The sequence below is a fragment of the Phyllostomus hastatus genome, unplaced genomic scaffold, assembly GCF_019186645.2.
Source record: "Phyllostomus hastatus isolate PE091 unplaced genomic scaffold, TTU_PhHast_1.1 phas_scaffold_12, whole genome shotgun sequence".
Taxonomy (NCBI): Eukaryota; Metazoa; Chordata; class Mammalia; order Chiroptera; family Phyllostomidae; genus Phyllostomus; species Phyllostomus hastatus.
Window position 1 is genome coordinate 17028501 of NW_025334007.1, and position 60948 is coordinate 17089448.

Here is a 60948-nt window from a genome sequence, read left to right on the forward strand (position 1 = left end):
GGTGATCATTCCCACTGAGCTGGTAGGACCTGTGATTTACTTCTAACAAACAGAAATGGCCAAAGGCATGGGATATGACTCCCTGGATCAGATTACAGAAGCTGGTGACTTCTGTCTTGTCAGCAAACTCTTTCTTTGATGAGCAGGCTGCCAGGTGTGAGAGGTCCCCATGAACAAGAACTGAGAGCAGCCTTTGGCCAACAGTCCAGAATGAACCCAGTCTTGAAAATAACAACACGAATGTGAGCTTGGGGTCTCTTAAAGACTGTGATCCTAACCCCAGGAGATGCCTGTGGCCCTGGCTAATGCCTGAATTGCAGCCTTTGAGAGACCCCAAGCACAGGACCTAGCTCAGCCATACTGGACTGCCGGCCCACAGAGACTAGGAGATAACCGATTGTGCCATTCTAAGCCACTAAGTTTTGGGGTAATGCGCTATACAGCAATAGATTATCAAAGCAGAAGGGTCATCACTTTGCTTTTGTATTATGTTGGGAAACAGTGACTTAACATCAGCTAGTATTGCTTAATGGAATCAACATACAAATTGTTATACCGTGAATCATTTTCAGTTAAGACCACATTTTTCAGGCTTTGCCAAAACAAGCCTTCTGCCTTGGGGTTGTCAGGCCACTGGAGGATGGAACTCTTGCAGATTCTCTGCCGCAGCCTCAAATACTGAGAATGCTGTAGCACTGGCTCTAGCAGAATAAACACGATCACATCCATGTTTTCATCCATTAGCCTCTGCAAGGCCAAGTAGAATGCGGTTTTGAAGCTCCAGCTTTTTGCATACTTTTTCGTTAAAACGAAGATTGTTTTCTTGCTCTGGTTGATGCTCTGCATGAGGTTATCGATGATGGCTAAGCCTGGGTCCCAATCCCTCTCCTCTAAACAGAGGAGCACGTTTTTGTCTTCACTCTCTTCAAGGTGGAAGCGCAGCTCATTGATCACCCAGTCGGTGACCGAGGTATCTTTGGTGTCATAAGAAACATAAGCGTCATAGAACGTTTGGGATGTGGAAAGAGACCGGTAGCCTTTTATCTTAGCTAAACACACTTGATAGATAAACCAGACATCCCAGTAAAACCAGTGATGAGCCAGGGCAGCCAATATTACTACGATGGTGATGAAGGATGTGAAGACACATAGTATGGCAGCAGTGGTGTCTGAAACACACGTGGTTAGCTCTAGAGTCATAATACTCTTCCCTCTTTGATCCCCGGGACTGGCACAAATGACATCTGTCAGTCTAGGAATTGTGACATTCACATTGTTATCCAGCCACCTTCGAAAATCTCCCAGGTCACAGGTACAGTCAAAAGGGTTTCCATCTAGCTTCAAAAGGGTTAACGAGGTGTTCTTGTCCCTCGTTTCAAGTGTAGACCTGTTGACCATTTTCAGCAGGTTGGCACTTAAATCAAGGTGTACCAGACTGCTGTTTTCTGAAAGAAAGCCAGGGGGCAGGTAGGAAATCCTGTTTCCACTCAGTAGCAGCGTCGTAAGAGATTTTGCAAATTTCAATAGGTTATCATCTAAATAATGTAGATGGTTTCTACTTAAGTCAAGCAGCTGGAGACAAGAAAAGTTCCGGAGTAATGTCCAGTTAAAGAAAGTTAACTTATTATCATTTATATATAGTTTAGTGAGACTCCTGGGCAAGTTAATAAATGCTTTAGTTGGGATATGCACGAGGTTGTTAAAGGATAAATCAAGCTGTGTCAGGTTCTTGAGATTTTTAAAAATGTACGTGTACCTCTTATCTTCACCATTCCACAAAACATTAAGGCGGTTTCCACTGAAAACTAATTCTTTCAGGGACTCACTACTTAGGCTGTACTCTGTTAAGGTATAAATGTCATTGTGGCTCAGATTTAAAATTTGCAGCTTTGTTAAATTTTTAATAAATCCTAGACGGTGTGTTACCCCTGCTATTCGGAAATAGTGTGCATTGTAGCTGAGATCTAGAACTTCTAACTCAGGCAATTCATTGAAAGCACTATCATAATCGAAGTCCAGTTTATTGTTTGTAAAATCCAAATATTTGACATGAGGCAGAGCTGAAAATTCACTTCCGTTTAATGCTTGACCATTGCCATTTGAAGACAGATTTAAGCAGGAAATGTTAGGAAAAGCTTCAAATTGCTTTTTCCCAATGAAGAAAATATTGTTCAAGCTTAAATCTATGGCTGTGCCATAATGTGTACATTGCCGCTTCATTAAACGATGGGTGCTGTGATAAAAATTCGAGTGTGGGTCAAACCCACCATCTGCTGAGCGTCGTTTAAGGACATGACTTCGGACAGCGGAGAAACTTGCAGAACTTGACCTAATATCATCCACCAAGGGCGATATTCTGTTTGCTGACAAGTAAATGACTTTCACATTGGGGGTATGCTGGAAGATGCTAAAATTAATTTGCTTAATGAAGTTAACGCCCAAGTCGATAGTCGTTAAATTTGGGAGGTTCATCAGGGGCCGGAAGTCTTCATAGACAAGTTCCTGGAACACATAACCTTTTAAGTGCAATGCCCGGAGAGATGTAAGATTAGAGAAGTTTGGGGAAAGACTAACTCGTTGTGGATATGCTGTCTTGACATAGTTGTAAGACAAGTCAAGTATTTCTAAGTTGGGCAGTTTTGTTAAAAACTCCCCAGAGGCTATTTCTTGGACCAAGTAGTTGAATTCAAGGTGCAGCTCCTTCAGATAAGGCATCCTGTCAAACCAGCTTGCAGGAACCTTCCGGAGGGAAGTACTAGAAAGGTTGAGGTATTTGAGTTTGGTCAAACTATCAAAAGCATTAGGAGGTATGTACATGGAAGCATCTCCTGCACAAGGTGTACAGGGGAATGGGGCGTTGAAACACCTTGGACAGTTCCCACTTAAATCTAGTACTGTTAAATTTTCCAGTTTCCTGAAGTCTTCCTCGCTGATGTTTTTGATATTCGAGTTGCTAAGATAAAGTTCTGTTAAGGAGCTCGGCAGGTGGAGGGGCACCCGGGAAAGGTTACTAAAAGATAGTATTAACACCTTCAAATTTGTCATCTCTTCAAATGCTCCTTTTTCTATTTCAAAAGTTTTATTACAAACATTGTCATAATAGCAGTTCCAGCCCAAATTGAGATTTTCCAAATTCTTCAGTCCAGAAGTGTTGTTTTTCGTTACAGAGATGATGTTGTTTTCTATTAGACTAAGTCTTCTCAAAGACCCTGGCAAATCGGACGGTATTTTGTGTAATTGGTTGTTTTCAAGTAGTAACACCACTAGGTTTCGCAAGCTGAGGAATGCCCCGTCTGTAATATTCATGCCTTTTTTATTTCTATAATAACTTTCCCAGTAGGGCTGTAGCATGGCGTTGCGGTTCAGATTGAGTTGAGTAAGATTTTGCAGCCCTTGAAATGATTCATTTGTTATGTGTGTGATGGAATTGTCAGACAGGTCTAGCTCGGTGACATCTTGGCCCACAGTTTGGGGAACTTCTTGCAGTCGACGATTATTGCACTCTGCAATGACAGAGACACCTTGGGTTTTCTCATCACAAGGATAGCTTCTTCTGTAATAATCTGCTTCGGTGAGGAACTCCCAGGAATCAAGGATTAGCAGGAAAAGGCAGGTCAGAAGCAAAGCCTGAAGGGTCATATCTTCCTAAGGAAAATCAAAAGCGTAGGCACAATATTAGAGTAGCACTATCTGCCAGGTAGTTCATGATGAAATAAACAGTGCTTCACTGTACTTTGCATGAGTTTAGAAGTGGGAGTTCACTTAAAAATTAAATACATTACACTGAATTACAGTCCGAACGATTTTAAGTTTTCACTGTGTTTGGCTTCATGGTGCTAAAAGAAGTTGAAGATGGAGCTATGTGAGATTATGATGATGAGAAAACTGGGGAAGCTTTTGCAGAAGCATTAATCGATATGCTCCCACAATCATAATGTCTGGCTGCTGCTGCTGGACCATGATATGTTTCATAGATCTGTAGCACACAAGCTATAGTTTCAACCTATTAATATAACTTCTATTTTTCCTCTTTAGTCCTCACCAGAGGATATATTTATTGATTTAGAGACAGAGGGGGAGAGGAGGAGAGGGGAAAGGGGGAGGGGGAGAGGGAGAGAGAGAGGGGGAGAGGGAGAGAGAGAGGGGGAGGGAGAGAGAGAGAGAGAGAGAGAGGGAGGGAGGGAGGGAGGGAGGGAGGGAGGGAGAGGAGAGAGAGAGAGAGAGAAATATCTATCAGCTGCCTCCCACACAGGATCAAACACATAACCTAGGCATGTGCCCTGACTGGGGATTGAACCTGCAACCTGTTCTGTGTATGGGACAAAACTCCAACCAACTGAGCCACCTGGCCAGGGCAATATAACTCTTGATGAAACTTTGGCCAGTCCCAAGGAGAGTTTAGATCCAGCTTCTATTACAGTACTCGTGATCTCCAGGCAAGAGGTATCTCTACCTTATCTACACAGCTATATCTGCTTATTGGCGTTTTTCCCCACAATTTTTCTACACCATCATGGTGGTACTATCAAGTTCTCTTATCTCCTTGTATGACAGGAAAATGGATACCTTCAGTTGATAATAGTAATAAGAAAGTATCAGTTATTGTGCCAAACATTTTCTCACCCACATCAATGTTCACAATAACACAGCAAGATAGGTTCTATTATTATCTGCATCTTGTAAGTGAGGAAAGAAACAAACTCTGAGATTTAAGGAACTTTCAGAAGGGTGACACATTGTAGAGCTGGGACTTGAGCCAATCTGATTCTAACATCCTTTTTTTAAAAAAAAATTAAATTGATTGAAGTGACATTGGTTGATAAAATTATATAGGTTTCAGGTGTACAGTTCTATAACACATCGTCTGCATATTGTATTGGGTGTTCACCACCCCAAGTCAAGTCTCCTTCCATCACCATTTATCCCCCCCTACCCTCTCCTACCTACCCTTTCTCCCTTCCCTCTGGCCATCACCATACTGTTGTCTGTATCTATGAGGGCTTTTTTTTTCTTTTTTCTCAATGTTTAATCCCTTCACCTTTTTCACTCAGCCCCCAACCCCTTTCCCCTCTGACAGCTGTCAGTCTGTTCTCTCTTTCTATGTGTCTGTCCGTATTTTGTTTGTTCATTTATTTTGTTCATTGGGTTCCAATACAAATGAGATCATATGGTGCTTGTCTTTCTCTGACTGCCTTATTTCACTTAGCATAATACTCTCCAGGTATATCCATGCTGTTTACAAAGGATAAGATTTCCTTCTTATTTTTACAGCCAAGTAGTATTCCATTGTGTAAATGTACCACAGCTTTTTAATTCACAGATCTTGGCTATTATAAAGAATGCTTTGATGAACATAGGGGTGCACATATTCTTTCAAATTAGTGTTTTGGGTTTCTTTGGATATATTCCCAGTAGTGGAATCACTGGGTCATAAGGCAGTTCCAGTTTTAATTTTCTGAGGAAAGTCCGTATTGCTTTCCACAGTCGCTGCACCAGTCTGCATTCCCACCAATAATGCATGAGGGTTCCTTTTTCTCCCCATGCTATACAATACCATTTTCAAATCTTCCTGCCAGCGCAATGCCTTATATGCAGATAGCACTGAAAAATTTTTTCTGGAACCTGACCAGTGTGGCTCAGTTGTTTGGGTGTCATCCCATAAAGCAAAAAGTTACAAGTTCAATTCCCGGTCAGGGCACATGCCTGGGTTGCAGGTTTGGTGCACGGTTGGGGTATGTGCAAGAGGCAACTAATTGATCTTTTCTCTCCCTCTCTTTCTCCCTTCCCCTCTTTCTAAAAATAAATCAAGCCCTAGCTGTGTAGCTCAGTAGATTGAGCGTGGGCTGCGAACCAAAGAGTCACTAGTTCGATTCCTAGTCAGCACATGTCTGGGTTGTGGGCCAGGTCCCCAGTGGGGGCCACAGTGAGAGGCAATCACACGTTGATGTTTCTCCCCCTCTCTTTTTCCCTCCCTTCCTCTCTCTCTAAAAAGAAATAAATGGTGACTTCCAGGTTCCTGGTCTGTGCAGCTGGATGGATAAGAGTGCCATTCACTGAGAACAAAAGATAGTTTGGGGCCGGGGAGAGGGGGAAGTGAATATGATGCATTAAATTTGACGTGATCAGGCCCTGGCTGGCGTAGCTCAGTGGATTGAGTGTGGGCTGTGAACCAAAGCATCGCAGGTTCGATTCCCAGTCAGGGCAATGCCTGGGTTGCAGGCCACGGCCCTCAGCAACGGCACATTGATGTCTCTCTCTCTCTCGCTCTCTCTCCCTCCCTTCCCTCTCTAAAAATAAATAAATAAAATCTTTAAAAAAATTTGACGTGATCGGGAACTGTTTTTAAGAAGGGAATCTAGCCATGAACAGAACAGATTAGAATACCTGCCCATCTGGAGCGTACATTGCTAGATGGTGTGTTAGAGGGTGGGAAGCACTATGGAGAAAAATAAAGATGAAAAGGGGGATGATTATGTAGACTGTCCCTCAACTGGAATTTTTCTGATGCTTTTCTCATGATTAGTCTGGGGTGATGGGTTTCGGGGAGCAAGTCCACCCAGGTAAATTGTGATTGTAGTCACAGCACACTAAGGGCACCTACTAGCAACGTGACTTCCACTGTTGATGGGCACACCTTGATTGCCTGGCCAAGGTAGTGCTTGTTGGGTGCCTATTTTAATTTCTAACTACAGACTAATCACACATTAAAAGTTAATTTACAAAAAGGCCCATGGGGGAACAGATGGCAGGGTGAGGCCAGGTTGCAGACCCTTTGAATGGTAAACAGAGCACTGTCGTTAGATGAAACATGTTTAGGTTGTCACTCCGTCAAGTCCAGAGGACAGGGTGATCCTGTGTGGCCTCACTAGCCTCAAGTTAAGGTCTCAATGTCTAATTTCACATGCAACTGTCTCTCCTACAGTGCCGAGCAATTGAGAACAGCCTCTAGGGGGCGCTAGAGACCAGGAGGGGAGCCTTTTGAAATTCGCTGTATTTTCGGGATGAACGTGGCCTCCTGGGAAGTATGTGGCAATTTATAGTAAATATTGTGGTCCTGGCTGGGTAACTCAGTTGGTTAGAGCTTCATTCCCATACACCAAGGTTGTGGGTTCCATCCCTAGTCAGGGTGCATACAAGAATCAACCAATGCATGCAGAAATAAGGGGAACAACCAATCGATGTTTCTTTCTCTCTTTCTCTCTCATCAGTAAATAAAAAGTTAAAGTAAATCTTGTGCCATGGAAGTGAGCAGAATATTCTGGAGGGGAGTTCTGAATGAAAAGTTTGAAATTCCCAACTCTACCGTCTGGAAAGTGTCCCGAGGTAAGAACTGGAGTGGACAAGTTCCAAATCATCTCACTTTGCAAAGAAATACATGGGTGGGACGAATAGGAAGTGGCAAACAGGCAGCTATCAAAGAAGTTGAGGAGAAAACCCTTACTGTTCAAGCCTCTTCATCCACGTCAGGGCCTCGCAACGGTGGAACGGACGGCAAAGGCTCCTCACTCAGAGAGTGAGCCCTAACTCATATCATCCAGCTGGATCTGAGGACAGACAGGGAGAGAGAGAGAGCACAAAGCTCAAGGCCCCAGCAAGAACTGCAGCTCCTCAGCCAAGTTCTTCCTCTTGGCCACACCCACGCCCCTGGGCTACCAAAAGTAATGGCTGCAAAATGACTTCAGAGGAAACCAGATCTCACAGTGAGAAGGGATCCAGGGGGAATTTACTCTCATTAAGATATAAGCATCCAGCCTGGCACAAGAGAAATAGCAACTCTGCAAATAAATTAGAGAAATAACCATGATGCAAAGGAGAGAGAGAGAGAGGGAGGGAGGGAACTGGCAACTCTACAAATAAAAGTAGAGGGGAAAGGGTAATTATGCAAATAAGATAGAAAGTAGAACTAAGCAAATAAAACAGAACCTGAGAAGGGGGGGGAGAGAGAGAGAGAGAGAGAGAGAGAGAGAGAGAGAGGAAATATGCTTCCATTGTTTGAGCCTGACAGTTGAAGTTTCCCGATAAAGTGACAGGAAAGAACTGGGATCCTAACAAGAGCAGAGAAGGCCTAAGAGGAGACCGCAGCAGACAAAGAATGCAGAGAAAGTTGACGAAGACGCCGCGTGTAGGTGGTTGAGCATTACGTGACACAGCAGAGACGCCCTAGGGTCAACCAGAGCCAAGTTCATTCCCATCAGGGAAGCCTGAAAATACTCCGGAAGTGGAGGCAGCAGTCCTGGCAGATGGCGTGCCAGGGGGGACCGCACAGTGGACGGACTGAGTGAGAGTCTTTGGGAGAAGTCAGACTCCTCTCGGTGCCCTCCCTGAGACTTACTATCTCGAAGGTCAAAAGGTTGAATCCAGAGCCTCGGGTTCAGGCCTCCAGGTGCAAGTGAAGGCCCAGGCAACCACCAAAGAGAAAACACGAGGGTTAAAGAACAATCTGTATCTGGAACTCAGAACTCAAACCTCCGCCTGGCCCTGGCTCTGGGACCTCTGGCAGATGCAGGCTCATGAACATCCCACTCCAGCACCCCGGCCGAGAGACTGGAGGATCTCGCCGAGAAAACAGGCACAGTAGCAGTGCTACAAGTACAATTTTTTTATATATATAATGTTCCCTTTTCCACATTCTTTTTTTAAAAAGATTTTATTTATTTTTAGAGAGGGAAGGGAGGGAGAAGGAGAGAGAGAGAGAGAAACATCCATGTGCAGTTGCTGGGGGCCGTGGCCTGCAACCCAGGCATGTGCCCTGACTGGGAATCGAACCTGTGACGCTTTGGTTCACGGCCCGCGCTCAATCCACTGAGCTACGCCAGCCAGGGCCACAAGTACAAAATTTGAGGACACACCCAAAAACTTAGTCATCAAGATAAATACTATTTAAAAAGATTAAAATCCCCGATGGACAAAATATCTGCATTTGAAACAAAGACAAACTCTGACCCTGTACTTGCCAGGATTTGCTCCACCTGCCTTGCTCGGCTCTGGCTCCAAAAAAAAAAAAAGTCAATTTACTAAAACAGGCAACCAGCCAGCGATCGCATTTTGGCAGTTTGATTTTTAAAAAATATAACATTAAAATATTCTTGATCTCGATTCCTGAGATGTTTGGCATCCACCCTCTCTTAAATTTTGCACCCGCAGTGAGTGACTCACTTGCCCGACCCTACTCCTGGTCTGGCATCACAGAAGAGATCTTGGGGGACACTGGCAAACCCTAGCCAAGAGCCCACCACACCCACTCAGCCTGTCCTTGCCATTGGAGCTCCTGATCAGCTCTTTGGTGCCCCTCTCAATAACGGCCAGTACCCGTCACCTGGGAAGTCACCCAGGATGACAGGGAAGTTACCGCGAGAAAACACCAAAAATCAGAGACCCAGCAGTTAGCAGCATCCGGGCCTCTGGCAGCCAGGACAGGGCTTTATGGTTTCCTTTGTTCATTATTCATGCAGGATCTGCCTTGCACAGGTTCATGACCCCCTCTCTGAATGAAATCCCCAAAGGTCCGAGCCCCAGATTTTGTTTCATTTTTCATAACGTCTTCGGCGATCTGAACGGACCCAAGGCTACTATCATCTCTAGTTACCCACTTAGCGTGAACATCCCGGTTTCAGAGCAGAAACAGCCAGGAGCGTGACCTAAGACATTGGAAGTGTTTTGTAACATGGCCTATGGGGAATATATCATCTTGTTAAAATAGGAATTCTGAACTTTGGCACAATTCTGGCCCATGGGTCTCAGATAAGGGATTGCGGATCACTACTTAAATCCCTTTCATTGCGGACACATGAGGCCACGCCTGAATCTTCCTTGGCATATGTTGAATTGGGAAATAGAATGTGGTTGTCAACAAGGCCAAGTTGTGATATTCATGGGCCCAAGTCCCTTTGGCCTCCATGGGTCTCTTCCTCCATTAAAAAAAAAAAAGGTAAAAATTGCCCTGGCCAAGTGGCTCAGTTGGTTGGAGCATCGTCCCTGTACACAAAGGGTTATGGGTTCAATCCCTGGTCAGGATACCACCTAGACTGCGGGTTTGATTTCTGGTTGGGATGCCTACCGGAGGCATCCAATCAATGTTTCTGTTTCTCTCTCTCTCTCTCTCTCTCTCTCTCTCACACACACACACACACACACACACACACACACAAATCAATAAACACATCCTTGGGTGAGGATTTTGAAAAAAAAAAAAAAGTAAAAATTATATTTTATAATCCCATTGGTATTCAATATAAAAATGAATATAATATAGACTGGAATATATTCATTATTTTGCTGATTTCTTTTTAAGATTTTATTTATTTATTTTTAGAGAGAAGGGAAGGGAGGGAGAAAGAGAGAGAGAGAAACATCAATGTGTAGTTGCCTCTTATGCATCCCCTACTGGAGACCTGGCCTGCAACCCAGGCATGTGCCCTGACTGGTGACCCTTTGGTTTGTAGGCCCGTGCTGCATCCACTGAGCCACACCAGCCAGGGCAGATGTCTGCTGTTCTGAGTCACCAAGTTTGTGGCGCTCTGTTATGGCAGCTGCAGGAAACAGAGAGTGAGAGCAGAGAGAGAGAGAGCAGGTCAGTAGGAGTTGTTCCATGGAAACTGCTTGTCAAGACAAGTCCAAGCTGCCAAATCGAAGCCCGTGGCCAGGACAGGCTGGTGAGCTTAGCATGCAGAACACCCTGATGAGGAAGACCACCGTCTGGGTGGTCTGGATGTTTCCCTGCATGTTGCCTCAGAACATGCAGAGAAACTGATGACCCATTTCTTTTGAGAAAGCGTGTGAATCACACACACAGAAATCTGCCCAGCTTCCCCCTCCCTGCCAAATGCAGCTCCCCCTAGCTATTGAGGAAGTGATTTCACAAGTGTTTCCCTCCTTTCCACGCACAGTCAGTTCTTCAGTAGGATCCCTGGCACACAGAAAGCCAGTCCTCCACTTTGGGTTCGGAAGGAGCTGAACGGTACAATGAATATGACCTGTCTCAGTCCTTGTCCGAATCTCCCTCCTCAATGTACACCCCAGTGGACACCAAAAACACAATTTTAAAGCACCAGTGCAGGTGCCCTGACTGAGGAGGCACCTCCTCAGTGGGTTGGGCATTGTACCCCAAAGCAAAAGGTCACCGGTTCAATTCCCAGTCAGGGCACGTGCCTGGGTTGCGAGTTCAGTCCCTGGTTGGGACGCATACAAGAGGCAACCGATGTTCCCACGTTTCTCTCCCTCTCTCCTTCCCTTCCCCTCTCTCTAAAAATAAATAAATATAATCTAAGAGAAGAAAGAAAGAACACCAGTGCAGTCTGAAGAGCAGCCTGCCTTACCTGTGGAACCCCGAGAGTAAGAGTGAGCCAAGGGGCCCCCCCGCAGGACCCAGCCCCAGGGGGCGGGGGGTGAAGGCTGCTGGCAGGGGAGGGTCTGGGTTCAAAAAGACTAATCCTGCCAGGCGAGGCTGAAATAAATCCTGCACGTTTTCCCACACAATCTAAGGCGAAGGTGGGGTGCCACGTGCCTAAAGCTGCCTTCCTGGAGTAAAGGGCTTTATATCTTTTCACGCCCATTTCCTAGCTTACAAGCAGACATTTTGCAATGCTGCCTCCTTCCTTCTCTCTTTTCCAAGGTTTCCTTTACCAAGATGTGCTTTGCCTTAGCTCATCTCCCCCCATTCTCAGGATGGGTCCCGCTCATGTCCCCTGACACTACAGTATCGCGAGAACCTATTGGTCAGAGGGTGTAATTCATTCCCCACCAACTGAACTACTGAGCTGTTTGCACATGATGAGGAATTCAACCGGAACTGAATTTTTGCCATACTGGATTTATTTCTAAGTTTTCATGGGTGCTGATTCATTTGTAGTTGGCTCTGTTGACCGCTGACATATTATGAAAATAGATGAATGAAGAAATGGTTGTGCAGATAGGATCTGTCACCTTAGCTGAAGCTGACAATAATATTTGATTTTATCTAACAATAGATACCATGTTTTAGCCAAATTCCATGGACTCGTGAACAGCTTTGGAGGTGAAAGTAACCACTAGCACATTAAATGCACAAATCAATGAGCAGATGGAGCTTGCTTTTCTATGAAAAGTTATGTTATTTGAGTTTTGAGAAATATGGTGGGGAGCATTTGGTGAGTGCTTGACCACGAGGCACACACTGCATTGAGTACAAGTCATGCATTTTCTTGTTCAGCCCTCCTACAAATCAGTTAGGTGGGCGCGTTCACAAGCCCCCATTTTACACACATGGAACCTGAGGCTCAGAAAAGCTAAGTTACCCAAGGTCACTCAGATGGTAGGTGGCAGAGCTGAAACTGAGTCAACATGTACCCGAGTAGTGAACCAATTGGTAGGGTGAGAATCAAGAGGCTAGTTAACAATGATCTGCCCTGGCTGGCGTGGCTCAGTGGATTGAGCGTGGGCTGCGAACCAAAGTGTTGCAGGTTCAATTCCTAGTCAGGGCACATGCCTGGGTTGCAGGCCATCGCCCCCAGCAATCGCACATTGATGTTTCTCTCTCTCTCTCTCTCTTTCTCCCTCCCTTCCCTCTCTAAAAACAAATAAATAAAATCTTTAAAAAAGATTTTTTTTAAGATTTTATTTATTTGTTAGCGAGAAGGGAACAGAGGGAGAAGGAAAGGGAGAGAAACATTGATTGCTGCCTCTTGCATGCACCCTAACTGGGAACCAGCCCACAACCCAGGTATGTGCCCCTACCAGGAATCGAACCAGCAACCCTTCGGTTTCGCAGGCTGGTGCTCAACCCACTGAGCCACACCAGTCAGGGCAGCAATGATCTGGTTTTGATTATCAGCAGAGATACCATAGCTATACCTGGCACTTTCAGGATTCAAATGCTGGGGTGGATCACCCACCTTGCCTTTCCGCAGTGATCGGTTCATGACAGAGCACTCTGTAGTCCCATACAACAACTGGAAATGCACTGATTTCAGACATGCACACCAGCTAGCAGCTCTAACCATCCGAAAAGTCAACAGAGCCTGTATTTGTGCATGCTGATCCAGAACCATGGGTTATGCATTTAAATATACTATGTCCTTGTAGCCCAATAGTCATAAATTTTGGATAATAGTTTAAAAATAACAAATCCCCCAACTCCATGTAAAAACTCAGTTGAACTCAAATATATTCCATTGGGCTGATGTTCCCCTCGATAGAATGTTTTATGTTTTATTTTTAATCTTCACCTAAGGATATGGTTACTGACGCTAAAGCAAGAAGAAAGGACAGGGAGAGAAAGAGCGTGAGAAGCATTGATGTGAGAGAGAAACATGGATTGGTTGGCTCTCATACACGCCCTGACCGGGGATCAAACCTGCCACCTAGGTATGTGCCCTGACTGGGGATGGAACCCGCCAACTGTTTGGTATACAAAATGATGCTCTAGCCAACTGAGCCACCCGGCCAGCACGTCCCTTCAATAGGTTCTGGAGGTAGCACTAAGACACACTTACAACCAACATCCAATAATGACATCCTCCCCCTTGAGACACAACCTGACACTCCCTAAGTTTGGTGTTCCCATGAGGCAGCCTCCTGGCTCATAAACCCACACTGTTTGGAGGTTATTACGTGAAAGGGGGAGCAGCGGTGATTGTGAGAGAGAATGAACTTCAACTGCCCTCTCCGTGATCTGCAGCCTCAGCTGTTCAGCCAAGGCACACCCAGAGCTTTCATTGTATTCGCAGAAATCAAACCCAGAGGCTAATGAGTAAGCTTCAGGTCTACCCAGAGCTTTGGAATTGGTTTCCCCTTCTGTCCATACTATAGGACCAGTGCATATGAAATTTTAAAATTTTCTGTAAAAATTTTCTGTATATTTAGAGGTGTTTCAACACTAAACCTTTTTCAGAAATTATTTATGTTAGAGAGAGTGCAGGGGAAGGAGAAAGAGAGGGAGACAGAAACATTGACGGGAGAGAGAAACACCCATCAGTTGCCTCCCGTCCATGCCCTGACCGGGACCAAAGCTGCAACCCAGGCATGCTTCCTGAATGGGAAGAGAACCCGTAACCTTTCGCTTTGTGGGATGACACCCAACCCACTGAGCCACACCGGTCAGGGCTCCATCCTAAACCCTTTGATGCCTATTTGATTGCTCATTCATCACTTTCTCTGTTCATACTCTGTGGCCACCAAACCCTACTTCAGGGTCAGCAATCACATATCCTGTTGGGAAGCTTTGTTAAAGGAATCGAAGGAGCTTACCGTTTTCCCGTTGTCAGCCCTGGTGAGTTCTCACTCCATGGCCAGCACGCGGCACTGCAGAGGGGTACCGTCCGTGCGGCAGGTACACGCGGAGAAGAGAAACTGACGGACTTCCTGAAAGTGTTGGCTTTAGCCTCAGTGAAACCTAGCATGCGGTTTGCAGAAGTTTATGTGCAAGGAAGGGAACTTGTGATTTCTTAACTGTTGCCAAATCATTTATGGACTGTGCTTTAAAATTTCAAAACTGAAAATTGCGGGGGGGAGAGGGGAGTCATTTATAAAATGATTTAAATATAGCCCGAGCCAGACACATCCAGTGTATTTTTGTGAGTTTCTGTGTCTCTGTGTGAGGGTGGGGGAGGGGTAGCGGGGAGAGTTCTCGCCAAACTGTTACCACCATTTAATTCTGGAGGGCATGACTAGGGGGGAAATGAGGAAGAGAGATGGAAAAACTTTTTCCTTTTACTTAGAAAACTCTAGGGTGTTTTTTAAAAGTTTGCCATAAATCTGTTATATGCCCTCTTTTGTTATATGATTTACAGATGTAAATAACATTTGCGTTGCTTCATCTTCGTTGCACACAATTCCAGAACAGTGCGAGCGAGGTGGGTGTGGTGCTCCACCAGGCTGTGGCCACAGAGAGGCCATCTTTCTCGTGGGTGTCCCCGCATTCAGCCAGCACGCGACACATAGCATAATATGAGCTCCGTAACTGTTCATTGAATGAATGAGTGAGTGCATGGATGAGCATGAGAATTCATTCATGAGGCCGGAAAATTTAATTTCCTGATTTGGCCCTGCTAAGTGCATTGGATTGTAAGCTCCGTCTCAGAGGCTGAACCTAGAACAGAGGTCAGCAAACTATAGCTTGTGAGCCAAGCCTGGCCCGGGGTGAAGAACTTTTACACAGGAGCATTTTCTATCGATCCGATGGTAAACAATGCTCACTTCAATGGTGAGAAGATGTTTCAAGGGAAACCAGGAGCCTGGGTGGTGGCAGCCAGATGAAGTCTTCGAGCTTATTGGTGAGCTGATGAAGCCACGGGCTACGCGACAGCATGGGTGGACCTGGAGAGCATTATGCTCAGTGCAATAAGCCCGTCAGAGAAAGGCAAATACCATATGATCTCATTCATATGTGGCATCTAATGAACAAACTGAACTAACGAGGAAAATAGAGACAGATTTGTAGATACAGAACAGGCTGACCCGTTGAGGGGGGTGAGGGGGTGGAGGGATTGAGCCAAAAGGAAAAAGGACTCATGGACACGGACAACACTGTGGGGATTGTGGACGGCGGGGGGGGGTGGGGAGGGAAGTATAAAGGGACTAAATGGTAATGGGAAAATACAATAAAAATCAGAAAGTAAATACAAATCACTGGCAGTCTGTGCTGAGGAAAACCCGTTCAGCTTGCATCATTTGTCGGCCTTTCTAGAGAAGCCGGATACGCATGCCCTAGCTTCTGGGATACAATGTGCCATCCAAGTATAGGCCACTTAATTGGGATTTCATAAAGCGTGGCACACAGTAGGGTTATACTTACAAACAGTCTACTGCCTATGCCTGGCACGCTCATCAAAATTAACTAGAGATTCAAATCAAATGAGCCTTCCCAGGTTTTCCCACACAACCAGGAACCGTAAAAGATGAAAATGAGCCCTGGCTGGCATACGTAGCTCAGTGCATTGAGCGCGGGCTGCGAACCAAAGCATCGCAGGTTCGATTCCCAGTCAGGGCACATGCCTACGTTGCAGGCCACGGCCCCCAGCAACCACACATTGATGTTTCTCTCTCTCTCTTTCTCCCTCCCTTCCCTCTCTAAAAATAAATAAATAAAATCTTTAAAAAAAGATGAAAATGAAAATGGAATGAACAGCAGGGCAGGACAGTCACAGCCAACCAGGTGTTTAGTCCCCCAAGAAAAAGTGACCAGGGCATCCAGCCCTCTGCCTGAGCCCAGAGCCCACGTCTGCTCTGCGAGTCCTGCCCCGTGAGGGCACAAAGCTCCTGGGAGTCTCCTTTGTGTTCTTCCCCTTCCCAAGCACGCTGACACAGACCTCTATTTCACCATGCAGATGATCTGTCATTCGGTGCCCCTGCCAGGCAGGTCTACAGGGCCGTGTGGGTGGCGCAGAAACACAGTCACCAGCTGCAGCAGATGAGCCTCTCTGCATCCCAGTTGCCTCATCTCCAATGGGAGACGATCTTCCTATGGTAGCTTTGAGGATCGTGTGTGCTCATGCGTGTGGGAGCCTCAGAACAGTCGCGGGCACAGAGTGAGCACTCCACAAGTAGGCCTAGGGTTATCGTTACTAGCAATATTGTTGCTGTGAGATTCATTCGTCTACTGGCTGTTGCCCACAGTACACCAGGAGAAGCACTCTCAGGATGCTGGCCGCCACCCTTTGCTGTAGTGTCGATGGCACCAGAGCACTGAGGGGGCAGCAGATGGCTCCTCCCCATCAAGGCTGTGAGAAAGTGCCACATATGGAAATACCATGGAGCCCTGGAGATGCCTCAAGACCTAGGACAATACCAGGTGCCAGGAACCAGTTGTTTATCCCCCCCCCCGCCAAAAAAAGAACATTAAATATGGAAAAGGCTAAAGTAGAAGGAGTCGTGTAAAAGAAACTTTTTTTTAAGATTTTACCTATTTATTTTTAGACAGAGAGAAAGAGAGGGAAAGAAACATCAGTGTGTGGTTGCTTCTCAAGTGCCCCCTACTGGGGACCTGGCCTGCAACCCAGGCCTGTGCCCTGACTGGGAATCGAACCAGTGACCCTTTGGTTCGCAGGCCGGTACTCAATCCACTGAGCCACACCAGCCAGGGTAAAAAGAAACATTTTTTAAGCAAAGGATTTGGATGAACACTGGATGGAGAACTACATAAGAGGATTCCTTGCCACAAGGCCAGATTGGATGGGAGTGCACCTTGGTTTTTCAGTTGTGGTACAGAGCTCTTGAGGGGCCAGCAAACTGTCCTTCCCTGGTCAGCACAGACACAGGTGAGATGGGCTGCGGGATTCAGCCACAGGTAGCAGGGATGGCCAGTCCCACGGTCCTCCTTCCCACCTGTCCCTTCCTCCCTCACTGCTGGGCGCCTTAACCCAGCCTTCCCCAACCCTCTCTGCCTTAGCGTTCACCCTGCCTCCCACCTACCCCATTGTGCTCATCGCCAGCTGCAACCGGTTCTTCTGCACTTGTCCTATTGTTTCTCATTTCACACAAAAGCTCCGAGTGCCTGTCTGCACACCACCTCAGTAGCTGTTGGAAAAATGGTGGCCCTCTGGTTGAAATTACAGGCACGCTTCCTGTGGACTGAGTAGCCCCAAATCAGAGCACGAAGCTAGATAAGAGAAGGGAGGGAGGGATGACAGCCTCCCTTGGCCATATGGCCAACTAACCTTCCGCTGTAGCCAACCTGTGCAACTGTGCGTAGGGGCCCAGCTAAACCAAACAAAAGGCCATTTCATTGTGATGGACGGGACGATTTCCTTCCATTGGCATGTCTAAGCACACAGATACAGGGAGAAGGCACGTTTCCTGCAGTCCTCTGCAAATTCCCTTTTTGAGTCAGTTTCAAGTTGCAAGCAATTATGTCAAAACTTGGGTCTTTCCATCAGTTACAACCCATTCCTGTTTCCTGAAGTCGGTGTCTCCTATGTAATTAGCTAAGATACTCCCCCCTCCCCCCAAAAGACAGAAAAGCAGAGTACCGTAGAGTGGGAAGTGCCCCGTAATTTCCTGGTTGAGGGAACTGAAGCCATAGGTCAAGAGTGCAATGGTGGTGGAAGTAGTGGATGAGAGTACCAGAACTCTCACTGCTGCACTTCCGCTCTTGTGTTCTCTCAGCTTCTCCCTTCACCAATGCCCTAGGTGAAAAGCCAAATAGTATGGAGTATTTGATCAGCATTTTTTAAAAGATTTTATTTATTTATTTTTAGAGAGGGAAGGGAGGGAGAAAAAGAGAGAGAGAAACATGAATGTGCGGTTGCTGGGGGCCATGGCCTGCAACCCAGGCATGTACCCCGGCTAGGAATCAAACCTCCGATGCTTTGGTTTGCAGCCCCGCACTCAATCCACTGAGCTACGCCAGCCAAGGCAGGAATTGTCTTTGTCTGCAGGCTCCTTCCTCTTGGTCTGCTTGCATCTCTGGTCAGTACGCGAGTTGCCTGTCAAGCAGCACATTCCAACCCCTGACTTCGCTTTGTTTGACCTTAGTTAATTTGTATCGTTCTCATGCCCCTCTCCTATATGAGAACTTGCAGGCAAAGAGGGCCAGAGATAGCAGCCCTGCTTTGCTCGGAGCCCCAGCATATGAGGGAGGGAAATGCTGCAGAGAAGACAGTGGAAACCGGCTGAGACACACAGAGGGTTTCAGAGTCAGGTGGAGGGGACAGCGGATGGCAGTGTGAACTAACAGTCCACGGCTGAAGGAGTTGGTTGATAAAGCAAGACCATCCTGTGTGATTGTTCCATTGCACCTACAGTCAGCTGGAAATGTTTTTTATAGTGGGTAAAGACCTGGGGGGAAGAGGAAGTCTTTATACAAACACACAAGGGCTTGGTCAAAACTCAAGCTTATTCAAGGGGGAAGGCTAGAACAAACCATGTGACACTGCGTTGGAGTTGGAGACATCAGTATAAACCCGTATTTAGCTTCACGCAGATACCAATGGACAAATATAAAGCAATGTTGCTGCTAACAGGCACCCCTGTTATGATGTGTCAAGGATGACATTCCACCTCTGCGGGTCTTGCTCTCACAACTCATAACCTCAGTCTCAGGATAATGAAATTATTTAAAAAAAATCCCAACAACCCCAAATGGAGAGGCATACTACAAGAGAGCTGACCAGCGCCCCTTAAACTGGCCAGGTCCTCAAAGGCAAGGACAATCTGAGCCACTGTCACAGCTATATTAGAGCCTAAGGAGACGTGACAACTAAATGTAATGTGATATTTGGAACAGTAATGGAAAACTAATGAAAATCGAATAAGGCATGGAGTTTAATAATAGTGCAGCTTTGTCGGTTCATCAGTTGTGACAAATGTATCACAGTAATATAAAGGGTTAATAGTAGGGGACACTGGGTGTGGGGTGTACAGGAATTCTGTTCTGTCTTGGCAACTTTTCTGTAACTCTAAAGTGATTCTCAAATAAAACATTTATTGAAAAATTCAAAATAAGCCCTGGCTGGTGTAGCTCAGTGGATTGAGTGCGGGCTGCGAACCAAAGCATCATAGGTTGGATTCCTAGTCAGGGCACATGCCTGGGTTGCAGGCCATGACTCCCAGCAACTGCACATTGATGTTTCTCTCTCTCTTTCTCCCTCCCTTCCCTCTGTAAAAATAAATAAATAAAATCTTTAAAAAATAAAAATTAAAAATAAAATAAATGAGTGTGTAAACCAAGGAAGGTTAAGACTCTCCCTATTTGCATCTATTTGCATCTATTTGCAAATGTATGTAAAATAACATGTGAATGATCTTCCTTAAAATAAAAAGAGAGATGAACGAAGCTTTCTCCTGGGAGGAGCAAAGGCAGAGGACAGGAACATTTCTGAAGGGTTCTTGTAGCCGAGTCCTTGTGATGTTAATGCCCTAGTGTTTTTGGTGGCTAGAATTAAGTCATTTAGTTCTTGACGAGGACATAGGTATAGGCTTTCACTGAATGTTTCGATTGCTGTGGTTGTCACGTAGCTTACAGTCGAAGATTAAGGGAGTACATTCCTCGTGTTCTGTAAAGCGAGTCCCAGGAGAAATGCTGACAGAACCAAAAGCTAGGGCAGTTCCGACAGTGTGACAGAACCAAAAGCTAGGTCATAAGAAGTTAAATGGAAGTGGGGGATGAGCCCTGGCTGGTGTGGCTCAGTGGATTCAGTGCTGGCCTGTGAACCAAAGGGTGGCCAGTTCGATTCCCAGTCAGGGCACATGCCTGGGTTGCAGGCCAGGTCCCCAATAGGGAGCACATGAGAGGCAACCACACACTGATGTTTCTCTCCCTTTCTTTCTCCATCCTTTTCCCTCTCTAAAAATAATAAACAAAATCTTCCTAAAATATATATATATAAAAAAACCTGTTTTGCTGTTGAGGGGAGGGGGATCTGAAACTGTGCCCGATTTCTTTATACTGTAGCTGGTGAGGTTATGTACAGGCCAGGGTGGGGGGAAAGCATCTGGTAGAGGGTGGGGTTGTCAATACCAGAGGCTGAAAATGTGCAGGAAGATTTGGGGGACACCCACTTAATTCAAGGACATGAGGGCACGCTGAAAGCATGAGAACACCCTCAGAGGGCTGGCACCCCGGACTGGGCGCAGACTCCGTGAGGTCTTCATTGGATTCCCCACAATCCCAGGTATCCCTCTGCCCTCCCCCCACCTCAACACACGATTCCTCTTTCCTTCTAAACGTCTCTTCCCCATCTCAGTTTCTCTCAGAATGGTGCTTTTAGAGTTGGAGAAAACCATGTTTGTCTCTTCCGTTCTGCACCCGCACCACAAAGGACTTCACAAACACCTGACAAAGTCCTTCTGACCCTGGCTGAGTACCTCGGTTGTTTAGAGCGTCGTCCCGACATGCCAAGGTTGTGGGTTGCATGATCGGTTGGGCACATATAAGAATCAGCAAAGGAATGCATAAATATGTGGCACAACAGATCGATGTTTCTCTGTCTCTCTAAAATCAATAATTTTTTTTAAATGCCTTTAGGGTCACAAATTACTTCTGGAAGATCCAGCCAACGGCAAAGGAGTCAATAACCATTCTGCCACCTGGTGGCGCTCCCTATCCAGTATATGGGACTTTCTGAACAGGCAGACTGGTAATTGTGTGATAATGTAAAGGATAAAATGAGCATAATATGTTAAATTGCTGTAAAAGTTCATAAGCTATACGCATGTATAAAAGTTTTGTTCCTGGTTTGCGGGCAGTTTCAATCAAGGCAACCCAAGTTTCCAAACAAAAACAGTTTTTCTCATAATTTGCCCTATGGATCTCCAAGTGTTTAGGATTTAAGGAAAGCGTACATCTTAAAACAATAGGGTTTTACTCCCCCATTTGCGAATAGATAATGTTAACTAAATAGTGAGCTAGAGAAGGTCCGGTTTCATCAAATTATAAATAATATGAAATAAAGCTCCGACTTCCCAATGCATCTTCTAGATCCAGTTACCAAGTTAGATTTTGAGAAAACAAAACAAAATCAGATGACATAAGAAATACAGCCAGGTGGGAAATGGTCAAATAACTGAACATGTATCTAATGTCCTTGGTATGGCCCTCAGTCTACCAACTGCAATGCCTTTGAGCTTTTCTCTTACCTGACTCTCCAGAAGTTTCACTCAGACCTTCAGGGAACAGGGGTCCTTGCCTGCCACGGGCTGCGCACAGGTTCTGGGTTTCACGTGCTGACCCACCAGGGCGGTACGCGCACGCGCACGCATGCGCCATCGATTGCTTAATCATTTTCCGCTTAAACTTCGTGGCTCCGTCTTTGCTCAGAACCAACAGACCTCCCCAATCCTCCTATGAACCTTTCATCCCTTCCCTCTTTGCTTCTCTCTCCAAAAGGGGTGGAGGAGTAGCTTTCTCCTTTCAGCCTTCCTGGAGATCCAGGTGACCTTCAGTAGCTTTAGTCCCTCACAGCCACACCCTGATCCCATTAAGGCTTTAGAAGACAGAATCCAAACAGTTTACCCTGCACGTGTCCGCCAAAGCAACGTGTGCAGAGCTTGAGGTCAGTTTAAATGGGAGCAAAGGAAAAGGCAAAGAGATGCCCTTCTCAAAGATTACTGTGCCTGCCAACGTCAACTCAGCACCTAACACTGTAAACATTGTGAACATACATTGTGTCTAGGGCAGGGTTTTGCAAAGGGTTTCCTTTAGATCACGTGCATGGGGATCATCTGGTCCACATTTAAAAGGCAGCTGTCAGGCCTCAAATATATTGACCCCGGAGCTCAGGGCAGGGCCAATGCACCAATGAAGTCTGAGGATCACTCAGCAGAGCTTGACTTCTCAACTTCGCCGGCATATTGGGAGTACCTGTGAGCTTTAAAATCCGAAAGCCCAGGTTACATATATCCTAGGCCAATTACATTTGAATTTGCAGGAGTGGGGCCCAGGTGTGGGGATTTTTTAAAGCTCGCCAGGTAATGACAAGGTGCAACCAAGGTTAAGAAGCATGGTAACAGGTGTGGGAGTTGGTCTCTGAACCTCCGGGGCTGTCTCACAATAACTATATTCTCCCTTCTGGGATATCCTGGTATTAGCCACAGCCCGAGTATCTCTGTGGTTGCAACCCTTGTTAATTGATGGGACAGGGATTTCTCCCACCTGCGTGTTTGCATGGATTGAAGACTTAAATGTAGGACCTGAAACCATAGAACTCCCTGAAGAAAACAGGGGAAAAGCTCATTCACTTTGGTCCTGGCAATGATTTTTGTGGGGATGGGGGGAATGATACCAAAAGCAAAAGCAACAAAAGCAAAAATAAACAAGTGGGACTACATCACACTAAAGAACCTTCTACAGAGCAATGGAAACCATCCACAAAATGTAAAGGCAACCCAGAGAGTGGGAAAAAATTTGCAAATCTTGTCTCTGATTAAGGGTTCATATCCAAAATATATAAGGAGCTCATATAGCTCAATAGCCCCCCCAAAAAGCAAGAAATTAAAAATGGGCATAAGGACTAAATAGACATTTTTCCAAAGAAGACATACCAATGGCCAGCACATATATGAAAAGGCGCTAAACACTGCTAATCGTCAGAGAAATGCAACTCAAAACCACAATGAGACATCACTCATACCCATTAGGATGGCCATTATTAAAAAGACAAGAGGTGGCCCTGGCTGGCATAGCTCAGTGGATTGAGCGCAGGCTGCGAACCAAAGCATTGCAGGTTCAATTCCCAGCCAGGGTACATGCCTGGGTTGCAGGCCACGGCCCCCAGCAACCGCACATGGATGTTTCTCTCTCTCTCTCTCTCTTCCTCCCTCCCTCTCTAAAAATAAATAAATAAAATCTTTAAAAAAAACAAGGACAAGAGGTAACAAGTATAGGTGAGGGTGTGGAGCAGGAGGAATTCTCTTGCCTTGTTGGTGGGAATGTAATTTGGTATAGACAGTAGGGAAGACCGTACAGACAGTTCTCAAAAAATTAAACATAGAACTACCATATGATCCAGCATTCTTAGTACGAGTTATTTATCTAAAGAAATGAAACCAGGATCTCAGAGAGAGATCTGCACTCCTGGTTTACTGTACATTATTCACAATAGCCAAGGTATGTGAAAACAACCTAAGTGTCTATGAAGGGATGAATAAATGAAGAAAATGTAGTATATATACAGTGGAATATTATCCAACCATAAAAAGGAAATCTTGCCATTTGTAACAGTATGGATGAACTTGGAGGACATTACGCTGAGTGAAATAAGCCAGACCGAGAAAGCGAAATACCGTATGATCTCATTTACATGTGGAATCTAAAAAAGTCAAACTCAGAGAAGCAGAGAGCAGAGTGGTGGTTACTAGGTACCGGGGGAGAGGGGCTTGGGAAAATGGAGAGCTGTCAGTCAAAGAGTGCAAACTTTCAGTTATAAGTGAGTAAATTTGGAAGATCTCATGTACAACTAAAACATGGTGATTATAGTTCATAATACTGTATTGTATACTTGAAATCTGCTAAGACAGTTCTTGCCACACCAAAAAATGTATGCTAACTATGTTAGATGATAGATGTGTTAATGAACTTGACTGTGGTAATCATTTCACAATGTACACATATTGTATATCAAACCATCATGTCGTACGCCACAAATACATACAACTTTTCTCAGTTATGCATCAACAAAGCTGCTGCGGTGATGAAAATCAGTAGTTGGGTAATATATGTCCGCTGGCATAAAAACAATGAATATAAACAGTAAGATTCTGTTTTTCTGTTTACACTAAACTATACTAGATATTCTTCTTTTATGAAAGCCAATTAGTGGTAACACATTTTCATTTGCTCATGGGCGCTAACTGCCTGGATAAAAGTATAAAGTAGCAGTTGTGTTTGAGACTTTAATAAAATTGTGAAATTTTGAATGTCCCAAGTGTCTTGAAAATAGGAGTGCAACCGAGTTCTGATTTTTGAGTTTATAAATTGCATGTTTTCCTATTTAAGTATGCACAGTGTTCAACTATATGTGATTCTTATAAATCTGTTTATAGAAGGTAAATGTATTTAAGGCAATCGTGTAGCAAATCAGTTGTATATACAATTACACAATGTAAGTTTCCACTCCTCCACTACCAAACTGGTTTAAAGACTTACCTTCTAGCAATGTTTCTCAGATCTTAAAGTATGTAGAACTCACCTGGGAACGCAGGGCTCTTACATCAATGTAGATTGGAAGTCAGCAGATCTGGGGTAGGCCTGAGATTCTGCTCTTTTATTTTCTTTAAAGAAAGACACTTTTAAGATTTTATTTATCAATTTTTAGAGAAGGGAAGGGAAGGAGAGAAACATCAACGTATGGTTGTCTCTCGAGCGCCTCCCACTGAGGACCCAGGCTGCAGCCCAGGCAAGCGCCCTGACTGGGAATGGAACCCATGACCCTTTGGTTCACAGGCCGGCACTCAATCCATGGAGCCCCATCTCTAACAAGCTCCCAGAGCATGCTGATGCTGTTGATCTGTGGGCCACACAGAGTAACAAGAACTCTACACACTGTCTGGCTTTCTGCACTTCCCAACCTTCTCCAATCTGAACTGAGCCTTTCCCCTCTGCCAACAGACCTTATTCTCAGCTCACCAGTAACTTCCATGTTTAAATCGAACAGGTACTTTGCAATCCTCATCTTCATCTTCATCTCAGCAGCATGTGACACTGTCCTCATCACCCTTGCTTCCTGGGTCTCTTGGACACTGCTCTCCAGGGTTTGCTTCTCTCTTTCTCCCTGTCATTTCCCTTTTCAGGCTCCTCTTCTACCAGCTCTAAAAGGTTGGAAGGATTCAAAGCTTAATTCCCATCATCTTTCCTTTCTATCCAGATCCTGCCCCCAGGTCAATGGTTCTCATCTAGGAGACCATGTATTTTGTCTGCCAAGGGACATCTAGGATGTATTTTGGTTGTCACACTTTAGGGGGGAGGTTGCTCCTGGCATCTAGTGGTTAGAGGTCAGGGATGAGCTAAATATTCTTGGCTATACAGGACAGCTTTCTCCCCCACCATCCCACTCCCAGACCCGACAGAGAATTTTTCTGCCCTCAAAAGTCAATAGCGCTGAGGTTGGGAAATTCTATTGTAGGGCAGTGCTTCTCAAATTGTAACATGCCTGGGAAACACCTGGGTCTCTTTCTAAATTTAGATTTTGATGTAGCAGGTATGAAGTGGGGCCCGAGATTGCCCATTTCTAATGAACTCCCAGGAGATGCCGATGTTACTGGTCCAGGGACAGCGGTTTGAGTAGCAAAGCCCTAGGCTACATCATTTCTGCCTGAGGTGTCCATTATTGTCATTGCCACAGGTGACTTAACTATATCTCTCCCCAGCTTAGCTCTTTTCCTGGAGCTCCATAGACTAGAGCCAATTAGTCAGCACCTCCGATGTAGTTAGTGGAAACCTGCCAAAATGAATATGACGAAGCCACAGTCATGACCTCTCACCCACGAATCTGGCCCTCTTTCACTGTCATCTTGTTCAGCTAACTCATTTTTCACATCTCAGCTCCAGTGGCCTTCCTTAGGCAGCAGCCTACCTCTCCCCCTCCTCCATCGGACTCAGTTTCCTGAGTTGTAATGAGAATTAGATAATCTCATAGGGCGCTCTTCCTTTCTTCCTCAATGTGGTTATTTGAGTAATAAGTTTCTGAATAAGCTCTGGGAAGGACAACAGGAAGAATTTCTGTTTTCTTGATCAGTGTCTTCTCAGCCCCTAGCACCATGCCTGGTCCATGGTGGGCACACAATAAATATGTATTGACTGACTGAATAAAATGAATGAATGAATGAAAGAAATTGATACCTTCTAAATACTATATCTACATAATGCAGAATACAAAATTTATAACTACATTCTATACTATTTTACAAATTCTTCAAGAAGATTATGTAAACTAATCAATAATGATGAGTGTTAGAAATGATGTCTCTAGTGCCCTTAAAAATAAGGACTCTCTATCTTCTGTAAGGTAGATACATGAGGGTGGGAAATCTGTAAGTTTTGTTTCTTAGGCTCTAAAAGGCAGAGTCACCCTCATATCAGGAACCCAAGCATGGCATGATGTTTTGCAGATGAATGTTTTAGTATTTTAACTGAGATTGTATTCATTTATTGCTGATTCCGAATGGTAGTTTAGAGGGAGATTTCTCTTCTCCTTATAGTTTGACATCAACTCCTGAAATGGAGAAGAATAGGGACTTGTTCTTCTTTCCTTAAGGAAAGAAACCCTGCCCATCACATTCTCCGAAGAAAGCACTTTATACTCTTACATATAAACCTTGATGTGGTCTTTCTAAACAGAGCTTTTTAAATGAAGTTTTTATGAAAACAGGCTCTATCGAGAAAAGTGTAAACTCATGTGTGACCATGGAGACCAAGTATACCCAGAGTAGTGGAAATAGCAGGATAAAAGGAAAGAGATAAGCACAGGAAGGGCTGAATTCTGATTCTTACAGGTTAAGAACCATTACACAGTTTCATGAACACCAGCATTTGAAAATGTGACAGGACAGAGCTGAGCAGTAGCCATTCTTAGGTAGGAGCTGACCAGCAGCCATTCCCAGATAAGCCGTTATCTCAAGGTCGTACACTAACCCCCGTTTTAACAGCTGCACTCCTTCCCCTCCTCCTTCTGCCTGTGTAACAAGCATATAAGGAAGCCCCAGCTTAAGCTCAATGCCCAGAACTTGGATTTTTTTATCTCCTCTGGGTCCGCGTGCGTGAATAAACCCCACTCCGCAAACTCCCAGGCCGTCTGAGTCGTCTTTTCTGTAACAAAAATACTTCATACTTTTGGATTATCTTCTTCTTGCAGGATCATAGGAAAAAGCAGAACTGGGGATGCATGGGAACTTGGACCAACAAGAAGGGACTTCCCTCAGAAGTTTTAAGCAGGAAGTGGTCAGCATTGTCATGGTAGCAAGACGATGATTGAAAATAAAAAATGGTAATTTTTTAAAAAGCCTACAGAAATGAGCTCTGGGTATCTGAGACATTTCTGGAAGGCTTGATGGACTTAAATCCAAAGAAAACAAGAGTAGACCAAGCAGTGATTGAGACTGAATGGAAAAGCTACCAAACCGAGTATGACCCTTTAAATAAAAAATTATTTTATTTTATTTTATTTTTTTTAAAGATTTTATTTATTTATTTTTAGGGAGGGAAGGGAGAGAGAGAGAGAGAGAGAGAGAGAGAGAGAGAGAGAGAGAGAGAGAGCGAAACATCAATGTGCGGTTGCTGGGGGTTATGGCCTGCAACCCAGGAATGTACCCTGGCTGGGAATCGAACCTGGGACACTTTGGTTCCCAGCCCACGCTCAATCCACTGAGCTATGCCAGCCAGGGCATAAAAAATTATTTTAGATATAATATATAAATATACCACATGAAATATTGAGCAAAAACTTTATGCAAAGCAAAAATGCTTGGTAGAAGAAAATTTCCACATACTGTATACTAAAAGAAAAAGATGAAAAATATTCATTGTATGTGCACTGTTATATATATACTTCCATATATAAAACAGCAATTAAGCACTCCATCATCTATGACTTGGTTAACTCTGTGGGAAGGGAACATGAAACACAAAGGCATCATATGCACCAAACAACAGTTTTCATGAACTCACAGTGAGGTAGGATGAAAAAGACTGCTAACCCTTAAACTACCAAGTTACAGCAGGCTTTAAAGATGCCATTTATGGGCTGGAGTGGGAGAAGGGTGGTGGGAGAGAATGGTTAGTGGTTAGATTATTCAGAAATATGATAGAGACAGAGATGATAAACAGAGAGAGAGAGAGAGAGAGAGAGAGAGAGAGAGAGAGAGAGAGAGAGAGAGAGAGAGAGAGAGACTAAGAGAGATTCCATTGCTGCTTAAACCCATTTACCATCGGGGGCCATGTTGTATGAAAAGAGGAAACGTGTCATTACATCATGGGGAAAAAGGGGCTGCTCACTCGGTTAACTCAGGTTTTTCATCTACAACTGCCAGGCCAGCCCCTTCCTGAGACACCAAGGAAAAGCAATGGAAATGAGTGGTCGAAACAGATTTGATAGTGTATGGTCTTCAACCTCTTTTTTCATATCGCCCTCTCATCAGTAAACAACATTTAACACACACCCCTATACATATCTGTATTAATATATTGGGTACATGGCAAAAGAGCCAAAATCATTCTTTTTAAAAGATGCGTATATCTGTTGTATTTTCTTCCCACATCCCTCTTTGGTAGAGCCCCAGCCAAAGGTCTTGGTACCTGACCATCAACATCCATAACATTCCACTAGGTGGCACTATCCCCCACACACGTAGAACAACAATCAGTGTCTAATTAAGTCAGACACTAGGAAAATGACACTCGAGACATCCTTTAAACCATAACTGTAAGGAGGACTTATGGGGCTGTGAATCAGTTGGCCACCTGCCCCTGTCTCTACCTAAATCCGCCCAGTGTATTTGTCCATGCTGTCTTTACCTTTCAGTCCTGAACAAAACTGCCAACTCTGTGTCATTAATTATATTCCTCCAAAACAAGTGCCAAGTGGGAAGCAATTGGAGTTGAAGTGCAGCTCCAATCCCTTGCAGTGAGTTAAGAGCACTGAGAGTCTAACACAAAAGGAGAACAAGTTGAGCACCCCTGGGGGGCCCAGGCATTCCGTGCTGGAGTGGTCCCTGTATTGGCAGTCTCTGGTATCCCAAAGGAAGATGTGGTGCTGCCCAAACTGGGGTTGGTAGACCATCTGTTTCAGAAGCACCTAGGTTAGTTCCAGAAATGCAGATTCCAGGGCCTCCGAGACCCGGATGTCTTGTGTGTGGTGCTGGAACCTGCATGGTTTCCAAGCACCCTAGGTGATTCTGGTTCCCAGTCAAATTGGAGAAGCAATTGGACTGGTTGGACAGAACAGGGGAATTTTGGGTAGGGCTGTTTACTTCCTCTGTGACTTTGGGCATTTGACTTAACCCCTCTGATCCCACATTCAACTTTGTGTTGACCCATCATCTTTATGATGGAGCTCCTAATCCCAGCCTCACAGAGGTAACGTGAAGATTTAATGGAGCAAGTGAATCATTTAATTTGCATTCGCTGCTTAATAAATATGACTCCCTTCCCTCCTTTTTCTCCACCATACACCATTCTGTAACATTGTCCAGGTACCAGTGACTTCATCTTACACCCTTCTTCCTAAGATCCTCCTCATTCTCCCCTTGCCCTGTCATTCCCTTTGGTGGCCTGCCCCCACGAGTAGGAGGCAAACACGTGATTATTTTAAAATCCACCCTCCCCATTCAGAACATGCTTCCTGGGTTCTGTCTATGTAGGGGGCTTGTTCTGCAGAGTTGATCATCCCACAGATTAATCCATCACGATGCATTCATGGAAAAGACTAATGTGTTGAAACAATCCCCAGCAGGTCATAAATTAACTGAGTATTTCAATTATGATGCTTCAATCAAAAGGCAACACATCATGGGACGTGCAGACTTAGGAGAGAGAGAGAGAGGCCCTGTAAACTCTTTTTATTCAATGGCTAGCACCTGGTTACAAAGTCCTGCCGGGCCTCCATGTGGCCCTGGCCCTGGAGTGTTACTCACTGTTCCAGGGTGACTGCAGGGCAGCACACTGATTCTAACTTCCGAATCAACGGGCCTCACCTGTGAGTCCACGGAGATGTCACTACAAAGTTCCGTTGCCCAAGATATCAACTCACACAATTCACTGTTAAGAAAGGCCCTGGAATCGATGACGCACTGCATCTCCTTGGCCACTGAAGAATGAAGCAGTGATGTGAACCATACAAGACAAGTGTGGCATCCTAGCTGGCTGTTGCTGTCTGGCCTTAGGGGTTGCCGCAGACCAGGATAACACTGAGAGCCATTTACTGTGTATGGAAGCAACTGCCCATTTTACCCTGCCCACTGGTGGGCTCTAGCGGTGTCTGAAAACTTCCACAAGGCTACTGTGACTTCCATCTCCCCTCCAGATCCTACCAGACTATTTCTGAAGGGTGCTCATTGTGAGACATTGCAAATCGAACCTCCTTGGTTAGTTTCATTCTGGGCTCTTCCAAAAGATTTAATAATATAAATCACTAAGAGGGAGAAGGCAGGTACATATAGATATAGCTATAGATTAGATGTAGATATATAGATATATAGATATATAGATATATATTTGTATATAAAGAAATACCACCACCAAAATGTGATGGCAAACATATTAGAAATTAATTGCAACCTGAGATTAGGGTAATCTTTTTAAATATTTTATTGATTATGCTATTACAGTTGTCCCATTTCCTCCCCTTTATTCCCCTCCGCCTGCACACCCCCTCCCACCCACATTCCAACACCCTTCAGTTCATGTCCATGGGTCATACATATGAGTTCTTTGGCTTCTACATTTCCTGTACTATTCTTACCCTCCCCCTGTCTATTTTCTACCTACCATTTATGCTATTGGTTCTCTGTACCTTTTCCCCCTCTCTTCTCCTCCCACTCTCCTGTTGCTAACCCTCCATGTGATCTCCATTTCTGTGGTTCTGTTCCTGATCTAGTTGTTTTCTTAGTTTGTTTTCATTTTTGTTTTAGGTGTGGTTGTTAATAACTGTGAGCTTGTTGTCACTTTATGGTTCATGTTTTTTATCTTCTTTTTCTTAGATAAATCCCTTTAACATTTCATATAATAAGGACTTGGTGATGATGAACTCCTTCAACTTGACCTTATCTGAGAAGCACTTTATCTGCCCTTCCATTCTAAATGAAAGCTTTGCTGGATAGAGAAATCTGAGATGTAGGTACTTGCTTTTCATGACTTGGAATACTGCTTTCCAGCCCCTTCTTGCCTGCAAGGTCACTTTTGAGAAAATCGTCTGACAGTGTTATGGACACTCCTTTGTAGGTAACTGTCTCCTTTTCTCTTGCTGCTTTTAAGATTCTCTCCTTATCTTTAATCTTAGGTAATGTAAATATGATGTGCCTTGGTATGTTCCTCCTTGGGTCCAAGTTCTTTGGGACTCTCTGAGCTTCCTGGACTTCCTGGAAGTCTATTTCCTTTGCCAGATTGGGAAAGTTCTCCTTCATTATTTGTTCAAATAAGCTTTCGATTTCTTGCTCTTGCTCTTCTCCTTCTGGTACCCCTATGATTCAGATGTTGGAACATTTCAAGATGTTCTGGAGATTCCTAAGCCTGTCCTCGTTTTTTAAATTCTTGTTTCTTCATTCTGTTCTGGTTGAATGTTTCTTTCTTCCTTCTGGTCCACACCGTTGATGTGAGTCCCAGTTTCCTTCCCGTCACTGTTGGTTCCCTATACATTTTCCTTGATTTCACTCAGCATAGCCTTCATTTTTTCATCTAATTTGCAACCGTATTCAACCAATTCTGTGAGCAACCTGATTACCAGTGTTTTGAACTGTGCATTTGGTAGGTTGGCTATCTCTTCGTCGCTTAGTTGTATTTTTTTCTGGAGCTGTGATCTGTTCTTTCATTTGGGCCATTTTTTGGTCTTGGAGCGCCTGAGCTATGAAAGGTGGGTTCTGCTGGAAGGACTGATGTGCCCAACTGACTTGGAATGTGTAGGTAAAAATGCTGGAGTAACCCACCCCAGTGTAAAAAGTCTACCCACATCCACGCAACTACGGTTCCTTAGAGGAAAGTACGTTCTCAGTGGAAGGGATCACAGCTCTTTTCTTTCCAAGTTTTCCCTAGAGTAATCTTAAAGGCAGCCTACCAAGTCTTACCCAGTTTCTTGACTCACCTGCTTAAAAGTTGAGATAAGTAGAAAGAGTATGAATTTGAATGTGGTAGAGTCTGGCCGGAGCTACCCAGGGAAGTTTTCACTGGGCCAATTATAGAAGTTCATGCTCTTTGAAGCAGGTGGGGATTTACTCTGTGAGTGTGGGAAAGAGATCAGTTTTAAACCAAAGTACATACAAAACCACTGCTTCCAGACAGAAGAATCCACCTGCAACGACAGCTTTCTCTTCATTCTTGTGCGTTACAGGAGACTCTCCATTGGTGTCTAAAGCCAAAAAGGAAACTGAGAGGGAGGGGGAGGCAAACCAAGATGGAAAAGATAAAAAAACTAAAACAATGTGAAACTGCCCCATTGTGATTTCATTGTCACCAGCACGGATGGCCTCTATGTCACCAGGCCCTTTTCCACATAGTCCCATCATGAGTTAGAGACCTTTCCCTCTCTTTTTAACCCTTCCCCTGTGTTAGTTAGACCTTCCCCTGTGTTATTTGGTTGGCTGGTTGGTCTCATGTTTTCCTTCATTACATTAACTCAGTGAAATGGACTAATGGACTAACTTTTGGTCCAAAGCGCATGCCCTTTTGAGTTTCCTTCAGTCATGTCCATTGGTCATTTCCCTCCCACACTGGTATTTGTATTCAGAGGATACAGGTAATTCTCAGTGTTCCTTAGGGCCCAGGTCTCAGTCTTCCAGCAGATACAACTGGCAGCGTGCCCCATTACTAACTATTCCTGAGGCCTGGCACCCCAAAGCTCCAAGGAGGGATGACCTCCCACAGTAAATCTACCCCATAACCAGTGTTCTCAGCATGTGCAGAAGGGGAGGGGGGCAAAATGGAACCTTATCCACATCCCTGTTTAAAAATTCGGTCATAAATACCTTGCAGGATATGCAACCTGGTTTTAGGGTGAGAAGGAGGAGGTGAATAAGGAGCCTGTCTTATAGGGATTGGGGGAGAAGCCTCACAAAAATGAAAAGTGTGTATACTTGCTATCCCCATTAGAGTTTCTTTGGAGACTGGGGAACAAGATACCCAGGTTCTCAAGTCATGTACTCTGTGTTCCCTGACTACATTTAAGAGATCATTCTAGACCTAAGAGTGTTCAGACAGATAGAGCTGAAAGTAGACGTGAGGGTAGGGTCAAAGGAAACTGACTCAGCAACAGGGCTATGATCGGGCTCTTCCTCCCTCTCCTCTACAGACAGTAGACACATGCTTTGCCTTTTTACCAGCCATAACATTTGCCCTGCCCAATGCCACTCTTGTGTTGGATCCTGAAAATGCCCACTTCTTGCTGAGGCACAGCATCTGTCTGTAAAAGAAGGACACATCCTGGCCAGGTTCAGGGTTGAAAGGGGCTAGGGGCCAAGCTTTGATGGTGGTATGGGATTTATGGAGAATCAGGAGTCCCTTCCAGAGCACAGGCAACCAGAAGTGAGTCCATGGAGAAACAGGATATTCAGAGCTTTGCAGGCAACTTGACAGTCATACTGTCCCAGTAGCCTGTGTTGGTGGCTTTTGATTTGAGCCATCTCTGAGTGGCTCCTGTCATACAGAGCTCCACAGAGTGCCGTCAGAAGGTGAAAAGAGTGACTTTTCAAGATTACAAAGGAATTAAAACTAAAACCATCTGTTCGTGTGCTTTTGGTTGTTTCTTGCAACAAACCACTGTACTTATAATCTCATGTCAAAATACACTGTGGCTTCTAAGTCATGTTATTTTCAGTTTCTCTTCCTCTTGATGCATTTCAGGAGACATTTAAGTTGTCTTCAAGTCCTTATGGTTTATAAGTTGCTAAAATAGTTAAACTTCATGTATTTATGTGTTTTAAAGGAAGAAGATTTACGATGGCCAAAAGCCAATTTTCTATGTCATTATCTTTGTTTTTGCTGAAGACAGAAGGCATCTATAACTACAGAAATTGTCAAATGGTTGGCTCTGGAAACTTAACCATCTCTCTATTCATTCCAGAGATTAATTTGGAAATTTGTGACCCTTAGTAATTGATTGCACGTCCTTTGGAAATAACTCATACAGTATGTATTTACAGCCATACTTAAAGTTAAAACTTTGGCATTTCCATCTATGAGGAAAATACAGTGTCTCCCACCTAATGAACTCATATGAATTTCAACCCATTTGAAAGTATGTGTGCTTTTGAAATATATTGGTCCTTTCTGTTGTTTTTGAGATGGAAAGCTGAAGTTCAAGACTGAAGCTTTCTCAGTATAAAGGTCTTTAAACATCAGTTTCCCTCCCCAACCCCCAATTTACAGAAAGCCATACTGTTGTCATCCCTGCCTGATAACTATAAATAAAAACATACTCTTGGGTCCTCTTTTAAAGCTTACCACCAAAACTGTCTAATGTTGATGGCTCAAGGTTGCAGTATTACTTATAAATATATAGCATTAGTTAACAAAGCAGTTTGAAAGATCACTGGATGAGGCGATTTTATTTTGGACAAAGTACTTTGCAATACAGATAAAGATATTTGTCTCAGTCAGCTCAGGCTGCTATAATAATACACCACAGACTGGGTGGCTTAAACAACAAACATTTATTTCTCACAGTTCTCGGGGGTAGAAGTCCGAGATCAGAGTGCCTTTGTGGTCTGGTCCTGGTGAAGACTGTCTTCTGGATTGCAGACTCTGTTGAGTTCTGTTTGTATCTGTACATGGTAGGAAGATAGCGAGCTAGCTCTTTGGCTTCTTCTTATAAGGGCACTCATCCCATCATGAAGACTCTACTTTCAGGACCTCATCAACTTCCAAAGGCCCTGACTCCAAACACCATCCTCTTGAAGGTTAGGACCTCAACATATAAATTTTGGGGGGGAGCAAACAAAAAAGTCCATATAATATTTAAGCAGGTAAATTATTATCATCAGTGAATAGCATCACCCTGTATGAAAGCAGATGACTTTAATTTTTCCCCATGTATAAATAGACTATGCTGAGCAATGGTAAAGATCTTTTTTACTATTTCCCCATAGAACCCAGTAACAGACCCAAGGGAGAAGAGTGAGTGGTATTTGGACAGGCAGCAACCTCCTGCTGTGTACCAACACTCGGTCTGCACAAAGCGGGAGCTAGATGACACTGAAGTCATCAGATGAGGAGTTCATTGGGTTTTCATTTCACTAAACTCACTCTGGTACATTTTGATGTCATGTAGACAGACCCTGAGCATTTCTAACCCTATTTATATACATACTAGTACTTCTCAAGGGTGGAAGTGTAGTTCTTAAGTTTCTGACTGTGTGTATATTTAATAATCACAATTACAAGGGAATCAGAGCCCTAACTCCTCTCCTTGCCCCACTTCTCACAATAGGATTTCCTAGAGGAGCAGAAGGGAGAGACTTAAGTGCCAAAGGAAGCACGGAGAGATAGGAAAGACAACTGAATGCATTATATAAATCCCATTTTTCCAATTCCTTTGTCATATATTGGGAAGCCTTTCTGATGCTGGCAATCCTAAGTACTGGAGAACTTAAAACCACTCTTGGAGAGACATCTTTGAAAAAATCTAGGCGGCCAAGCTTCTCCTACATGAGTTAGGCAGTCCCATTTTTCGAAGAAGAGCTAGACTGTCTCTTTGAACACCTGGCTGTAGGTCACGTGATTGTCTGTAGCCAGAGCATTTCTTAGACACTGCCAGAAGTACGGATGAGCCTGTGGGTTTGTTGGCCACTCAAGGACAGAACTCCCACAGAGCCTCTTTCGGAGCTGGAGGAACTTGGACTTCTGAAGGGGCTTCTCAAGGAATATCAAGATAATTACATCCACTTTTTCATCCATGAGCCTCTGATGGGATAAGTAAAAGGCTATCTTAAAATTCTCAGTCTTCGCATACTTGTCTGTCATCACAAATACTGTCTTTTTGCTAAGCTGTATGCTCTGGGACAGGTTTTCCAGAACTGGCTGCCCTGGTAACCAGTCCCTTTCCTCGAGACATAAATTAAAATGTTTCTCTCTTGGGTCTTCCAATTTGGTCACCAGCTCATCCAAAACCCACTCTGTCACTGCGGGGTCTTTAGTGTCATACACAATAAAAGCATCATAGCAAGAGTCGGGGGATATCAGACGTTGATACCCCTTTATTTTGGCCTTGCAGAAATGGTAACTATACCACACATCCCAGAAATAGAGGTGGCTTGCTGTCATGACCACCATTAGAAAGAGAGCTGCTGACATGGAGAGAGAGAACAGAACCAAGTTAGTCAGATCTAACTCACAGGTGTACAGATCCAGAGAGACCACGCTTTGGCCCTTGTGTGCCCCTGGCCCCACACAAGTCACATCTGTGGCCAAGTTAGGAATAGTCACCTCTGTATTGTTAACCCACCAGACAAACCACACAGCATCACATGTGCACAAAAACCGATTATGATGCAAAAGCAACATCTCCAGATTGTTGAGGACATTTTCTGGAAAGCTAGTCTTTTGGATAACCTGGATTTTATTTGAGCTGAGGTCCAGATATCGCAGCTGGAAAGCACCCTGTAGAAAATACTTTGTCAGATACCTAATTTGATTATTGTGAAGAATGAGTTTCTTGAGGCTGCTGGAAGAGTTGGATAATCTATCAGGGAGAAGATTCAGCTGGTTGTGGCTGAGGTCCAAAGTTTCTAGATGCTTCAGAGACTGGAGTTTCTCCCAATGGAAAGACTTGAGCCCATTTTTGACCAAAACAAGAGTCTTTAGATATGGAGGCATACCATCAAAAACTCCAGGAGGCAAGAAACTAAGGGAATTTTCAGAGATGTCCAATTTCTGTAAGTTGGTCAGATTCTTGAAGAAATTGAAGTATCTGTCATCACCATCTCTCCATAAAATATCCAAATGATTTCCTCTGAATTCCAGAGTTATAAGAGATTTGCTCTCCATGGTCCTGCTAGTGGAGGTAGCGATATCATTGTTGTTCATCATCAGTTTCCTGAGAAACTTGAGGTTTTTGGTAAAGTTTAGCATGTGAGTAATTCCTTCTGATTGAAAATAATGGCCGTTACTACTTATATCTAGAACTTCCAGCTTGTGTAGCCCCTCAAATGCTGTTGAGTAGAGTAAATCAAGCCGGTTGTTAGAGAAGTCCAGATACCTCAACTCCGCTAAAGGCTGAAGTTCACTGCCATTAAGAGCTTGGCCGACACTATTTCCTGACAAGTTTAGGCATTTAAGGAAAGAAAGGTGCTGAAAATCAGAGGACCTGATAAAAAATATACTATTTCTACTTAGGTCCAAGGTCTCCCCATAACGGTAACACTCTTCATTAAGATCCAAGACAGAAGGAGTTTCTTCATTTTTGAGTCTGCAACTCCTTGCATACTCATCATATCTGAAATAATGTAATGCTTCAAAGACCTGGAACCCATGAGCTCCTACAGAAGTTCTGGTGTTAGAACAGGAGCCAACTTCACTTGGATCTCCTGAAGGTGATATTTTATTCACTGAAAGATCTATCACTTTCAGTGTTTTAAATTTTTCAAATATGCTGAGGTTAGCAACTTTAATAAAGTTAGTGCCAAGATCAAGAACTTCAAGATTGGGAAGAGAAAGTAATGGGGAGAGGTTCAAGAATTCCAGCTCCTTAAAGACATATCCTTTGATCCGTAAAACTTTCAGGTTTTTCAGTGAAGAAAATTCATTTGATAGTTTCATCTGTGCACGATAGACCTGAAGTTCATAATTGAAAGACAGATCCAATTGAACAAGGTTGTGAAGATGATGCAAAAATGCGGCATTCTCAATTTCTCTAGCCAAGAAGTTTTGGGAAAGATCGAGTTCCTTAAGTTTGTTCAGGTTTTTAAACAATCTTTCGGGCACAGACTGAAGAGAGTTACTATGTAGACGTAAAACTTGTAATTCTGTCAATGCATCGAAAGCATTTATATGGATCTGTAGGGGAGAATTATTTTCACAGGGTGTACAAGGAAATGGGGCATTATAACAACGAGGGCAGTTTCCACTTAGGTCAAGAGTTTGCAGTTGATTGAGGTTATTAAAATCATCTTTTTGGATTTCTGCAATCATGTTGTTGTGAAGATAGAGTTCTGTTAAAGTAGGTGGCAAAACAGTGGGAACAGCTGTAATATTGTTATCTTTTAGGGAGAGCAGTTTTAAATTCAGCAGTTTTCGGAAAGCATCTTTTTCGATATAAAATGAAACATTACAGGGATTACGATAATAACAGTTTTGGCCCAGGTAGAGCTTTTCTATATTGGTCAGTTTTGTTAGATTATTTGTGTTGATGGAGAAGATACTGTTTGCTTCAAGGCTCAGCAGCTGCAAGCTAGAAGGAAGATCCTGTGGTATTTCTACAAGCTGATTTCCATCCAGGTAAAGGGATTTTAAATAAATCAGTCTATGAAAGCTTCCGGGTTTAATCTGTAGGCTTTTGTTGCAAATTCTGTCTTTTGGTCCCAGTCGAATAGGTATACAGTTGCATCTGAAATCAATCTCTACCAGCTGGTCTAGCTGGTGGAAGGAGGCTGGAGAGATGTCTGGTATGTGGTTGATGGTGAGAGTGAGGTTGGTGGTGTTGGTGGGAATACCTGCAGGAATCTCCGTCAAACGCTTGTCTGTGCAGTCTACGATCACTTGGTCACTTGAGTCATTCCGGCTGACATCACAGGGCAGAGTTTTAGGAAACCATCTAGCACCAAGTTTGGAAATTAGGATCATGTTAAAAAGGAGAAGGAATGGTCTCTTCAATGTCCACATTGGAAACACCTAAAAGTTTAAGGAAGAACAAATCACCATTCTAAAATAATAACAAGAATCAGAATTGAAAATCCCCTTTTGCTACCTCTCTTTTGCTACACTTTAAAATAAAAAAACTCAGCTACTTTCTCAATTGTTTACCCAGCACCCTCCACCCATGACTGTACTTGTCAATCACTGAGGTTAATTATAATTTAGTTACATACTTAGCTTTTAGATTCTTAGCTTTTCAGTTACATAGCTTTTAAGGTGGTAGAAGGAGCATTTTCCTATTCATCATTATCTAAACGCTGTCAAAGTCTGACACTTGAAAGGTGAAGGAATGTTAAAACACAAATACAGCTGGGAAGAAAAACACGTGAAGACTTTAGTGCAACTAATGTTTGCTTGCTAAACCTGCTGTGATACACATTACAAGAGTGTTTCACAATATTCAAGTCTCTTAATATTTTAAGTAGGGAAACAAAGGAGATCCATTAGCCTCATTTTTTACAGATTAAGACACACATAGCTCAGTGACATTAGCTGCTTTGCCCAAGGCCACCCAACTCCCGCCATTTTGGCACTGCCATTCTGTACTCTGGCTTTCCTCTTGGATTTTTTTTGGGAATCATCTCCAAGGTGATTCTGGGATGAACATTTTCCTCACATACTGAGTTTACATTACATAAATTTGGAAAGGAGTAGAGAGTCAGGGCATTGCCTAGGTGATCCCTAACTGATTAAACAGGATGGATACTTATGTGAGTGAAAGCAGGGGGACCTGTTAATAATTATGCCAGCCCTAACTTGCGTGGCTTAGTGGGTTGAGAGTAGTCTCACAAAGTGAAAGGTTACTGGTTCGAATCCTGGTCAGGGCACATACTTGGTTTGCAGGCTTGGTCCACTATCGGGGAGCATACAAGAGGCAACCAATCAGTGTTTCTCTCACATCAATGCTTTGTTCCCTCTCTCCCTCCCTCCCTTCCCCTGTCTCTAAAAATAAATAAATAAATTCTTTTAAAAAATAATTATGCCAAAACTATAGGCATAAACTAAGACTTTCTCAGGAAAACTGGCATATATGGGAACCTGCTAGCCTCAATGGTGTTTCTTGGGCATTCAGGTTTAACACGAGAGACACTTGGACCCTGGGGAGAAAGGCCTTAAAAAGGAATATGGGAGGCACAGAAGAACTTTACTAATCACCACAGTACCTTGAAGTTGCCCTGCCTTAGAGAGTGGTTGAACCATGGACTTGATCTGAAGTTTTCGGATTTCTATCAATATTTTACTCCAGAATACTGGTTTTAGTTTAACTGGTGCTTATTCATGGAGTGATCCAGTCTGTGTCTGCAACAGGATTCTTGTCCAACAAATGTTTAGTTCTCCCAACAGAATGAATCAACCAATCATGTTGATATCTAATAAACTGAATGCCTACTTCCCTTAATTCCTCTAATAAGAGGTAAATCAGTGAAATTTCCCTCAGCTTTCTCTTTCTCTAATGTAAGATGGTTTAGAAGGATCTCAAAGAGCTTCTTCATACATCCATACATCCCTAAAGTCTGTTGGAATTAGAGATAAAATGTTCTGTGTTTTTTGTCTTTTACCACCCTGTCTCTTTCTCCCTGTCATTAAAACCATTAACTGAGTCCAATTGACCTTCACTTGCACTCTTTTTTTAAGTATATTTTATTGATCATGTTATTACAGTTGTCCCAAATTTCCCCCCTTTTCCCCCCTCTGCCTGGCACTCCCCTGCCGCCCTCCAGCAGTACCCCCTACCTTAGTTCCTGTCCATGGGTTGTACGTGTAAGTTGTTTGGCATCTCCATTTCCCATACTATCCTTAACCTTCCCCTGTCTATTTTGTTCCTACCAATTACGCTTCTTAATCCCTGCACCTTTTCCCCCATTCTCCCCCTTTCCCCTCCCCACTAGTAACCTTCCATGTGATCTCCATTTCTGTGATTCTGTTCCTGTTCTAGTCATTTGCTTAGTTTGTTTTTGTTTTTTAGATTCAGTTGTTGATAGTTGTGAGTTTGTTGTCATTTTACTGTTCATAGTTCTGATCTCCTTTTTCTGAGGTAAGTCCCTTTAATATTTCATGTAATAATGGCTTGGTGATGATGAATTCCTTTAGCTTTACCTTATCTGGGAAGAACTTTATCTGCCCTTTCATTCTAAATGATAACTTTGCTGGATAGAGTAATCTAGGTTGTAGGTCCTTGTTTTTCATAACTTTGAATAGTTCTTGCCAGTCCCTTCTTGCCTGCAAAGTTTCTTTTGAGAAATCAGCTGATAGTTTTATTGGAACACTTTTGTAGGTAACACTGCATTTCTCTTGCTGCTTTTAAGATTCTCTGTTTATGGTCCTGGCTGGTGTGGCTCAGTAGATTGAGCACCGGACTGCAAAGCAAAGGGTTGCTGGTTCAATTCCCAGTCAGGGCACATGCCTGGGTTGTGGGCCAGGTCCCCAGTAGGGGGTGCATGGGAGGCAACCACACATTGATGTTTGTCTTCCTCTCTTTCTCCCTTCCCTTCTCTCTAAAAATAAATAAATAAAATCTTTTAAAAAAAGATTCTCCCTTTATCTTTAATCTTTGGCATTTTAATTATTATGTGCCTTGGTGTGCTCCTCTTTGGGTCCAACTTGTTTGGGACTCTCTGTGCTTCCTGGACTTGTATGTCTATTTCCTTCACCAAATTAGGGAAGTTTTCTTTTATTATCATTCAAATAATTTTCAATTTCTTGCCCTTCGTCTTCTCCTGCTGGCACCCCTATCATTTAGATGTAGGTATATTTGAAGTTGTCCCAGAGGTTCCTAAACCTCTCCTTGTTTTTTTGAATTCTTGTTTTTTCTTTCTGTCCTGGTTGAATATTTATTTCTTCCTTTTGTTTCAAATTATTGATTTGAATCCTGGCTTTCTTCCTTTCACTGTTGGTTCCCTGTATATTTTTCTTTATTTCACTTTGTGTATCCTTCATTTCTTCCTTTATTTTTTTTGCCACACTCAATTAGTTCTCTGAGTATCCTTATCGCCAGTGTTTTGAACTCTGCATCTGATAGGTTGGCCATCTCCACTTCATTTAGTTCTTTTTCTGGAGTTTTTATCTGTTCTTTCATATTTGGGCTATATTTCTTTGTCTCCTCAATTTGGCAGCCTTCCTGTGGTTTGTTTCTGTGTGCTAGGTAGAGCTGCTTTTACTCCCTGTCTTAATAGTGTGGCCTATGTAGCAAAGGCAGCTGTCTGGATGAATGTGGCTTCTTTATATCCTTGGTTGTCAGATTCCAATAGAGCTCAATTTTCAGATGATTCTGGGTATTATTTGTTTTTGAGATCTGGTTCTAATTCTTACTATGGTTGCACAAAGAGGCAAAGTGTGTCTACCTATGCCTCTATCTTGACTGTAAGTCCTCACTGTCATCCTTGATGTCCTCCTTGCTTTGTTTTGCCATTTTAACTGCCACAATTTCAGCTGAGATGATTACAACCTTGGTCCACTCCAAAGCCTCATCCTTGTCTGCAGGCTCTTGCTCTTCTAATCTACCCCATTCATTGAGCTTCCCAAATATTAATTACATTGCATTGCTCTCAAATCTTTAGCATGGTTTTCTTTTTCTTTCTTTCTTTTTTTTTTTTTTTACAAAATCAACCCTACTTTTTAATCATGGCATCCAAAGTCTTTCATAAGTTTCTCCCTATCAGTTTGTCTAGTCTTTCCTGATATAACTCCCCTACCAGCTCCTCTAATCACTATATCCAAACCCAGCCTGGTGTCCCTGGACTCACAGACCCCTCCACTGGCAATACTGTTCTCTATCACTTCTACCCACTCAAATTCTAGTTATCTTTTAAGACTATACTTCTCAATCTGGAGCTCTCAGATCCCTGGGAAGATATGGCAATTGGCCAGAGGGTACACGAAGCCCTTAGAAAATATGGCATATATTTCTTGAGCATTAATCTTACTCAAAGATTTAGGAAACGTGTTCACCACTGAGGGAGGAAGGGTTAAGTCAAGAAAGGGGAAGGGCCGTGGCTGGTGTAGCTCAGTGGATTGAGCACTGGACTCAATCCCTTGAGCACCAATCCTTTGAACAAAGCAAAGGGTTGCTGGTTTGATTCCTAGTCAGGGCACGTGCCTGGGTTGCAGGCCAGGTCTCCAGTGGGGGGTGCTTGAGAGGCAACAACACATTGAATGTTTCTCTTTCTCCTCTCTAAAAATAAATAAATATAACCTTTATAAAAAAGAAGGGGGGAGGGCTTTAGAAGAGGGAAAGGCTTTAGAAGAAAGAAAGGAGAGAAGTAGAGTAAGTTATTTGTATGGTCCCTGATGATAAGATCCCACACCAGCTATGCTTCTGTCAGAAGACATAATGGGTTCATGAACTCCACCATCAGAAGGCAATAAGTAATGCTGCTAAGGGTGATATTCAGGATCAGGGGTGTGAGGTATTACAGAGAGGACCAGATGGGTTTAAAAAAAAAGATGGACCAGATGCCTCTTCTGATCCCATCCTCATGAACCTTGATGACAGCCTGGGAAGAAGTGGGAAGATCCCTGAATTAACTGGATTACAAATGTGAAGTGATTGAGACAATGGTCATCAAACTGAGTTTTTCAAGATATGTCTAGTTCAAGTATTTTTGTGTGTGTGTGATTGGTGGAAAGGGAGGCTCTAAGATGAAGAAAGTTGAGAGTTATAGAAAACAGTAACAGTGGTGTGCTGGGAAGTGATTAACAAGCAGCTTTCTTCCTCCCCAACCCCCAATCTTCGATTTGTTAAGTTCTGATGTGTGGCACTTGCCAACTCCCATATTGTAAATACTCCCGCCATGGCCATTGCAAGCTCCCTGTGTGATGGTACTGAAAACAGAGTTGGGAAGAGATGTCCAGAATTGTTCTGGAAAGCCTGTGTGTCCTGGGGCCAGCAAATCACTGACAGTAACATATCTGAGACAAAGAGTCTGGCATTTTTAGCCTCTACACATGGACACATTATAAATTAGAATGAAAATTAATTAGAGAGTGCTTTTTCTCCCTAGTTTCTACACTTTTAATTGCACCTGTCCAATTTTCTCCCTGTCTACTACCACCTCCCTATTCCAATTAGCCATTAGCTCTCATCTGGACTACCACACTAGACTCCAGACTGATCTGTTTCCCTGATTCCCCTTCTTCTCTATAATTCATTCATCAAACAGCATCAGAACACTCTTTTTAAAAAAAATATGTTCTTTTATTTTATTTTTAGGGGGGAAGGCAGGGAGCAAGAGAGGGAGAGAAACATCAATCTGTGGTTGCCTTTTGTGCACCCCCTACTGGGGACCTGGCCCGCAACCCAGGCATGTACTCTGACTGGGAATAAAACCAGTGACCCTTTGGTTCTCAGGCCAGGGCTCAATCCACTGAGCCACACCAGCCAGGGCAGAACATTCTTTATAAACATGAATCAGATAAACTAAAGAGAATTCCTATTATACAGGGAATGAAATTCAGAATCTCTACTGTTGCTTAAATTGTGAATGTCCTGACTCCAGCCTACCTCTGTGACTGTGAACTATCATTCTCCTTCTCTGACCATACACCAGACATCTGACCTGTTTTCTGTTCTGCATTTAAGCCAGTCTTGGTACTTGCTGTTCTCCCTTCCTGAAATTATTATTCTCTTCCTCTTCCCACAGCCAGGTCATGCTCATCTTTTAGGTGTCTGCTTCAGTGACACATCCTCAGAGAGGCTTTCTTTGGCCAACTTATTGAAATCCCGCCTTCCCATGTAACAACAGTGATAATGACAGTAACATTTGTTAACTTAGGGAGCACTTACTATATGCTGGGCATCATTTTCAGTGCTTTACATATGTAAACTAATTTAATCATCATGATAACCACAGGAGGTGGCACTAAAGGTCCTCAATCTGTATCCTGAAACTTTGGGGTTAGGAGTGTTATGGAATTCTGAAATTTTCAGATTTTAGGTAATACGATGTGTGTATCCCATATTATGTAATAGTCCTGGGGCCTTGGGGCAGCATTCCCTAATCAAACATACAACAACTGGTTCAGTGAAGCACAGGATTGGCACTTTAAATGAGATTAAAGAAAACAAAGAAACACCTAGCTCATTCAGTTCAGGTGAAGATTCACCTTTAAATACATTCAGATCACGTCATATTTGCATCAACTGAGTCAGGACACAGCTTTCAGTGTGAGGATTTTGGAACTGCAGACCTCCATCAACATGTCCATTTTATAGACAAGACAACTGTACTTGACTTCCCTGCTTGATTTCCTGCATAGCTCTTAGCACAACCAGAAATGAACTTGTTGATAACTTGTGTGCTTATGATTTATGTGCTTATTTGTTTAATGTTCATTCTGCTTGAGAACAAAAATGTTGAAAAGAGCGGGGCCGGGCCTATCCTTGTGTGAAACAACACTTGGCAATTAATTAGTACTCCATTTTGTGTACTAAGGCCATGAATAAATAAATAGTGAAATAAAGCAACATACTTAAAAGAAAGTTCTCCTTGAAGTAGGTTCCTTTAGGCTACACACCCAGACTCCCCAGGGTCATGTTCTGCTTCTTCTATTTGCCCCAGGGATTCCTTGGAGGAAAGATTTAAGAAGATTTGCTTTCATATTGCCTAATTTAAACCTGTCTTCTTCAAGAAGCTTTCTGGGATCAGCCTAGACAGAGGTAATTGCACACTTCCCATGTCCTATTGCACTGATCATGCATGGGCTTGGGAAAAGAACTCTGGACTGAGGGTTGGAAAAAGAATTAGATCACTACCTTCACAGCTTTCTGAGGCAGGTCCTGTGCGCAGGAGAACAGTACCCCCACAACACACACAAGAAAACAACTTGACATAGAAACAACAATATGACATACACCAAGGACACGGACAACCCTTCTGGACCAGGACAACGGACCTGGACCAGAAAGTTCCCCAACAATTGTACCAAGTATTTGTGAGAAAGAATTTATTTTAAAAAATCAGCATTCTTATTTTTCCATTTGACAAATACTTACTGAATGCATACTAGGGTCAGCAGACATAGTTTCTGCTCTTAAAGAGCTCAAAATCTAGTGGAGGAGAGAAAATATATACTGATTTAAAATACAATGTGGAAAGCCCGTCAATTCTTTCCAGACAAGATGCCAATACTTAAATGCATATAGCTTAACTGCATGTTGTTCTTATTCCATGAGGTATTTTCTGATACTGCCAATTAATTCTTTTTATTATCCTCATAGAGTTCAGAGATTGTTATATATCTCCCAATATCTTTTACCCCCTTCTCTCTTCTCCTAGAGATAGTCACCATTTGTAGCTGGGACATGCCACTCTGAAAAAAGATTATATTTCCCAGACTCCTTTGTAGCTAAGTGTGGCCATAAGACTAAGTTATAGCCAATGTGTAATGAGAGTAAGTGAAATATGTAATTTCTGAGACACATCGTTAAACAGTGGGTCTGTTCCCCTTGCTCCAGTCTATTTCCATCTGGCTTCTTATAATATGGATGTTGTAGCCAGTCACAAACAAATGAGGAAAACGTACTAGGGATGATAGGGTGACAAGGTAGATGGTTCAGAGTATCTGGATCCTTGCATGACCTCATAGAGCAAAGTAGAAGCAATGGCTCTGAACTGCGGACTTCCAGGAGATTATAAGAAATCACAAAATTGTTATGCTAAGCCTATGTTAATTGGATTTTCTGTCATTTTCTCTTTCAATTTTTATTAGAAATTCTATTTCTATTGGATTTCAATGCAAGCCCAATTCTAGCCAGTGCAGAATTTAGACCTGGGAAGTGAATTGCTGCCATGAAAGAATCTAAAATATGTGACATTGAAGTCGCCAGTCTATGGGCAAGACAGACTCAGATATTGCAGGCTGCAGAAAGCTGGGGACCCCTGTTATACCATCCCAAAACACTTGACACAACTATCACCTATACCGTCTTGGAAGGCAGAGCACCTGTGACTTTTGTTTTTCCAGCTACCTTTAAGTATAATTGACATCTAACATTGTATTAGTTTAAGGTGTACAACATAATGACTTGAGCGATGATTACCATAGGAAGTCCATCTAACATTGATCACATCAGGTAGTTGCAGTTTTTTTTCTGGTGATGAGAACTTTTGAGATCTGCTCCCTTAGCAACTATAGTCACCACACTATATGTGGTATCCCTAGAATACCAACTGTGACTTTACTCTTAGGGGAAATGGTTTGGCAACGTGGTTGACCCTTAATAACATGGATTTGAAATGCAAGGTTGCAATTTACATGTAGATTTTTTTCAATAACTTATTTTTTCAATAAGTTGGGCCTCCATATCCTCCAGTTTCACATCTGAGGATTCAACCAACCACAGATCGAAAACAGAATTTTCAGCCTGCTGATAGGAAACCAGGTATACAGAGGGTAAACTATAGCTGTACATGGATTTTCAGCTGGACACATGGTCGGTGCATGTAAGCCTGCATTATTCTAGCGTCAACTCTATTCTTTATGATGATGAACATTGACAGCTTCTCACTGTGTTTAGCAGTCTCATGAGTGAAATGAACTAAGGCTGCAGTTAGCCAGTCTGCAAGGAAGAATGGAAAAAAATACAGCTTTGCTAAGTGAGGTTTTCTCTGTCTGTAGCCTGAACTGTATAAAGTTGATTCAACTCCTTAATTTGGGGCCTTGCAGGGTTGAAAAAGGCAATTGCTTTACCCCAAACTAAAGCAGATGTAATGGATAGAGTCAAAGTCGCAGCCTTAAGATGGCATAAGCATATGCTCACATGCCCTTTTCAAGCTCTTTTTCTTTTTAGTATTTTTTTAAAAACATTTTAAAAAAGATTTTATTTATTCTTAGAGAGAGGAGGAGGGAGAAAGACAGGGAGAGAAAGATCAATGTGTGGTTGCCTCTCACACGCCCCTCCATGGGGGACCTGGCCTGCAACCCAGGCATGTGCCCTGACTGGGAATCAAACCGGCGACTCTTTGGTTCACAGCCCATGCTCAATCCACTGAGCCACACCAGCCAGGGCTCAAGCACTTTCCATTAAGCATTTTTCTAGCAGACAATGGGAGCCAGTTTAGGACAGAGAATCTGATTAACTGTGCTGCCTTCACCTTGACTCATGCAGTCTCTGGGCGGTTGATTAAATTGAGAGAGAGGAACATTGACAGAATATCTTTAGACTTAAAGTTGTCTACTGTTGCTCTGTCTCATATGACTATCACCAGTCACATGGCTATTTGAATTAATTAAAATTAAATGCAATTTTAACATACACTGTCTTAGTTATACTAACCAAATTGTAAGTGGCCAAAAGCCACCCACATGAGGCTGGAGGCTGCAGTATTCGAGCATGCAGAGATATGGAACATTTTTTACCATTCCAGAAAGTTCTAGTAGAGAGTGTTGGCCTAGACTGGGGGTTAGCAAACTTTTTCTGTAAAGGGGTGCATAGTTAACATTTTAGGCAAAATTGAGGATATTGTGTGAGTACTTAAATAACTTGTAGAATGTAACTAATTAAAGTTATAAAAAGAACCCAACTCTTAGCTCACCAGCCATACAAAAGCAGGTGGCCAGACAAATTTTGCCAAATTTGGCCTCAAATTTAGACAAAATTGAGGATATTGTGTGAGTACTTAAATAACTTTTAGAATGTAACTAATTAAAGTTATTATATAAAAAAACAACAACTCCTAGCTCACAAGCCAGACAAAAGCAGGTGGCCGGACAAATTGGGCTCACAGGCTATAGTGTGCATACCCCCGGTGTGGACAAAAATCTCAGACTGTGTGAAACTTATCCATGGAATGAACTCTAAGCAAATTCAGGCCAAGGCTGCCAGATATTAGAAGAAGTTCTATTACTTGCAAAGCCTGTAAGTCACTTTACATGCCACTAACTTCGACCAATAGCATTGGGCAAAATGCAATTGGGATCCTCATCCCAATTGTAAGGGGTAGGTTTATTTACAGTGAGGAAACGGACACAGAGGCCAAAGGTGAGACCCAGGTGATTCAGAGACAGAGTTGCAGTCTCAGCCACGCTGCTATACTACCTTTCCAGAAATCTCCATGTCAACCCTCCCATTTCTCCCTCTAGGGGGTTAACACTCCTAGATCCAGAACCCTGCTTGTCTTTACATGTACCCTATCATAATGTCTGCCACATAGTGAGCGCAAGATGATTGTTTGCTGAATAAATCAAAGCTTTGAACTCCCTTAAAGGCCCGTGGAAGACTCACATTGAATGATCACAAATAGTCAAGTGTTTCCAATGATCAGCTTCTTGACCAAGGGACGAGGAGAAAGCAGCAGGGCTTGGGGCCTCTCAAAGAAGAGTCGACTTTGGTAAAGTGCCGCAGAAGGAAAGCAGGGATGTCAGAGGAAGGCCATGGGAAGTGGCGCTGCAGAAAGACTGCTACGTGATCAGCTTTTGCGGAAGAACTGTCCCCTTGAACCTGAAACCCCAATGAGAGTGTGGAGCGTGGAGCTCATTTGTCTCTTCTGAGAAACAGGCACAGCCAGACTGTCCCTGTCCCGTGCTCCCTAGTTGAGCCCCAGCCCAATTGGCCCTTGGAATGCTACATGCCAGGCCAGATGTCTCCTGGCTTTCTGCCACCTGCACTGGGGCAGCCTGGGCCTTGGAGACAAGAGCAAGTTTGCATTCCAATATCAGTGGCAAAAGGAAATTAACTACGGCGAGAGATGGCTGGGTTCTGATTAGGCAGGTGAGGGAAGAAAACTGACTCCATGAATGGAGCTCCTCTAAACGTGTTTAAAGAGAAACAATACTTTTGAGGCTTCCTAACTTAAAAGATAGTTTTGAGAAGATGATGGGAAATTGAGAAATATTTCTTTATCCCAGTGGAAATTTTCTTAAGTGTGGAAATGTCCCCTTTCAAACCACTGGGAACTGCCTTAGCATCAACCAATGTTATTGTTAAATGTAGGCATTCATTCAGCATTGAGCCAGGTCTAGTTTGTCATTGGATACAAATAGTCCACGTTATTTCATTTTTCTTGTTGTTTGGGGACAATGATTGCCTAAAGACATCCATCGTTCAAGACTGTGATGCGTAAAATAGCATAATGCACCATGACATAGGCCCAGCATTGGTAATGAATCATAGCTAATTACACATGCAAATCCACTGGGTAAATCTGGATGCTCAATTAGTCAGCTAATTATGATAAAAGTGGGACGTTTTATTTTGTATGCACAGGTGTTCTATTCTTTCAGTAAATTACCTCGTTTTGTTCAAATGGAAAACGTTGAATTCACATTGAACACTCATCAGGCATTTATGTTTTGGGTTCTTTTATCAGAGCTGCCTTTTATCATGTACTTACTGTGTGCCAGGGGCTGAGGTAGACACGCTGTTTATATTCCATCACTGAGCCCTGGCAGTGAAATTACAGAACATATAAATATTTCCACTTTACTGATGAGGAAGCAGAGATTGGAGGGGCAATTTCAAACCAAGACTCAAACTCCTTTTGGACCAATCATCTTCAAGTTGTCTCAGTTACAGCCAATGTACTTGGTACAATGTATGTCTACATCTTGGTTCATTTCCTTTGTAGTGAAAGGATTGTCGGCACCGTAATGTTTTGATATTGTGTTAGAGTTTTTATAAGAAAAGTTTCCAAATATTCAAGAAGATATTTATGATTTGAGTGAGGAAAAGAGAAAGAGACTTTTTGGATTTTATATATATGTGTGTGTGTGTGTGTGTGTGTGTGTGTGTGTGTGTATTCTATATATAGAATATATATATTCTATAAATCACATCTGATGTCCAGTAATGCTATCTTAGGATAGTCTATGAATTTGGAAATTTAAAGGCATGCTGATCTTTACCTTCATAATAAAGAATCACATGCTCACACAGTCATTCAACAAACATTAACTGGAACATACTCTACGCAAGGCACTATGCTAGACAAAGTAGGAGAACCATGAGGAGTCAGACACCATTCCTGCCCAGTTAGGCACAAAATGTCTCTGTGGCTACATCTCAGAAGCTGTGTGTATCTCCTGCACACAGGGCTCTCTGCTGTCAGGGAAATCCATGGCGGGTGGGGGAGAGGGGACCAAGAAGTTGCAGGACAAGGGCTACTCAGGACTAAAGGTAATATGCCTGCCCACCCTTCAAATAGCCGCTTGAATACATACCCCTTCAAAACGGCCAAACGCGTCCCCTTGGATGCATCCCTTTTGGGGCAAGACTTGAGCCTGTCTTCTGAAACGAACTGCCCTGATTTGAGATCCTGATTCGATTTCTACCAGAGCATCTGTGGTTGTGGAGCCAGGATGACTAACAGGACATCGCATTCGGCAAAAAGTTGCTAACTTTGGGCTTTACAGATAGTATTTTTATCTTCGAGACTTGGCAAGTCTGTAACAGATGCACAGATGCAATCTGAGGACTCAGAAGGACAGATGGCAAGAGTGAGGAAGTGAGCTTAAGTGGCTTGCATCTTGCAGTGAGTTAGAGGAAGCCCAGGATTAGTCTGACTTCTCATGTTTATTTTTTTCTGGGGGTTAGCAACCTCTGAACTGAAAGTCAGATCCTCTGTCTGATGCAGGGCTGCTGGCTGAATTCTCCTAAACCTTGGCTTTCTCATCCACAAACGGTGCAGGTTGAGGCAACTGACCTCAGTGCCCCTTCTCTATTGAGGTTTACTCTGTGTATGATTCTGAGGCTTGCCCTGGTACCCCTTGAAACTTATCTGCCAGGATCTGATCCCAGCTGGGATTCTCGAAAGCCACCCAGAACCTCAATCTGCTAATGTTTCAAAATGCTCCAAGCAAAACTTCTCACCACCGCGAACCTTCTAAGGATGTCACAGAGAAGGGAAATAAGAAAAACCTAGTGTTATCTTTTTATAATAGTAGACATGATATGTCTTCGGATAAAACTATTTCACTAGTTTTATTCAGCTCTCTGAGATAGTAAGAATGGAAAGAGCTGGATGATGATCCCTGAATTTGGGGAAGTGGTTAAAAATGAGAAACCACCAAGAGTGGAACATACCTTCAGAAAAGATGGTAGAGCTATAGACATTGACATGAAAAGCTATGCAAGGTACACTATGAGGTTGTAAAAAATTAAAATAAATTTTTAAAGGAGCATCACAATAACACATAGCACAATCCCTTTATGATTAATATAGGCATATATTTGATTTGTATTAGCTGAGAAAAGTATGGAACAACACATCAGAAACTTTTAATGGTGATTTCTATATCTGTCTTGATCTACTCTGAGTTTTTTTTTACAAAGATTATGTATGGTTTTTTAAAAAAACATTCTAAAAATTCTAGAGGACGTACTAAAACCATCATAATAATTTGGAAATTGTGAAAAATGAAAAATTCAACGAATATTTATTAATAGTTACTGTGTGCCGGGTATCTGCTCCTAAGTGCTGGGTCACATTGGTAGACTGAACAGACAAGATTCCTCCTCTTCTGGAGCTGATGTTCTCCAAATAATAAACTCAAATATGTATTACTGTAATAAATTCTATCAGATGTTAGTTGATAAGTGTTAAGGAAAGAGAAAAAGCAGGTCAAGGTCAAGGGGGTCAGGAATGTGAGATGGGTTGCAACTATAAACAGGGTGGTCTGGGTGGGCATCATGGAGAAATGGACATCTGAGCAAAGATCTCAAGGGAAGGAGGACATTGGCCATGCAGATCTATCCAGTGGAGAAGCATTCGAGGCAGAGCGACGAGCCTAATGCAAAGGCTCCAGGGTGAAGACATGCTGGAACATGCGTGAGCATGGCAACAAGGTTGGTGTGCCTTGAGCAGGGGGGAGAGAACAACGATAGGAGATGAAGCCAGAGAGAGAGGGCTGCCACACCCCTGCTGAGGATGTAGGGCCACGTGAGCCATCTCAAGGATGGTGGCTTTCCCTCGGAGTGGCATGAGGATCCATTGTAGCTTTTTGAGCTCAAGAGTGATGTGGCCTGACTTAGATTTTAGGAGGATTGTGCTGGTTGCTGTGTTGAGAAAAACAAAACAAAACAATGAGAGGCAGGGGTGGAAGCCGGGAGACCAGTCAAGAGACTACTGCAGTAGTTCAAGCAAAAGACCCAGCTGGCAGGGGCGGAGGTGGTGAGAACTTGCCAGATCCTGAATATATTTTAAGGTGAAGCCAAATAAAATATGACTTCAAAGTTCTTGAAAGAATGTGAGGAGAGGGATTAGGGACAGCAAACATTTCTGGGAAGTTTCCTTCAAAGGGGAACAAAGACACTGGCAGTTGTTTGCAGGGCCAGGAAGGTCAAGTAAATTTATTTTAGGATGGGACAAATAACAGCATGTTGTAATATTGGTAAGAATGACAAACTTCGGGACATGAAAGCAAAATAATAATTATATGGACAGTAATAACGGTGATGCTGATGCTGTAAAAAAGAAGGGGAAGAAGGCTGGGGCATGGACCCTAAGCAGGTGAGCAGGAAGGTTGGCCATTGCCAGGGGCATACACACTTCACGCTTAGCTTAAGAGTCCATAGATTTGGTGACCATCACCACCTTCCTTTGAATGTAAGCAGGTTTCTGTGAGTGTTTGATGAAGAGCAGAAGCAGCAGTAATGCTACAGGACTTCCAAGGCAAGGAAAGAAAAGGTGAGTGACATTCCATCTCATCTAGCATTTTCTCTCTCTCTCTCTCTCTCTCTCTCTCTCTCTCTCTCTCTCTCCCTCCCTCCCTCCCCCACCCGCATTGCTTTGGAGGCTGAGTCACCAGCCTTTTAAGAAGTGTGGTTACACCATAGCCACCACATTGGAGAGGCCACACGCAGACACCTGAGCAGCCCCAGCTGCTCCAGCCGACAGCTGTTGAGGCTCGCAGCCCAGGCAGCAGACCTCAGAGAGTGAGTCTTCAGGTGAGTCCAGCCCAGGCATGGACTGCTTGAGGGACCCAGGGCCAGAGCCACCTAACTGAGCCTGGTCAACCCCTGGACCCACAACACGTAACAGTATATGGTGGTTGTTTTAAATCAATGAGTTTTGGGGCAGTCTGTTACGTAGTGATAGTTAACTGCCTAGGAAGCCGGGCAGGACGTAGGGGTGAAGAAGTTGTAGGTAGGTGTACAAGAAGAGTGAAACAGGTGGGAGCTCTTTCCAATTGTTGCAATGCTCCTGGTGAAGTAGGAAGCAAGGTTAGCAGCTAAGAGTGAGGAGACAGCAGGAGGTGGTGGGTGTTCAAAGACAGGAGAAGGTGGAGAGAGTCCTCCTGGAGGGCCAGGATGCTACTGGATGAGGAAGTTGAGGGTGATTACTTGGTTGAAGTAAGAAAGTCCCCTCAAACCCCTACACCTTTCTACATTTAATTTGCATTCCCTTGAGCCAGTATCACCCCAATAAATTTAATACATTTAAATAATGATGATGATGATGATGATGATGATGATGATGATAATAATTTGCAGTCCCAGTCTTTATCATATACTCTTTGCATGGCCATTATCTGGTTTGATTTAATTGCTTTCTGCAAAATTCTTTACGAGTGAAAATTCATCTTGAGGTGTTATATTCAGTTAAGAGAGAAGTTGTTCTTCTCCTTCCCCCACACAGTCACCCAAACTACCATTCAGAAGGCCACTGGACATGCCTGTGAGCTACTCGGTGTCAGGCTTCAGGGGACAACAGCTCCTTGCGCTCAGCTGCTTCTCTGGTTCATGTTCAAGATCGCAGAGAAAATAAAAGCCAAGTTGCCTGAGTTGAAAAGGAAGTATTGGAATACCCATTTCTGGTGGAGAAAGTCACTTGAGCCAAACTGTGGAAGCAAGGACTTACGTCATGGCGAGGAGCCTGCAGATGGGTGGGTTGGGGTGAACTAAAGGTGATGGTCGGCTGGAGAATGAGATAGGGACGGGGAAGAGACAAGGAATGGGGGACCAATTCTTAGAAACCCTTCAACTTGAATGCACTATCCTTTAACCATATTGCTCTGGCCCTGAACGACTTGATGACTAGATGTGTGTTGTGGGTTTCCCCCGGGGGATAAGTGAGCGCTGTGAATAAGGGAAGTTACTTAAGTGCTATTTATTTTATAGACCAGACCTCCACTGGAAAATTTCCTAATAGATTTATGACTAAATATCTTATATCCTCTTTTTGCAAAATTTTTGCAAATTTTGAAATGTTTCTAATTATAGGTTAATTTCTGTAAAGTGTAATGACCACAAATATCAATGTGTCTTTATATAAAAAAACAATTAAAGTACAAGAATATTACCCACTTACTTTGAAAGTAAGAGGCTTTTTGTTATTTACTTCCTATCACTTTAGTCTAACAGACTTAATTTTCAAAATAAAAGTATAAAATGCAGTCTTACATAAATCAGATACTCAACACTTATTATGCAACACAACAGGCATCAAAGACTAAGATTTTAAAACTTATTTGACCTTACACTTTATCCACTTGTTTTCCATAAACCATCAGTGGCACATACTTTTTCCTGTAAGGCCCAGTTAGCAAATATTTAACATTTTACAGGCAATTGCTCTCTGTCCCAACTACTCAATCCTTCTAGAAGTTTACTGTTGTAGTACAAAAGCAGCTATAGACAATATATGAACCAATACACAAATAATAAAACCATCTGTGGACACTAAAATTTGATTTTAATATAATTTTTATACTTCAAGAAATAGTATTCTTCCCTTCACTTTTTCAATCATTTAAAAACATTAAAAAATATTTTTAGCTTGTGGGCTATAGGAAAACTGGTGGTAGGCTGGATATGGCCCACAACCACCATGTACCAACCCCAGCCCTATACTTTCGAGGGCTTCTAAGATATAAATTATCTCTTTTGGGGGTCCTAAGTGTTAAAAAGAAAACCACAGGCTCAAAACAGTGTCACTCATGCTAAAAGCCCATACTGAAGCTAGATTTCACACCTGATGTAATTATGGTTTCAATGTATCCCATAAACATCATCTTAATTAACCAGTATAGAATTTTCTTGTCAAGCACCAGTAAAGTAATCTGTCCCGTGGGCCCTCTCCATCCCCCATAGGAAGAAGAGGCAATCTGCAGGATAAAAACCCTTCTGGTTCTCTTCCTCCAAACAAAGGATGTCTGGACACAAGAATAATCCTTTCTTTTCTTTTGTAAACTATATTTTATTGATTATGCTATTATAGTTGTTTCAATTTTCCTCCCTTTGTTCCCTTCCACCCAGCACCCCTCACTCCCTCAGGCTATCCCCACACCATTGTTCATATCCATGGGTCATGTGTATAAGTTCTTCGGCTACTCCATTTCCTATACTGTAATTTGCATGCCCATGGCTATTTTGTAACTACCTATTTGTAATTCTTAATCCTCTCCCCTTTTCACCCATTCCCCTACACCCTCTCCCATCTGGCAACCATCAAAACACTCTCCATATCCATGATTCTGTCTCTGTTCTTCTTGTTTGCTTAGTTTGTTTTTTTAGATTCAATTGTCAATAGATATGTATTTATTGCCCTTTTATTGCTCATTAAAATAACACAGGTTAAAGATAAAGAGAGAATCTTGAAAGCAACAAGAGAAAAGCAGTTAGTCATCACAGGGGAGTTCCTATAAAACTATCAGCTGATTTCTCAAAAGAAATTTTGCAGGCTAGAAGGGACTGGAAAGAAATATCCAAAGTCATAAAAAGCAGGGACCTACAGCCAAGATCATTCTACACAGCAAAGATATAATCTAGAATCGAAGGGCAGATAAAGAGATTTCCAGACAAGAAAAAACTAAAGGAGTTAATCATCATCAACCCATTATTATATGAAATGTTAAAGGGACATATATAAGAAAAAGAAGACCAAACTGTAAACATTTTGTTAATAGCTCCCTTGCCCCACCCTTGTTTCTATAAAACTTGCCATTTTGTACAACTCCTTGGAGTACCCTTCTAGTTGTTAGATAGGATGCTACTGATTCATGAATTGCTTAATAAAGCCAATTAGAGCTTCAAATTTACTCAGTTGAATTTTGTTTTTTAACCAAAGACACTGGTTGGTTAATCTGTAATGATCGTTTGTAATTTCAGCAACATCTTACAATTTTTTAAAATAATCAGATTTGATTAATTTGGTAAATGGATTCCTTAGTATTTCTTTGTTTAGCCATGAAGAAATTTGCTATAGTTAAGAGCAGAATAATATTTTTATTTTGAAAATTGCTTAAGTACTGTTACATTTTGGCATATTTCCTTCTGATACTAATCTCCCCATTCCTATATTTCACACAGTAAGAAGCATTTTAGTACTAGCTGGGTCTTCATGAGTGGGAAGGTTTGATTTAAACATCAAATCATATCAATTTCTTGTTTGATTTTTTTTCATTTACCATTATATCATGCATATTTCCTTATATCATTCAGTATTATTTTAAAAAATGATTTGATGGTCACATAAAATTCCATTTAACAGTGAAGCACAATGAATGAACCCCTGCCCAACATTGGACATGAGAGATTCTCTTTGCCATGCTGCAGAGGCTATCTTTGTAAACAGTTTGCCACATTCCTGATCATTTGTTTAAGAAGAGTTTCTAGAAGTAGATTTTCCATATCAAAAGATGGGGCCTTTAATTAATAATAAGGTTGACTAATTTCCCTGCATTTTTGGCCTTTGTATTTTTGCTCTGGAAAATTTTGTCCATGTCTTTTCTTATAAGAGATATGCCAACTCTTCTTCTTTTAAGTAGTAACATATCATTGAAGCCCACATACACTGTCTCCTGGGTAACAGTGTATGCTGGCCTTGGTTTACATAGAGCAGAGGGGTCTCCAGCATGGCTTGTGGAGTCAGGTGCCCAGCCCCAGCTTCCTCATCAGTGCCTCAAAAGGCCACTTTGAAGCCAACATAGAATCATAGTCATCAACTCCTCAGCATGATGCTTGATTTGTAGCAAATGGTCAACAAATGTGAGATCTCTTTACTATCAGTCCTATGTGCCATCCGTCAAGGGGTACAGACCGATGTGGGCATGGGTTTGCATAAAAATAGACATCTGAGTTTCTAGGAAATGAAACTATAAGCAGTTGTTTCCTCTGTAACATAATACACCCATGGTTAACTCTTCATTAGACCTGAGACACAAAATGAGCCCTGGCACCAACATTCAGATTTAGCAGTCTGAAAGGGATCCTGGTACATGTGATCTATCGTGTCTATTTTGGGTGACAGAATAATTTCAGAAAAAGGCCACTGATGTACTTTTTGGATAATGTTTGGCATACCTAATAACTCATATTGCTTGCAAAAGGCTTAAACATATATTCTGTTATTTGAGGCTCACAATGGCCAAAAAAGGCAACTGGAGAGGTATTATAATGCTCATTTCATGGACAGAGGAACTGAGTTTCAGAGGGCTTGGGGGATAGTCCCGAGGTCCCCCAGTAGTGACTGAGACAGTCAGCACTGACAAAGACTTGCTGCTTAACTAAACTTGAATCAGGCTCCTCTGAGCCACTAGACCTTGACTTTGGAGCATCTGTATCCATCTGCCTAGTTTTCACAAGATTCCTGCCAAATCCGTTTAGCAAGAATTCCTCATCCTGATACCTGATCACCCTTGATACATGGTTCTATACCTCATCATCCCCTACCACTTCCAGGCAACATCTGGCCTCCCTGTCCTGTTTTCAGCAATAAGTTTATCCCAAATTCCCCCAGCCCTGATGTTCCCTCCTGGTAAGTTCCACCCACTGACTCTCACTCTGCCCCATGCGTGTAAATCTCCACTTGTGCTTGCTGTATTAGGAAGTGAGCCCAATTCTATGCCCACTTCATTTTTCCCCTATTGCCACAGTTCTTGTAAAATGTTTTTACAGCTTTACTGCCCAGCTCTGGTTTTTTTTCTTTCTTTTTCTTTTTTTTTGTAATTTTTCAAATCCACTTTTATTTTCTGTTTTTCCTCTTGTCATACAGAACTTCTCTGCACACCACATATTTTTTTGCAGCTAAAACATCACTTCATGTTGATCATATACCTTTTATCCCTAAAACTTTGCTGATACCAAAATAGTACAGTTAAACAGTGTTAAATCTATAAATTATTTCTACAGCACAGCACATTAAGCTTTTCACAGTTGGCAATTAAACCACATACCAATAGGACAAGACTTCCATTCTCCATGTTCAGAATCAGGGGTTCCCAGTCCCTATCTGATCACTGTACAGAAGGCAGCAGTGGTGACAACAGGCAGTTAGTTCAGAGGAATCTGAACACTGTGACCTGGAAGGCCACTATGATGTTACCCTAGTGTCCTGTGTCACCTCACCTTTTTCTCTAAGTTGCTTTCATAATTCTAGAATGTCAGGTCTAGCTGATACCAAATGAACACAGACAACTCATCCTAAAAACTCATCAGGATCATCATGGTTTTTCAGGTTGGGTAACCCAACAGTCTTGTGCTTGACTGTTACTTCTTTTGGGGGTACTACCCAAGCCACAGCTCTGGTATTCTTAGCATGCTAGCCTAGGCTTCCTATAGTCCTAGTCCTATGTGTTTCCCTGTCATATGCTCATTTGGATGACACTGTATCTGGAAAAGCACACAGTAACTTCAGTGATCCGTATGGCTTCAAAGCCAAAAACATAGGATGGAAAAAATTGAACCCATAGAAGCTATTTCCACAATTCAAACATCTGCTCCTCCTCACTACAGCACACATTGACTCTTATAGAAAACTGGACAGGACAAGTGTTGATTAATCTGAAATCACGAGATACCCCCATGATTAATATTGATTTTGAAATACCAAGAACTTTCCTTTGGCAAATAAGCAAAGTATAGATTCTTAAATGTTGCTCTTGCCAGCTGCTTTTGGTTCTTCCCCAAAAGAGTACAGACCAGATTTTTAGGGATCTCTTAGCTGTTCTTACCATTTTTAGTCTTCTTCCAAAATGAAGTACAGAGGTCTAGTTGAAGAGAGCAGAGCGAGAGACGTGTCAAGGTCAGCCTGAGATGGGCCCCATGGTATCAACTAAGAGAAAGAGAACACACCAAACTGTACATTTAAGAAAACAACAGTGCCCTGGCTGGTGCGGCTCAGTGGACTGAGTGCTGGCCTGTGAACCAAATGGTTGTTGGTTCAATTCCCAGTCAGGGCACATGCCTGGGTTGTGGGTCAGGTCCCCAGTTGAGGGTGTGCAAGAGGAAACCACACATGGATGTTTCTCTTCCTCTCTTCCTCCCTCTCTTCCCCTCTGTCTAAAAATAAAGAAATGAAATCTTAAAAAAAGAAGAAAGTTTTAAAAAATAATGGAAAATTACTGTCGCTTCATAACATGCCAGGAACATTGCTTTCAAATGTGCTGTTGAGAACACCTATTAATGGTATTTACTTCCTCAGAGTTATATAGATTAGAGACATATTCCAGAAAACCATTTCTAATAGTATTAGAAGTCTGATTTTGTCTTTGAAGAATCAATATTTTAGACTATCAAAATTTTTCTTTAAGTTCTAAAAATAATCTTTTTTTTTTTTTGCATATGATTTGGGTTCCCTCTCCTCCCCACTCCCTCAGAGCAGCTCATATATCTAGTTACTTAAATGATCCCAATGTTTAAAATACCTTTCTTGGTTGCATGGAGTGATGCTATGTCTAGTCTTCTGAGATGAAGAGATGCAGGAGGTATGAACTCCAGCGCTGGACTTTCCAAGTGCAAAGACAAGGTTGGTGGGTAGGGGGAGGAGCATGCCTATTCAAGCCACCCCAGACATGAGGTTTGCAGAAATGCCAGGTTCCTCTTCTTCCTACCATCATAACTGGGGCAAAAAGTCTTGTCTAGATCCAACTGACCTGGTGGACTGATCTGTCTTCTCTCTTTGTCATAGGAGAGCTTCTCAGCCTCAGCACTACTGGCATTTTCTGTGGGAGAATTCTTTGCTGCATTGTAAGATATCTAGCAGCATCCCTGACCCGTACCCACTAGATGCCAGTAACATAACCCTCTTCTAGTTGCAATAACCACAGATGTCCCC

The 60948-nt window shown here is 42.9% G+C and overlaps 2 protein-coding genes across 5 annotated transcripts in view; both read right to left on the minus strand.

Moving 5' to 3' along the window:
- TLR8 (toll like receptor 8) overlaps positions 1-14358 on the minus strand; it is a 16134-nt gene extending 1776 nt beyond the window's left edge. The window contains exons 1-3 of one of the 2 annotated variants that reach the window (XM_045856153.1): positions 14224-14357; positions 7442-7544; positions 1-3645 (exon numbers count right to left, since the gene is read on the minus strand). The exon at positions 1-3645 is cut by the window's left edge and continues 1776 nt beyond it. In XM_045856153.1, the coding sequence (XP_045712109.1) occupies positions 517-3639 (3123 nt within the window). In that variant the 5' untranslated portion in view covers positions 3640-3645; positions 7442-7544; positions 14224-14357 and the 3' untranslated portion in view covers positions 1-516. Of the gene's footprint in view, positions 3646-7441; positions 7545-14223 lie in introns of both variants that reach the window. The other variant, XM_045856154.1, reaches the window with a different exon arrangement.
- Positions 14359-34664: 20306 nt separating this feature from the next.
- On the minus strand, positions 34665-60646 carry TLR7 (toll like receptor 7). 3 transcript variants are annotated; one of them, XM_045856150.1, is made up of 4 exons: positions 60539-60646; positions 59846-59946; positions 45951-46004; positions 34665-38935 (listed from the first exon to the last, which is right to left on the minus strand). In XM_045856150.1, the coding sequence occupies exons 2-4, from the start codon at positions 59846-59848 to the stop codon at positions 35789-35791; spliced, it is 3204 nt and encodes a 1067-aa protein (XP_045712106.1). In that variant the 5' UTR covers positions 59849-59946; positions 60539-60646; the 3' UTR covers positions 34665-35788. The 3 variants fall into 3 exon arrangements, with proteins under 3 accessions (XP_045712106.1, XP_045712107.1, XP_045712108.1); XM_045856151.1 differs by lacking the exon at positions 45951-46004; XM_045856152.1 differs by lacking the exons at positions 45951-46004; positions 59846-59946; positions 60539-60646 and adding an exon at positions 51116-51183.
- Positions 60647-60948: the final 302 nt, after the last annotated feature.

Bases quoted from the DNA above. Each gene is read 5' to 3' on its own strand.
- TLR7 (XM_045856150.1), bottom strand. The intron at 38,936-45,950 runs GTAAGTATTTGT...TTAAACTTTTAG, and splicing joins CTGACCCTAGTATGCATTCA to GTGTTTCCAATGTGGACATT.